The 60,948-nt window shown below is 38.5% G+C and overlaps 2 protein-coding genes across 2 annotated transcripts; both read left to right on the top strand.

Annotated features, from left to right (window-relative positions):
- Positions 1-1,969: 1,969 nt before the first annotated feature.
- LOC129416848 (uncharacterized) lies at positions 1,970-29,800 on the top strand. Its single transcript, XM_055171270.2, has 16 exons — positions 1,970-2,825; positions 2,959-3,009; positions 9,501-9,601; positions 9,680-9,809; positions 11,430-11,479; positions 11,805-11,913; positions 12,300-12,458; positions 12,539-12,656; positions 12,752-12,813; positions 13,265-13,390; positions 14,981-15,060; positions 15,137-15,265; positions 15,413-15,609; positions 22,610-22,739; positions 28,192-28,376; positions 29,491-29,800. Exons 1-16 carry the CDS (start codon positions 2,069-2,071, stop codon positions 29,702-29,704), a joined length of 2,598 nt encoding a protein of 865 aa, XP_055027245.2. The 5' UTR covers positions 1,970-2,068; the 3' UTR covers positions 29,705-29,800.
- Positions 29,801-51,514: 21,714 nt separating this feature from the next.
- LOC141368816 (uncharacterized) lies at positions 51,515-54,344 on the top strand. The gene has a single exon (XM_073873431.1). The coding sequence runs from the start codon at positions 52,033-52,035 to the stop codon at positions 53,818-53,820; it is 1,788 nt and encodes a 595-aa protein (XP_073729532.1). The 5' UTR covers positions 51,515-52,032; the 3' UTR covers positions 53,821-54,344.
- The last annotated feature ends 6,604 nt before the right edge of the window (positions 54,345-60,948 follow it).

The raw sequence follows: 60,948 nt of genomic DNA, 5'->3' as shown, positions 1-60,948 counted from the left end.
GCATGGTAACCCTTTTCTTCGGCTTGCAGTGCTTGATAGAGTGTTGACAGTTCTCAGTTTCCCCACTGTGCCCAAAGGCAGTGGTGATAATTAAAATGCTTTTTGATTTGAGGTTACAGACTCTTTATTGGCACAAAAATGTAAATGGTATAGCATAATCCCTTATAGTGTATCAGCTATAAGTTTACATTGTGTTCTCTGAGGATATAAAGTACATTTCCGTGTACACTGAGCTTATGCAGAAAATGTATTAAGGTATTAAATTTGCATTTAAATTCAGTGGTTCAAGTGATCCAGAATGGACATATGATCATACAGAAAACTTCATGATTGTTTGCAAATGGGTGATTCTCATGAAATCCAGATTTAGAAGGTGTCCAGCATCAGAATTTTTAAAAAGCCCTTGAAGCCCATTTTATTTGCACAAATAAGATTAAGGTCTGAACTTACTATAACCATTATTTTAGAGGATTTAAAAATATATTTCCTATAGAATTTTTAGAAATTTACATGTTTTAGATTATCATTATCAAAAATTATCATTACCACAACATGATATTACATTAAATATATGCATTTACAAACTCATGTTTTGGTACTAAGAACTAAAAAGTTGTCTAGGTACTGTGTGTCAGGATCCTGCCTAGGAGTCTTGTGCTGTATTTGTATTTAGTCATGGTGGCAGGGTTCTGGCAGTACCAGGCTTTATGTGGAGGCTCATGTCTTGTTTATTGTGTCATGTGCCTCCAGTGTTTTGTCTCTTGTCCCCCCCCTCTCCTGCTTATTGTTAATCATTACTTATTCCCATCACCTGTTCCCTCCTCGTTATCTTGTTTGGATTCCTTATTTAATGTGATTGTGTCCTTAGTTCTGTGCAGGTTCATTTTGTACTGTTTGTGTGTATTCCAATTATCTAGTCTAGTTTTCATGTCAAGTTGTTAGTCAAGTCTAGTGTTTAGTCTCTGTCATACGTTGTTTAATGCTGTTTGCCCCCACGTGGGCTTTGTTTTGTCTTGTAGTTCATTAAAGTCTTTTGTTTAACCCTTAATCGTCCGCTATTGGGTTCATCTGTCCAAATCCTGACACTATGACAAATAAAATTTCAACTTTTATCTGGAGAGAAAAAATAAGAACTGCTTACGCTGGTAGCCATCTTGAGTGTCACAGTCAATTATGTCCCTTCCAACAATTTTTTTTTAAATTTTATTACCTTGAAGGCTTAAACAATGAAGCGTAGTTGTTGCGGAGGATGAGAAAATTGGTGTTGGACACATTTATATTCCTTATTATTGTCTCTACATTTACCAATGATCACCAAATACCACACGTTTCATTATTCTAAATGTTTATAGTATAACATGCATAAATGTTTAAATATTATAAATATTTCCATGTCAAAGAACCCAAATCCAGTCATGGACACGTTGCGGTAATAATAATTTCCCCCTTAAATGTGGGAAAAACAACACAATTGGTTTGTATGTCATTTGAAATCATGTGCAAAATAGTACATGAAGAGATGTTTGTAACTGTATGCTTCTTATTTTGATACTTAAAATGTTTTGTGACACCTCATAAGTCTAATTTCGCGAGAATCACCCAATTGCTCTTCTTCAAAATGAATTGTAGTTTTTTTCCGATGCTTCTTGAAGGTGAGCTGCTCTGAGATACATTATACATACCACTTAGCTAATGCTTTCAATTTTATTCACACACATGGCAAAGCCGTGTTTTTAGTACTTTCCATATGAAAGGCCCTTAATTGAAACTAGCATTCATCTCAAGTATTCATGGGCCAAAGCATAAATCCTCATCCTATTCTCTTTCAGAGCACTGCTAAGCAACAACATAAAGAGGGTTTTTATTTTTTATAGCTTGGAAAGGTTTCGATGAGAGGGTCTTGCATATTGATGCTTTGGGAGGTGTGCTTTTCCTTTGGTACTGTGGTTGTGTTGGTGCATGGGGGGGAAAGAGGTGACAAAGACCCATGCTTATTACAGTAATCTACTTAGTTTTTCTGTCTAGTCTGGGCTTTTGGTGAACATTGGGAAATGTGGAAGAAGTAGTAATGGACACAGCAAATCACCCACGGCAAGAAAATTCCCCCGGTTTGGTACAACGATTCCTGTGTTGCTTCTGTTTTCGGACAGGTGAGAAAGACTGCGATCAGGAGAATCAGCAAAATCCCAATGCTGATGTGGATGATGAGAGCATCCATATTGTTGTTGAAGATTTGGGTATAGACAACCCTGGCTTTAGCCTCTCTGAAGTGGAGCACTGCAGGCCGCCCCAACAGAGCACCATGGGACGTTCTTCCAGTTCTGTGTCCATTTGCCAAAGGGCAGCACAAAAGAAGAAACTCGCACCTCTTTCCTCCTTACCGCTTCAGTCAACAAGTTATCTGGGGAGCAATGAGGAGGACTTTGTAGATGCTCTTTTGTATGGGAGCACTACTGGTAGTGATGGTGATCTTCTGACACCACCAGTCATCAATCTCATACCACCAACACCTTCTGACGTTATAGATGATGACCAGTTTTTCGACATGAATTCAGAAGAAGAGAGCATGTTGCAAACATCAGGCAGTGAAGGGGTGGACAGTATCAGCAGTGCCGTTAGTGGAGAGCAAGAGTGTGAGAAAGATGTGGAGAAACTTGTCCGAGATGAAGAATCTGATATCAAAAATGAAGAAGGTTTACCTAAATATCCAGATGGGAAACCCCAGGAAGATGTAATGGCCACGAGGAGCAAAGTGGACAAGTCTACCATTCACTTTTTGAGGAGTATGTTTCAAGTGCCCCCGCTTCCTGAATACCCACGAAAAAGTAAGAAGTTTCTTTACGTCAGTATTGTTAAGAAGCCGTTGGCACATTTATACAAGATTGGAGAGCATGCCGTTTTTCTAGAATCATGACATAATTCTTGTGAACTTGTCAATTCTTATGCTTGCTTTGGCAGGGAGTCTCAATACTGGAGTCAGTTTACTACAGTTCACAGAGCATAATTTGGGTGAGTCTGTTTTGTGATGAATCTTTACAATCGTTTCTTCATGGGTGCCCTGGAGCTAATATGATTTATTTATCTCATGTAAAATCTCTGCAAGGAATGTGATGAATAGTTTATTGAGCTGTTTCTTGAAGGTTTGTAATCATCGTCTTTGGACAGTATGACAATTATTATTATTGACTCAATCTGTGGTTGTAGGAGGTTTATAAATATTTAGGTGTTTTTAACAATCCCTTTTTGTCTTTATAAACAGGCACATTTAAGTCATGCCATGAAGTTTTTTTTCACTTCCTTTCAAGTATAAAATAATTTATGTAAAGATTTATTATTTTTTGTTTCTTGCCCAGGCATCCTTTTAAACTTATTTAGGGAATAGAAACATTGATATTGTTCAAAAGTGTTGTTTCTATAGCCACGTAAAAAAACGAATGGTTTCACTTACATTTTGAGTTTAATCAACTTGAATTTGCAATTAATTTCAACTTTCTTGGTGAGGAGTTGCTATAAACACTGTAAAAATTCTGTAAAAATTGCGATGTTACTGGCAGCTGTTTGCCGGTTGTAGATTTAAATGTATGTTACTTAGCAACAGTTTGTTCCAAGTTACTTGAACATTAAACATTAACAAGTCTTTAGTATTACAGAATAAAAATAACAGCCTTAGGCAAAGCATTCTGGGAACCAAAATCTGAAGAAAAAACTGAAAAAGGTTGATGAGGATTTCTGGTTACCAGAATGCTTTGCATGAGGCTATTATTTTATAGTTTTATTCTGTAAACAAAGACTTGTTGATGTTTAATGTTCATGTGACTTTGAACAAATTGTTGCCAGTAAATAACATAAATTTAAATCAACATGATCTCATGGAAAGTCGTATTATAGTCACGCAAAATTTAAAATTCAGCTTTATTTCGTGCCTTGAGCACGAATGTCTTTTTTGTGATTTTTTATATATAGTTTATAGTGTCTGTGGCACAACTCTCTTTTTCTTGTCATTTTATGTATTGACCCCCCCCCCATTTTTAAATCATTGTCACTTGGGGTTGGGGTTAGGATGTACTTTTATATATTGGTTTCTACATGTTTTTCTTCCGCTTTATTCTCACCTGGAGTTGGGGTTAGAGTTGGGGTTAGGATGTCTAAAAATGTAACAAAGTGATTCTAACCCCTACCCCAAGCGGCAATGGTAAGAAAATAGAAAAAAGCAATGAGAAAACATTACATAAAATGAAACAAAAAGTCGTGCAACGCACACGAAAAACTATTTATAAGAAATTAGTGTCACAAAAAAGACTTTCGTGGGAGTGTCAAGAAAAAGACATTCGTGCTCAAGGCACAAAAAAGCTGAATTTCGTGCCATGGACAAGAATATAAATTGATCTAATTTTGCATGACTATAACCTAAGTTTCCGTGAGATCAGTCTTATTTAAATCTACAGTAAATTACTGGAAAAAACAGCTGCATAACTACAGCTTTTTTACCGTGTAGAAATAAAGTTAAATTAGCTTAAGTTATTTCAACTTTATTTTTATAATTTATAGCAACTGCTCAAGAGTAAAGTTATTTCAAATTGATTGAACTTAAACATGTAAGAGCAACAAGGAATTTTTGCAGTGCATATGTTAAAAGTGGACAGTATGGGTTAACTTAAAAATTACTTAAATTAACTTCAATTGGTAACATCTGAAATGTTTTGTTTTTCAACTTAAATTTTTCACTTACAATATTTTCACTTGAGCATAAAACATTTTTTTTTAGGTGTTACCAAGTGAAGTTTTTTATGTTGATCCACCTTTTTTTACAGTCTCAAAATGTTCTTATTTGCTTTAATTACAGTCCCACATCCAGTAAACAAGGATTTGTAGGCTATACTACACTTTTTGTTGGCTCCTTAGAGAAAATGTTAACTGCTTACTCATTTGGAAGTCACTTTGGATAAAAGCATCTTTTAAATGAATAAATCAGACCCTGTGTCTCAATTAATTCCCTAGCTCCCGAGGTCGTGAATCAGTTTATCGTGTACACAGAATTCGGGCACTGGTAAAGACCCTATAGCTCACTTGACATTGGGACACTGTTCACTTATTTTGCTGTCACGTGGCTGCTTAAGCGCGATCACTCACAGCTGTTACTCATCAGCAACCGGCAAAACCAACATCTCTCTGACTTAATTTTAAACAGTACTTTGTGAAAAATACTGTCATTATTCTCTTACATAACCGTACATAAAATTTGAGGAATATGATTACATTATATATATATATATATATATATATATATATATATATATATATATATATATATATATATTACAATTTTAAATAAATATTATTATTTTAAATATTGAGTAGAAAGTTTATTTAGTTGGATCACGTGATTTTTGGTTGGCGAGTTTCAGAAAAGGTCACGTGTGTTGCATTGTGGGAATTTTTAGGTACACTGGAAGGATTTTGCGATTGAGACAGACCTTAAAATGGCCGACTCCCTGATCAGTGCCCTGACTACTGAACAAGGGAGCTGATTAAGACACACCCAGGATGTATTTATTGTAGATAAAGCATAACATTGCAGTGATCTTTGATTTGATATTTGAATTCAAAATGTTCCTTTTTCTTGACTCATCCTTTTAAAACGCAAGATTTGACTAGAGATATCCCTTCCTCATGCAGCCCTCATTCAGGTGTGGTTTTCTTCTTAAAGGGCACAGTTCAGTGCGTGTGGGTGGACGTAACACAGTGCAGGTCTCATCGTGCACAAAGCACAAGCGCATCTCCGGTGTACTCACTGCCTATAAGAAAAGTTCTTCCTCTTTACTGAGAACTAAACAGTTTATTGTTTGGTCAAGAGAATCGACACCTATTGAGTCACAGTTGATGTCTGTGTTCTAACTGGGACACCGGTCTGTAAAAAATGGTGAAACGTCTGTTTGAGACAATGTGTCTGAGCTGTGGTAAGGGACCGCTTTTGTATCCAGGATTCCCAAGTGTGAAGTCATATGACCTGTTCTCAAGCATTGCATTCCAGTGGTCCATATGTCTTATTCAAAGGCAATCCGAGCCTTTCAAAACCCTTTACACACCCCATCACTTGATGACACAGCTTATGTGTAGGTTGTGCTATACATATATTCTGAATATACGTATACAGCACTGTGCAAAAGTCTGAATCCACCACCAGCTTTGTCATCTTAGCAAAGTGTAATTAGTTTTAATAACTATCCAATAAATTAATAAATGTAAAAGTTCAGTGTGGTTCGAATGGTGCCGTGTTTCACACTGTTTCAGAGTACAGTGGGGTCCTGTGGAGACGGGGGAAACAGCTGGCAGGGCGGAAAGACCTAGATACTTCCCACGATCCCCAAGGCCTTTCTCTCTGATCCTCTGAATATCAGTACAGTGCAGTTCAAGCCACATGGTTTCAAACTGTATTAATTTGTGTTGCATTTCACTGTTTGCAATGAGGCGAATGTGTTTATCTTTTGTACACATGTGTGTGTTATTCTGTAGAGAGATCTTGTTGTTGGTTTCCTCAGGTCTTGACCTCTTTCAAGTCCTCAGTTTTCCCTGCAGTACAAGCCATGCACATTTCCTCTTCCTGTTCGTTGTCTAGGATGTCCAAAGTCTGTCAGAGTCACGACTGCACTGCGCAGACCGTGCAAAGTGGCCCAGTTTAAAAAAAGCGCAGACATTTTAATTTTAAAACATTGCTTAATTTTTCTTTTGCCTTTGTACCTTGAGGGAGCAATTTTTTAAAATAGATTTAATAACAAGTTGAATGTATTTAATTAATGCAGATTACTTAAGTGTAGGTTTACAAAGACAGCTTTTGTTGTTTAAATAGGGCAGTTTCATTTCCCATTTAAATGTCAAATTACTTGGACTTTTCAATGGAATAGTCACTCTCTCCTTCTCCTGCTTTTCAAGTCATGTCAAGTTTATTGTCATTCTATCCATGTCCTCACGTATACAGTGGAAAAAAGTGTCATTTTACAGAGTCTACAGCGCTGTAAAACATTACGCAGTCCATTTTGTTAGACAAACCCTAATTTGAAAGTTGGTTAAACAGTCTAATGTAGATAACCTTACGTCAACAAATAGAGCACATGGAGAAAACTTACAATGTTTACTCTCAGTTCCATTTATCAAAATAAAAACTTTTGTGTTCAACAGTATAAGTAAACTCACAAAAGTTTTAGAACGACATGAAGTAAATGATGACAAAACATTTTTGTGGTCTTTCTAGGTAGTGTCTTTACATTTTAGCAGCATCTAGTGGTGACATTGCAAATTACAACCAATACCCCTCAATGTTAAAACGCATATGGTAGCCACCATAGGACAAACATGTCATCGTCTGAGACAACTGTCCCAAATGGCACACTCCGGACTTGTGGACCTCCTCAGAGTCCACAATTTGATGACATCATGTAGTGCAGACCTTAGGGACCGGAGTCGTATTTTGGGACAGACTCGAGCCAGAAATAGGAAGATAAGTTGTCCATCAGTGTGAACTCCTTACTTCTGTCGTCTGACTGGTCTGATTGCTCTTTCGCAAGGACTTCTGAGTGCTTCGCCGAAGACAGCATCAAGGGTGCAAAGGTGGCGCTGATGAGCACACTTTCGGAGCGTAAAAATGCCAGATGGGACACCCTACGGCAGTGGTCACCAATCCTGGTCCTGGAGGGCCGGTGTTTCTGCAGAGTTTAGCTCCAACCCTAATCAAACACACCTGAAACACCTTAATTAGCTGCTTCAGGTGTGTTTGATTAGGGTTGGAGCTAAACTCTGCAGAGACACCGGCCCTCCAGGACCAGGATTGGTGACCACTGCCCTACGGACTCGTAGACTAAGCGAGCACGCACAATTTAAGGCCAAAAGTCCACATGAAGTGCGCCATTTGGGACAGGTCCTATGTAGGGATTACTTTTGTGAGGGATGGATGCACTTTTTGGGGGTTTAAAGTCATGCGTTGTTCCCTGATCCCTAAGTTCTATTGTTATAAAGCATGGAAGGGCAATGACATTTACTAAAATAACTTTTAATGCATTTGTCTGATGGTGCGTTCACACCAGACGCGGAAGAGGTGGCAAGTGCAAGTAATTTACATGTTAAGTCGATGAAAATCTGAACTTTGGCAGATTTTTGTGCCACATTAACCAATCAGGATCTTGCTCTAGCAGTTTTGTGATTACAGGAAGTGAGCGGAGGCAGAAGAACAAAACAACAGTGGAGGACAATCATCATTGCTATACGAGACATCTTCGTAATTTTACAGGAATTAAAAGGATCTTGTTTGGAAGAAAGTGAGTGAGGAGTAAATTCAAAATGTTCAAGCGTCCATCTATGTGTGAATAGCGTGTTTTTGCCGCCTCTTCCGCGTTTGGTGTGAACGCATTGTGAGTGATGATGGTACATATGTACTGTGTCTTGGATGGCTTGAGGGTGAGTTAATCATTTTGATATTTGTCCAGAGTATCGCTTTAACTAATCCCTTGCAAGTAAACATTTAATTTGTGTTTTAATACTGTAGTTACAGTACTTATATGGACATGCAGATATTTTCTTTATTTAAAGAAATTGTCTCTTTATTGTCTCTTGTGCTTTCAATTAGATTTAGTTTAATAGTTATTGTAATAGTGACTTGCAAAGTTACCACAAGTATGTTTACTTATTCTAGGCTTTCATGTTTCAACTGATAAATTTGGCACTGCTAATGTTTCACTGTTGATATAAGGGTTCCCTTGGGAAATGTACAAAGTTGGCACTGATGCTAAACACACGCTGTTCCTTCTAACCAAGAATCGACTTCCGACAAGACTTAATATCATCATTTCAGTATGACGATTCCCAGCAACTTGTTTATTTTTTATTAGAAAAGAAAGGGGGATACCGAAAGCAGTTTGGTTATGGGAATGCTAGAATGTCTGCTGTCTGTGGGAAAACGTAGGATGTCATTGGTCACTAAACTATGCCACTAGTTGGCCAGACAGTCCTCTAGCTTGTCTTTTATCAGTGCCAGGCCAGTTTTGCAACATCTCACGATCACGTTGTGTGTTGTGTGCTGGCATGCATCTCAAAGTATGTGGACCAGACTCACGATAAATCACTGATGACTGATGCTGCAGGGTCCAAAATAACCACAGCAAAAGCAAACTATTCCAGCCTTCCCTCAACATCATTCGATCAAATATTAGCAATAGCATACAGAGATTAAGTAGCTGTTTCCGGCTGACATTATTAATTTGACACAAATTCCAACCAAGCTTTCAGCTGTGGTCCGCACAGCCCAATACACCAAATATGGTGCTCTGGAGTGTACAGACAGCAATTCGGGACCAAATTTTCCCATGTTAGCATTAAGTTGTACTTGTTTTGTTTCCCAGAGATGGAACTCAGTGACCCAGACAAAGATCTCTAGATTCTTCGTTCCCATCCGCTATGTGGGCCATAATTTTGACATCTTGTTGATGTGTCGTTTTACTCATTTATTGTAGATGACCTGAGCAACAAAGATGCCAGCAGGCATGATCTACTAAAGGAAGAGCTGAGACTACTGCCTATTAGCAGTAAGATGAGCATGCTGACAAACCAAAAGGTAACATCGCACATTTTGTAAACAGGAATATGACTTATAAAACATATATTAATACTCTTATTTGGCATCCTATCACAGAAAACCGCTGTCAGGTCATGTAGTTTGGGTGATACTGTTAAGAAAGGTCCTACCTCTTACTCCATATGTCAAGGAGTAGATGAAATTCTTGAAGATGAGTGGTCACCACGGCAACGAAGGATAACTGTTGGTAATGATGGACAGTGACTTGTGTAATGTGTTGTTTCTTGGCCTCCAAAATTAACCTTGAATATGGTTAAGGTTTCTGCATCTCAACGGGTAGAGCATTGTGTTAGCAGCACAAAAGGTTGTGAGTTTGATCCCAGGGATCACACATACTGATAAAATATATTGCTTGAATGAATGAAGTCCAAATGCGTAAATATATTGACTATATCATGTCCTGGCCAACCTATCTTTCAACCCATACGATTATTTAGGTCGTTTGTCAACTCCACAAATACGACTCTAAGATGCCTTTACTAAATTCGTCTCTTTACCAGCAGCTGGTGAATCTTAATAAACTGGGTTATAATTTAGAAATTATGACAGTGAAAGCTGTATACAGATAAGTACATTTTGCGGAAAATACCACATTTTTTTACACGTGAAACATGAACACATGTTATATTGCACACTGTAAACACAATCAAAGCTTCAAAACACAGAAAGAACGGGACCTTTAAGATGCATTTTCTTGATATGCCTTAGAAAATAAGTCTAGTTTTTAGACACAAAATATCTTTAAAACTGTAAATGTTTATATTTTACAAATGCATCAAATTATAATCATAAGGAAAACAACCGTGAAACATAACCACAGGTTGTCATACACTGCTGGCCGCTAGAGGGCGCTTATCTCTAACATGTAATGCTGTGTTTAGACCAACCGTGTTTCAGGCGTCAAAATTGGGTCTACCGCGTCTAGTTTGCCGCTTGAACAGTTTGAATCCCTTTGTGCGTCTAGAGCGAAGTAGACGCACGGAAAAAGCAAGCATCCGCTTCTTGTGGGAGGGGCAAGTGCTATGCGGTTGTCTGTTTGTAAGATGGTTGATGTTGATTGTGCATTAATCGAGAGAGTTACTGGTTTGTATTTAGTCACCTTACTATAGGGGGAAAATAAATGGCACGGGTCGATAAACGTTGCATTACTCAAAAGTGAAATGTGTATTTACCAGGTTGCCCAATGTCCTCACTGACACTCTTCCAAGCGAGGTCCTTTTTATTCCTGTCTCTATAGATAAGAACGTGTGTCGTATAGCTCCGGGTGACTGCTCACGGACAAAATCAAGCATTCCTTCAATGTTGAATGAGGGACTCCGAGGGGGGCTGCCACAACAGCAGCAAGCAGGCTCCTGATTGGTTAACGCGGCCCGAAATCCGGCAAAGTTCAAATTTTTCAACTCAGGCGTCAGCTGCAAAGTCAAGTAAAACGCAAAATGCACAAAAAGCACCATTTGCACATACCCAGCGTACCGCGCCAGACGCTCAATTCGCACCATTCGCGCAAACTAGATGCGCGAATGAGGCAGAAATTGCGTCTACCGCACCAAACACCTCATCCGCGCCGCAAGACCTCCAGACGCGTGTTAGCGCGTCTTCACATTGACTTAACATTGCAATAACTTGACCGCGGCTGGTGTAAACGCAGCATAATGCTTGCACAAATGAACTATGACGTCATTATTTTTTGAAGACACCCATGTTTCTAATAGTTATACAAATCAGAAGTGTATGTGTTAGTTAATATTTATTTAGATCACTCATAAAAATGCATTTGTTTATTAGTATTATTTTTTTCTTTTCTCAGCGTCCTACATTCCCCATTCAAAGGATCAAATTGCCGAAGGTGCAGTAAAGGTAATGCTACTTTTTGCTTTTTTATGTAAAATGTGCAAAAAATACATTTAGCTGTAGGCTATATGCAAGTACACTCATGCTGCGTCTTTCATGAAAGTAAAAAAATCTATGGTTAAATGAAAATCTATTAAAGTTAAGTTGGTCTTATTTTCTGTCATTTATGGTGGAATGTTCTAAATTGGTCTTTTTGTGTGAACATGTCCTTCAACGTGCAGTAATACACTCTTAAACAGTTATTTTAAGTTGATGAATGTGTCTGTATGCATAAACGCCATGACCTTTACAATTAATTTGTATCTGTTTTTTTGTGTCTGTCTATATGTAGTGGGATCCTAATGGGCGAAAAGTCAAAACTCTAGCGGAGTTGAACACAGAAGAGATCTGCCAGTGGTTTAGTAAAATTGGTTTACAGAAATGTCTTCCCTTCATTAGAGGTAAAGCACAGTGTGCACTTTTGTTTTTGTCATTTTCTAACCCATTTTCATTTTTTTCCACAAAACATTCGAAGAGACAAAAGCACCGCAAAGCAATAACTGTTCCGATTATGTATAACTCATTTGCACTGTAGGCTATTGCACCAGTTTAAGAAGAATTTCCATGCATTTACTTATAAAAGAGAAAATAACATTTAATAGGTGGTATACTGTTGCACCATAGAGACCTTTACCATTGCTGTTTAATGGTTTACAGAACCTATTTTTACAGGATTTGAACCAATAAAGGGCTATTTTAAAGATACATAAGTGTTATTTATCAGAAGCACCAGATTGGATTGATGCTAATAATAACGCTGTGGCTTTGGGTGGATCAAACCCTACAGAGGCAGAACTCAATGGATCTCACATCGCCTCTATTGACCTCAACACCCTTGAAATCCTTCAAGTGTCCAGCCTGGAGGAGAGAGAGGGTTTGCTTTCGGCCATCTACAATGAGTTACATCCACCAGACTCCACCACCCAGCGACTCGATGCCCTCCTGGGTACCATACACACAACCGTTACAGAGTTCAAATCCAAGTTATACATACAGTATATATAAAATCTGTGTGTCTTGAAACAGAAATGTTTGGTCCGCACAACTGTGAGAAATTCACAGCGGCTTTGGTGTCTATGACCAAGTCAAATTCATCTCCTCACATAAGTAGCATCAACATGAACAGATGCTCCTTCAAACTCAGGTAGAGATTTTTTACTTTCCTTACTACATTATTTAAAGTGTGTGCGTTATTGTGTTTACTGGTCGATCTGAGGATGTTTCATGTTTTTCCCATAGGCAGAAAGAGCAAAGCACTAGAGGTCAAAAGAACTCACATCTTGTGGAAATCACGATCAAAGGTAACATTCTGGGTGTTTTTTAATATGCGTTCTTCAGCGATCTTGTGTCCTTGTGTTCTCGCTCTATGTCATCATTAACCGTCGAAGTTCAATTTCAATCCTCAAGAACTCAAGTACAGAGGACGCATTAAAATACCTGGATGTGTTCTTGATATCAGGATGCATCGAGTGCAGACTTGCGCGCTGAAATCGCTTTACGCCTCAGAAGTCATTGCGGCAAAACAATGGCGGAGGTCAGGTGACCAACAGGAAGGTCGCACACATCTCAATTCTAACAAGTGCGTTCTGTGTTCTCGAGACCTTCTGAGTTTGTTTTTCCAAGGTCGCAAGACCGATCTTCATGAGAACGCAAGTCTGTTCTTTGAGTTCTTGGAATTGAGAAACAGCCTCTGTCCATGTTTATATCACTTTAAGGTGCATTTAGTTAGGATTGCATGTTTTGTATTTTCAGCATCAGATCAAATTGTTCATCTGCGGACTCCTAGAGAGACAAGTGTGGGTAAAGTGATGGAGACCTGTCTGAGGATGCTGGGAATCAATGAGGACAAAGATCATTTCAACCTTAAGGGCAAAGAAGGTCGGTATATGTATACATATAGTAGGGTTTAAAAGTTTGAGATCACTAGTAAAAATGCTTTTGTTTAGCATGTTCATATCAAAAATAAAAACTTTACACATTATACAGTCAGTATAACATTTTCCCTGATGAGAATTTAAACATTTGTAAAAAATTATTGTAAGTATTGAGTACCACACAATTTTAGGATTTGATGTTGCAAAACTTATTTTATCATTTTATTTACTGATCTCACAGAAAGTCATGTTATAATCACGCAAAATTTGATCAATTTATTCGTGTCCATGGCACAAAATTCAGCTTTTTTATGTGCCTTGAGCACGAATATCTTTTTCGTGACACTTGCACAAATTTCTAGAAATAGTTTTTCGTGTGCGTTGCACGACTTTCTTTTTCATTTAATTTTATATATTGTTTTCTTAGCATTGTCACTTGGGGTTGGGGTTAGAATCACTTTCTGTTACATTTTTAGACATCCTAACCCAAACCCCAAATCTAACCCCAACCCCAAGCGACAATGATTTAAAAATAGTGAAAAAAAAGAGACACCAATACATAAAATGACATGAAAAAGAAAGTTGTGCTACGGACACGAGGAACTATTTATAGAAATTCAAAAAAGACATTTGTGCTCAAAGCACGTGAGCAAGAGGAATCTCGTGCCATGGACACGAATAAATTAATAACATTTTGCACGACTATAAGGGGGCGTGCACATCGAAAGCTTTTACGCCCGTGGTTGCCGCATGTTTTCAGTTGTTTCTAATGGAAGCTCAGCGTTTTTCAAATAACCAAGCAGCACTGAAAACCGGCGCTGAGCGGCGAGAGTTGAAAAATATTCAACTTTGGGGGAAAAGCTTCTCTTGTCAATATCAGTTCTCACACGCTGTCCAATCACAGTGGAGGAGGGGCGGGACATTACCACAGCCACCAACCGGCTCACAGCTAAAGTATCACAGCTACCAAAGCGCTCAGCTGAAGAAACAGCTGGCCTTCAGCATTGTCCAGCTGCGTTTAAAAGTTTTGGTGTGCACAACCCCTAACACGACTTTCCGTGAGATCACGTTGTTTATTTAACAAAATTCTTTGCTTTAAGGTTTTCAGTATCTTATACAAATTTATGTGGATATTTTTTATATTTAAAATATATCTTTCATCACAGACTGTTATTGTAGTTTCAGACTTTTGAACCCTTCTGTATGAGGATCATAAGCCTTTTAAGCATATACAATGAATACAATAATATAAATGACAACAACGCTGCAGTTTAGACTCTAAGGGTAACTTGAATACTTTCATTTTAAATGCACTAAGTAGATGTTAATATACTGATATTTTCAGTACATTTTTGTCTACCATATCCATTATAGTGTCCTTGAGAACGTGCCAATTCTTTAAAAAGCAAACCAACGTATGGCCGATTTATTGTATTATTTTTAGGGCTTTTAGTTTTGCCATCTATGGAAAAGAAGACCATTTAACCTTACGTTCATAGAGAATCATATATATGGCTTGTGGCTTGTAAGTGCTCTGGAATTTACACAGTTAATTTACTTTTACATACCATCTCTATTTTTCCACATGTTTTAGATGAGTTCTCCCCTGCGCAGCAGATTGGAGATTTGCCTGGTTCAGAAACGAGACTAATGGAGCTTCACTTGTGTAGAAAGGTACGCTAGACAAAATCTAGTAGGGATACTGTATGTTGATGGAGTACAAAGTTAACTTTTGCCTTTTAAAACACAGAAAGATCCAGATTCTGCAGAGGCCGTTATTTGTACTGCCGATGATATCCAGAGCAAAACTCCAAACAGTGCTGGAAAAATTCGAGAACTCAACCAACAGGTGGTCTCCCTTCAAAATGTCATCATACAGGTAAATGATTCCCACTCTACTACTGGAACAGTGGATTATGGACCAATGCATGTCAATCTGTCTGAACCCAAAGTCTCTTTCATATATTAATTCTTATAGCTTAACCTGATTATGTTTTTTTAGAGCTGGGTTTTGTTTGATAACCAGGTTCAAGAGATTTACCATGGCCTGGTGGCCTTCTGTTCAGAGCTGAAGAAGATGGAGGGAGAGAATGATGTTGAGCGGCTCGACAGCTTGGAACTGAAGAAACGTCTCAGTCAAGCCCAGAACAATCTGCAGAGTAAAAGACAGAGCCTTCAAATACTCAGGGACAATCTGAACACTGGACCAGCGCAGAATATAAAGTATGACCTCTTACCAATTACTCATCAATTATGATGTGTTTGCAAATAATATGAGGTGATAGCAGTGCCGGCCGGTGACTTCTTTTTTCGAAGGTGATCGATGCGAAGTTCGTCACAACATGTATGTAGCCTATCATGTGTGTGGTTCGTAATTTCAAAATACCTGTATGTGTTCTGCGCGTCGAGTTATCCTATGTGCATCACGTGTCTTGTCAAAATAAGTGCCTGCTGCAAGACGCGTCTAAAGAGTTTATGATAAAAGAGACGCTCACGTTTGCCAGATACTCGTATAATCTAATGCGTAATCAGAGTTTACTGTTTAGGGAGTGTCTTGCTTGTATTTTGTGAACGTGAGTGTCTTTTTTATCCTAAACGGTCTTGACGCGTCCGCAGCAGGCACCCACCTTGACGAAACACGCGATGCACATGGTTCACATGACGCAACAAACACATATTTTGAAAACACAAGCAACACACATGACACTCAATTTTGAATTTGCGCTCCTCGGATGAGCAGTCATGAGCCACCACTGGGTGATAGTCTACTGTATGTGTAGTTTGGTGATGTGCGTTTCATGTCATGTGTGCTATTTTCATAATTATTCTTTATTTTAGGACTACGTTTACAGCGCAACACTCTAGAAAATGTATCTTTTCCATGTTATTTAGAGGTTTTGTCCTAATCAGCCACTTCAGCTGAAAGCTACAGTGAATTTTAGATGAATTTCTTTTCCCAGCGTTGCATCTGGTCACCTGTAAATGTTGGCAGTAGGGTTGTAATGGTATGATATTTCAGACTGTCATGTAGAAACATGTAGCAACCAATACACAAAAGTAACACCATTCCCAAATCTAACCCCAAGCGAGAATGATTAAAAAATAGGGGGGAAAAAAGAGAAAACAAAACTATTTATAGAAATTTGTGCCATGGACACTGCTTTGATTTATGAACAAATTAATCAAATTTTGTGTGACTATAACACGACTTGCCGTGAGATCATGTTGGATATTTTCACAGTACTGTATGATAATCATCTCAGAAAATATCACGGTTTCATGGTATATGCTTAAGCAATATCGCTCGTGTAGGAGTGTGATATAGCTCTATATCATCACGGCTGTGATTAGGCCAGAGGCACGAGGCCGCAGGCCGAGTGCCGGAGGCAATCACAGCCGTGATGATATAGAGCTATATCACACGACTCCGAGAGCGATATTGCTTTTATACAACAGTTCGACGGCACACGTTTGAAAAACGAAAACTAGAAAACAACAACGGAGTTATTTTAAAAGCCTCTTTGTTTGAGAACTACTTCTTCCGCCATGGATTTGAGGGCGGCCAGAATGACAGGTAAAACTTTCGGCTGCTTTGAAGCTCATAACTCAATGGACGGAAAAGCCGTTTCTTTATATTACCGTTTCTTGGTCACAAAGTGTAGTTTTAAGATTAGTTCAGTCGAGAATGTATCTGTGTTATATTTAAATCTGCAGTCGATTAGTAAAGATAGCGCCTGTTTGAACGTTTGCTTAGTGAGATTCGGTACGAATGAGAACCAAAGCATGAGCGGACGTCAGTGTTCACTCGCCCCGCTGACCACCGCCCTCTCTGGGCCACATCTCTGAAAGGGATTCCCCGGCTCTCATGTTGGCCTTGTTTGTTTATGATCGTCAAAATGAGATCAAATCAGCAGTATTTGGTGTCATGATCAAACTAGTACTTGTTTTTTTATTCATATTTAGTGTCTTTTGTGTTTGTTATTGTTTTGGCGCGAGGTAAAAGTTAATAAAACTATACTTGTGTAACGTTACTATTGCTTTCTCATTTATTCTTAACGCGTTACGAGCACTCGATTATTATTATTAAACTTTGTTCTTGTCAGTACTATACAAAACGTTTTTTTATAAGTGTCAGAGAGATGTTTTTGCATGCTGCTTATAAATATACCAGTGGCGATATCTCATAACATGTTTTAATAGTCACGTCACGATACAGTAAATGATCAATGTCCACATTTAAAAGCTGCGGGGCTTACCTGCAGTTCCACTGTGTTTTCGCGTTCTGATAAAAGATATAGCTCCAGAAAAAAACGAGTGTTTATATTCCTCTTTCCAAGTGTTGATCGTCCACACAATGTGACAAGACATTTCTCCCATTAACTTTAACGTAACATACAAGAGCGCTGATCTTTGAAGGAATAATAACTTCCGATTGGGGATTCACAGACTGATTTATGAGCTAGTAAACTAATGAGACGCACGGAGAGTGATTCAACCAGCGCGTCTGTGTTTTTCCATTCAGAGATGAGCCTGCTTAGGACCTCCATTCACTAGGTGGCGGAATAATACGAAAGGTGAAGCGGTTACAGTGCCGTTATCAGTACAATATCGTATAGCTCTTAGCCAATCAGATTCGAGAACCAGAAAGAACTGTTGTATAAATACATACATTATATACATACATGAATGTGTGTGTAATTATATATACATATTACAGTAATAACGCACAGCACAAACTCATATATTATGCAAAAATTACTTTTATTTTGTATGAGATTAATCTAGATTAATCTATGCCCAGCCCAAATATAAACATTAGCTATAATGGCCCTTAATAAAATGAAAACAGGTAGGGTGTTTGGGTTGGACATACAGTATGGTTATTATATCTAAGATTTTTCTGAAAAAAATAAGTTTTTATGAAAGTATGAGTCTACCATTTGAATAACATAAAGATAAAATAAAGCTGCACATCTACTATTTGAACAAAATAAGGAATAAGTTATTTCTCTTTCGATTAGACAAGAATACACCAAACTGTACTTCCTTTTGAACAGCATGGGAGAGCAAAAAGTGCAGGGCCATTTTCGGGTACCTAAACCATTCCCATAATGTAGATTTGAACGTTTTTGCGGGTAAATATAGATACAAATTGGTAGCCTCTTTATCTGATATTTTCTTAACAGTATATATGAGTGAAGTCTAAGCAGTCACGTGAAATAAAGTTGCATATGCGCAATCGTGGATAAGCAGATGTTCACGGTATGATAACCGTACATGCCAATACCGTGGCATACCACCATACCTTTAAAATCCTGGTTGTCAGGCGTGTGCCTCACAGCTCGTACAGTACATAGGGCAGCTTGTATTTTCGCATATCAAAAGTCTGGGAACCATGGCCGCTTTGAATGGCAAAGGATCGCCCGAGAGACTGACATATGACTGACACGTAAAGCAACAAATAACGTTTCACTCTGTGACGCATCAAAACTCTTTATTCCGTGAACCTTGCAGTCTTTTCGGCTTTGTGTTTTTCAAGGCAGCCATGATTTAACGCGACACACACGTCTCCTGGAAATCCTGCGTAATTCAACCAATCTGACTTTTAAAGCTGCTAAAGTTTTTCCAGAAAAGTGTGCCATATGCATCAGACATTGAAGCTGACTAGACAGATTGTAAAAAACACAGAATGCTGTGTGAACACAACTGTATTAAGCACTATATGCATGCTTTTATATAGAACCCATTGCGGCTGGTTAGGAAAAAAGTAAACTGTTTAGTTGACACGTTGTTCCAGCCCTGCTTCATATTCTTTTTATTCTACAAAAACTATAAACTGGTAAATGTTTACAGTAACTGGTAATGGCAATATAGGCAGTTTAGAGCAGTATCGTTCTGATATAAATTTGGTTAACTTACAGTAAAAGGCTGATTTGCCATAGTTTTAGGAATATCTTATTTTTTTTAGGATTTTAGGAATAACACACTCTAAAAAATTCTGGGTTCTTTTCAACCCAATATTGGGTATAAAATTTGGGATAAACCCCAGCTGTTGGGTTAAATTAACCCAGAAAATATTTAAATTTGACCCAACACAGCATAGGTTAAGTCAATGGGTTGGATTCATCACTTTTTGACACATTGCTAGGTTGAAAATAACCTAGCAAATTTTAGAGTGCAGTTTTAGGTTGGAATAGTAAATCTGGATTTTGAAACTACAGTATATCAATGCATACAATAGTTACACGCATACACAAACTAAAATCCTTGTGGTGGTTGTAATCCTTATGTAGCAACAGTTTGCAATTTTAAAGCATGCATTGGTTTCAAAATCATATTGTAAGGTATGACTGTGTGTATTTTGTGAAGCAAAGCTTAACCACAGACTTGTTTAACCCATAAATCAAAAAACACTACTCCAAAATCACGTTAGGAGCCAACAATGGCTTGAACGATAGCAATTCCCATCAGAGTTATAGGACTGAACAACTATTAGAATAAAACATACTGATCTAGAACATAATACGAGTGGCAGTCCGATGGCAATATAGGATTATCACAGGGAATTGCAGTGGGAACGATTAATCCATTGGTCTTCATGGATAATGATGTGTGTCTCTTCCAAAAGGAAACCTGGAAGAACTGATGATGAACCATGAGCTGGTTTTGGATGCCCTGAATGCAATTTCCTCCTCGTAGAGACCCTGTATCCTGTGATTTTTGATGCTCTGTTTACAGTTCATTTAGTTTATTTTTCTGTGGCGTCAGTGCTTCGGGTTGCTTGGACGACAGGAATGTAAAAACCACAGATCTTTCGTAATTTCCCAAATTTTTGAAAAAGCACTGCCTGGTCCACCTCGTTCCAGCAGTGTGTTCTGCATCTATAATTTGACCGCACCCATCATGCCAGTATTAGGGTTTAATGATACCCTAACATACAATATAACATCTATGTGGTTCTGACGATGTTAAGCAATACTTTCAAAGATAGCAATGTAACACATATCACTGGTTAAAACATAGTAAAAATCATTCAAATTTACTCCTTTGTTTGCATGATTAGGAGAAAAATGTACATCTATAAATATAAATATATATATATATATACACAGTACTGTGCAAAAGTCTTAGGCCACCATGCCAAAATTAGATTTGTTGTTTTTGCAATGTAGTGATCATAATTGTTTCTCAGTCTCTTTAATTAAATACATCCAGAAAATACAGCAAATGTGTATGTAGTATTAAAAACTGTATAAAAATGTAAACTGATGTGTCTCCCCTTCCATTTGAACAATAGCAGGAAACTGCAGAATCTCTTAAAGCTAAATAAAATTAAATCATAATTTCTAATTTTAAAGAAATTAGTTCTTTTTACTTCATTCTGCTCAAAAACGCTCAGTTTAGTGCCAAAAAGAGGTCACATTTAACACTGACTATGCCTTAAGAAGAAATTTAGTCCTGAAAATGTAATTTTTTATTTTTTTGTGCATATCCTGTATTTTCTGTTTGTATCTTAATAAAATAGATTGAAAAATAAATATAGATGGACATTAAAACTACTAAAACAACAAGTCTGGTGATGGTGGCCTAAGACTTTTGCACTGTACTGTATATACCTCCCATTATAATAAGCTCATATACAGTATGAAATGTCTAAAATGAATTTAAAGATAAGTAAGGTTTGATAATGTGAAAACAGTAAACTTTGTTAAACCTGTACCTGTTTAGTTTATGAGGTGTATAAATAAAGAAGGGCTGTTTGAAGGAAAGGCCAGTATGGGTCTCACTCCGTTGCTTCCTGCTTTCCTTCAGCATTACGACCTTTGATTTATTCTGACATATTTTCCAGTTGGAAAGATTGAAAGCAGGAATGGATACGAGTGTGTGAAAATACTGCCATGAATCAATATGTCCAGGTTGTCATGAATTACCTGATAAGCCACTTAACTTGAAGTTCTTATTGTTTTCTGTTTCAATGGGTCTTGAATCAATATATTATATATTATAAAACGGCTCGTTCTGGTTCTTCATTCTGAATGGTTGAAATGCGTTCTAAGCCGTAATAAAATAACCCGGTAAACCCACGGTTTAGACCGCATCACAAGTATAACAGCGCCACTGTTGCTGCGTACTGATTTATGAAAATAAACACCATACTCTTTAATTTTTCTACATTTGCACGATTATGGCGATATCCAGATAAATGTCAATAAATATTGTTGAGTCATTTCGTCAATAAAGAGAAAACGTTCTCTGGGTTGTTTTTGTCTTAAATTGTTATTTCCGCTATTATCCACTAGATGGCAATCTTACACAACTTAAACACTGACACATTCACTCGACACAACAGCGTTGTGCTGGATTTAGCGTGACGTGTAAGTTTTGATGGCTCTGAATCTGATCTCTTACAAAAGTTCTTCACAAAAATGGAATTATCTCCGCTTATAGCTGGAAATTTGAGAGGTGATAACTGATAAGAGAACAAATGAAGGTAGGTTGAAACTGTTTTTTTTTTGTTGTTGTTGGAAAGCGGATGGTCTGTTCTTTCATTTGATATTTTATGTTTATTTAAAGAAGATATTTTTTCTGTAAGGCATTAAACTAAAACTGGGTGGCAACTTAAAAAAAAAATGACGCTGACGGGGAAAGAGTTAAGCATGCTTCCAAGCATATTTGATCATCACTTCAACAGTTGCACGATATAAATGTTAATGTATATTTTAGATGAATGTTGATTTATAAAAATAAACACCACAGTCTTTAATCATATTTTCATTGTGTCTTTGCTGCGTCTGTGTTGCTTGAGAATTGCGCTCTGTTGCAGCCACGCTTGATTCTGAGGAACTACTTTGTTTGGCGGAAGAGTAATATTTGTACTAATATAATTACAACTTATTGTGTTTCATTTTGTGAAACCCTGCTATGCATATGAAGTAACCGTTTTATAAATGCAATAAACCCCGCGAAGCTGTGGGGTTACTGTGCATTTTATAAGAGCTAAGGGGGGTTTAGGCACTCCACTTCGCGTCGTGCCTAACAACGCCCCTTAGCTGTTATAAAATGCACTGGTAACCCATTGCTTCTTGGGGCTTATTGCTTTATTTGAATCAAAGAAACGCATTTTGATAGTATACCTTTCCAGGATTGAGCTTCAGAATGATACCAAGCCTAATATTCAATTAAAACTGTGCTTAACAAAACATCGTGTTTATGTACTCCTCAGGCAAGCAGAAGTTCGGCTGCTGGAAAAGATGAGACTGAACTGCCAGGTGTTTAAAGAGGAGATCACGCTGGTCCACATCAACCGGCAGGTGGCTCACCTGCGTGCAGCTCTGGAGAAGATCAAGGCCAAGGTGAGACAGAAACCCCCTTTTTTGATACATGTTCCTCGAGGTTCTCCGGGGGTCCTGGTGCAGTATAAAATGATATAGCGTTGACATGTGAATGCAGGCCAGTGGTTATTATTTTTGGCCACATTTTAATGAGGCTGAACATATGGTACTAATGTGAGCATTACAGTCTTGGCTTTCCAGATATGCAAGCACTGCACCATACGGCCATACAAAAACATTTGAGGGGAAAAATGAATGCAGTTAATCTACATGAAGCACTTAGATTTCAGAGGATTTTCTTTTAACATATAGTTATTGCTCGTTCATATTGTTTGTTTTTGCCTCGAGTTTATTTGACTTATATTGAAACATCTTCATGGAAATTTCATGGTCTCCTAGGTAGTTGATTTACCACAACGCTGCTCTCTTTTCAAATGCCAGGATGACATGAAATGCTTGGGAGCAGCTTGACGCTAAGTGTAAAACTATCCAGGTTGTGGCCGTGCCGTTGATTTCTTCCCACCTCCGTCCTGCTTTAAAGCGGCTCTTTCATCTCATCGGTTGAGACCTAACGAGGTGCCATGAAAAGACACATGCCGACCGGGGCTTTGGAAGAAAAGAGCGTGTCACGTTGCCGCCCTCAGGCCACAGTTTTTAGGTGCTGTGTTGGTGGGAACGAAGCAGTGGCGCTAATGTTTATCATATGACCTAATCAGGGGAAAGGCGCAGGTCAGGACACAGAGCAGTCTGGGAACTAATACAAGCTCGGGCCTAATAAGGAGCAGGCTGCCATTTATTTTCCTGAGATCATCTGACAATAAGGAAATTTTTCATCATCGGCTGTGATATCCGCGATCCGTTGGAATAAGCAGGAAGTGGGAGGGAGGAGTTGTGGAAATAGAGCAATTATTGTTTAAAAGCGAGTTCTCAATATTGGGAACTTAAAGGGGAAAACCCCTCAAAATAATATAGCATGACTCCATCCTCCACGAAACCATTCCCACCCCCCTCTCTCTATCTCTCTCACTTTTTCATTTCAATTTAAATATGCCTCATTTCCCTTCAAGCCAGAGATCGAGGTTATAGACCCAGATTAGGTTTCACTATTCTCATGGGAAAGGTGGTTGAGATACTGCAATTGCGGCCAAGCACGAGAGCTCTCGGTAGTAGGGCTCACTTATATTATTGCCTCTTCGTGATGTCTCGGCGGTCACTGCGTTGAGCTGCAATGGCGGCTAAAAGGCCCAGTGGCTAATAGTTGTGGCAGCTTTTGGCTCTGTCAGAGATTTATAGTCCATCTTGAGGTTGCCATTTCAACGCTACACTGCACTCCAGGGTCCCACGAATCCATTGTAACTGACAGTTCTTCACGTATGCCATTAATACCATCCTTTCTCATGCGAAACATAATCTTACAATCCAGGATTTGGCATGGCTTCATCTCCTATCTATCACGAGTGAGGGGATTTCTAAAGGTGTGCCTTTATGCAACGTGCAGTACCTCCCAACTTTTTACGATTTTAAAAACCATTAATTTAATTCTGTATTTCTTATGTTCATCTTGTCCTCCGGTTTCTGTTACCTCCGGGACTAGAATTACTTTTGTAATTTGTTTCTTACCTTGCTCCACCACCAGGTTAATGTAAGTGGTAGGTGAGATTTGAAACAAATACAGTTGCGGGCAAAAGTAATAATATTTGCTTTTAATGCCCCTTTAGGTTAGATTAACCAAATATCAGGTGTGTTGCACAAAATGACCAAAACACTAAACTTCGGACAAATTAATTTATCAAAATGGCAAACCATAGCATATTAGGGTAATAAAGCATACAATGACTACAATTTTATATGTTATTTATATTTGTTAATCCTATTAGTAGTCATTGTCCTGGGCTTTATAAACTGCACATGTGTTCTGTGTAATTTTTTGCAAAACTTCCTTAAATTCTTTTCAAATCTGAGCTTTTAACACATAAATGCCACATGCAAACTTTTTATGCACATTTAAGAAAATATTTGAATAAATAAAAAAAATGTCAAATATACTTTTGGTGACCAAAATGATTAATTTCAAAGTACCTGCACTCTTGCTTGGGTCTCTTAAGTAAACAGGGCAAATTTGAAAAGGTTTGAGTTATGCATCCTGCCCAAAGGAACCAAAACTGTGGGGTGATAAGGGCTCCTAAGCGTTTCTCAGGGGGGTTTCCTGCGTGAGCTAGCCGTCTGGTGCCCACTTTTGGGGAGAGGCTCAGTAGCTGTGGCCGTAGGGCTTTCACACGCTGGGAAAGTCAAGCCCTCACCTTATTTTTGTTGGGTGTTCAAAGAAACCCGATCATTTTGCATCTATCTCACTTCCTGTATTCAGTCTTTGTCTCAGCTTTTGGTTTGGGGCTGTGTGGCTTATATGATCTTATATGACGTTTACCTGTGATGAACTCCTTAGATAAAGTCTTACGCGTATTGTAATTTATTCTTTGGACTTCATCCAGATGCACTGAACATTTCAAATACATAACTTCAAAATAAAATTTGTGATTGAAGTATTTACTGGGCGACTTTTTATCTGTGGTTGTATCTGAGGCTTAGTGGTACCTTTTATAGCGGTTTCCTGGACAGGGTTTATTTTAGGCCCTGTTTACACGAGAACGCTCGAGGGTGAAAATGTAAAAATATTTTTTTGGATGTGCCTTCTGTTACATGGCGACAGTGTTTTTTGGGATTAAAAATGCAAAAAAAGTGAAACCACTTGGAAATGTTAAAGAGTAACTTAACCCTAAACCAACTTTTTATAGTTAATGATCTGTAAGAATGGGGCTTTATTAGCATTGATTTGAGTAACTTTTTTGACATTTGGGTATAAAGTGTTTCAATGCTACAATATATGGTGTAAAAATGTCTAAGTGCTGCCCTCTTCAGGTTGAACGGCGGCTACTGCAGTTGAATTTTCCTATTGAATGTTGCGGTACCGCGTGACGTAAGTGGTACGACCCTACGCAAGCAATTTGAAGCTCACCGCGCCCTTGTTACAATCTCCCCACACCCTTGGTACGAGCTCAGTTCATCCCCTCTAGCTTTTCTTGCTTTATTCAAATATTGCCAGTGGGTGGATTCAGGCTCTGAACAGGGGTTTAGTTAAGCTTTAAAAACGCTCTACCGTCACGTTCCCATCTAAATGGTAAAAATGCAAAAGTCTGCTTACGGTGGCTCTTGTCACGTATGCGTTTACGTCGCAGGCAAGTGCCAGTTCAGGAAAAAAACAACAAACATATTGGATTATTTCCATACGTCAGACCTTCAAGTTGCCATAGCAGCTCTGATAAATATACAAGAGTCATTTCAGAAGTTGTAAGAAGTATTCACAGCTAGTATTCCTGATCAGAGAAGGTGCATGAATTACCTCCATCAAATTGTTGATGCACCAGTTCGTCTGAGCCAAACCAGGCTTTGGACTAATCTGGGAGAACAAGGAAGAAGGTTGTACGCAGGTGCGTGGACTTGGTGTTGTTGTTTGTCATTGCTTCACATTGCCACCTAGGTGCCTGTAGTGCATACTACATAGAATATCACACACTTTTGCGTCACCATATGCGGCGTAAAAAGCGATAACGCAACAACACTTTTGCGTTTTCTCTTCAGATCGTTTCGGTGTAAATTTAGCCTTTAGGGCTCGTTATAGTGGTGCGTAGGTCCTACGGCGTAGCCGCGACGGCGTAGGTTCAGTGTCGGTTTTCATTTATACTTTTGGATCATCGTCCGCGTCAATGTGCAAACACGTGCGCAGACCGCTGGTAGGCAGTATCCACGAGTGTAACCACAGTAGCAGCGCGACCGCCAATGAAGAAGAAGCTTGGCAAGTTAACCCACAAACGAAGAAGAAACAGCAACTTATTGTGTATGATTTGTGAAGACCAGCAATGATGGAAGTAAATAAACAGCAACTTTGGTTGCAGTTTGAGTTAAATAACTCCTCAACTTGGCTCATCTTTGTTTTCACCGTCACAAACGGAAATACATATGACGCAGTTTTTTTACCTGACGGTAGGGGTTCTGGTGGACCAATCACAGCGCTTGCGGTCCGCCTAGAACTGAGGCGCTGTAAAAATTTTGCGAGGTGCACGTCAGGCTACGCACAGGCTACGAATAACCTACGGCGTAGAGCTTAAGCTCGACCATAAATCGGGCTATAAATCATTTAAAGGGATAGTTCGGCCAAAAACGATATTAAACCCATGATTTACTCACCCCCAAGCTGTCCGAGTTGCATATGTCCATCGTTTTTCAGACAAACACATTTTCGGATATTTTAGAAAATATTTTATATCTTTCGTTTGATTAAATGTAATGTTACGGGGTCCAGCAATAGTCCACGACCTTCAAGTCCAAAAAAAGTGCGTCCATCCTTCACAAATTAAATCCAAACGGCTCCAGGATGATAAACAAAGGTCTTCTGTGGGTAATCCGTGCGGTGTTGTTGTAGAAATATCCATATTTAAAATTTTATTAACGTAATTAACTACCTTCCGGTAGCGCCGCCATCTTAGACTCAGGAGAGAGTATTAGCGTAGTGTACGCACTTTTCTTAGTGACGTATGACAAATTCGGAGGGCGGGGGCACAGAGCAGCAGCAGAGAAACTCTGTACGCTGTGTAAGCTCTCATCCTGAATGCGCATCACTCTAAGATGGCGGCGCTACCGGAAGGTAGTTTATAACGTTAATAACATTTTAAATATGGATATTTCTACAACAACACCGCACGGATTACCCACAGAAGACCTTTGTTTATCATCCTGGAGCCGTTTGGATTTAATTTGTGAAGGATGGACGCACTTTTTTTGGACTTGAAGGTCGTGGACTATTGCTGGACCCCGTAACATTACATTTAATCAAACGAAAGATCTAAAATATTTTCTAAAATATCCGAAAATGTGTTTGTCTGAAAAACGATGGACATATGCAACTCGGACAGCTTGGGGGTGAGTAAATCATGGGTTTAATATCGTTTTTGGCCGAACTATCCCTTTAAAAACTCTTTGCCATACTGTATCTTAACATATATCAGTGCCATTTTTTTGTCTCAAGATGTACACCAGTATTGGTTTTCGTTTGTTAACTTCTTAAATGTCCTTAATATAAACCCTGTCTGGGAAACCACTTCATAAAGTTTTAGTAATGTTCACTAGTAAAAATTGCTTGATATAAATGACAGCTCGCAGATGAAACGGGTTTAAAACCGTTATAAACCTTTTAAAACATTAGTAATGGCGTCTGCATGTGTTAAAAGACTCGACATGCTGTGCATAGTGTGGAGTCTGTCAGGTACGTTGACTCATTAAATTATAGCGTTCAGTGGTCAGATCAGAGGAGACTATCAGCTATGACACCTCACGCTTTCAGAGTCTACGGCTCACTAGTTCTAAACAACAGCGAGAGCCGCCAGCTATTCACTGCTTTTGATGCTTCTTTTTTTTGCAGGAGAGAGCTGAGAGGAAGAACATATCTTTGACTCAGCTGGTCTCATTGGAGTCTCCTGTCATGCTCGTGGCCACCCAGACGAAAGCAAATCCAGACGGTCATTATGGTTTCTGTGTACGCAAGGTGGAGGGCCGGGGTCTGATGGTCATACATAGTGAGGGTACTCCACTTCATGTAAACGACAGGTACATATCAATACATTTATATTAGCTAAAGGGACTTAAGGTGCATTTACAAGATATGCATTTTATCACTGTGATCCCTGGGATCAAACCCAGTACCTTTTGTGCTGCTAATGCAATGCTATTTCATTGAATTTCATGTAATTGGTTTAATCTGACATAAAATGAATCATTTTATATTTTAAAGGCATATTTTCCTGATATTAATAGCTTTTAAACTACAGTGTTGATGATGAGAGAATTTTCATTTTTGGCACACTGTTCCTTTAAGTGTTCCATTAACTCGAACCATTGGGTCATGGTCTTAAAAAAACAATTCATATGTGAAAGAATGTGAGAAAAAAGAGGTCAGCTCAGTGCAATAGATGTTTTGATGAATTAAACCTCTAATTGGCCTCTCGTAAAACAAGCCAAGAGACGTCCTGAAGTTTCCAGCCTTTAAGAGCAGAGAGGATCACAGAGGTTCCATCAGCCCTGGTGTTTTTTCCCATGTTGCTATGGAAATTTTTAGGAGGCAGAGGGAATAACAGGAAAACACTGAAATGTAAAACTTGGATGGCTGAGTATGAGAGGAAAAGGTAAAAAATAAAAAAGCAAGAATATAAGAACTTGCAGTTTAAGCGTTCCATTTGTGAGCTCATGATAACCAAGTACATCCAAACACACATAAACACATGAAAAACATGTTATGAGTCTTGGTCAACCAGAAGCAGATGGAGAGAAAAAAAAAACAAATAAAAAATTTGCATATGCAGCCACTGGAAACTGAGTGGATTTGTGTATTGGTAGCTAATTGCCAAATGTCTGGCAAATAAATATAAAGGGCTAAAGTTACTTATTTCTAGAATGACTTGACTTTAAATAAAAGATGTTTTCAGTTTTTCATGTGATCCACTGAGGACATTTTGAGGGCATGAAATCAAATAAACAGAAGGTTTGTCTTTGTGCTGATTACTTCAATATTGCTGCTTATGTAGCAAAGCCTCTTTTGCACAATTAAGCTTTTTTTGCACGATTTGCATTATAAAAACTGTTTAAATATACATACAGAATACATATTGCATTCATATAGATTTATCTGGTGTCAATGTTTTGAGGATGCGGATCTCTGTTGCAGGCTGGTGGAGGTCAATGGTGTGAGTGTTTTGGGGAGCAGTGAAGAAGAGCTGAAGAGTTTGCTTAAGACGCCTGACGCCCACATCATTGTTCTGCGCCATCTTCCCCAAGAGACTCTGCAGAAAAATCTTTCTGATCCCAGACAGACTTTAGCTCTGAGCGATGACCAGAACCTACAAGTGCTACAGAAACACCATGTAATGCTATCCAACTAAACACTGATGTTTTTTAACTACATTACACCTACTACTTGTACTTTTTTGATGGAACACACAAATATACATCTACACTCTTAAAGAGATAGTTCACCCAAAATTGAAAATTCTGTCATCATTAACTCATTCTCATGTTGTTACAGACCTGTATAAATTTCTTTGTTCTGATAAACACAAAGGAAGATATTTTAAGGAATATTTGTAACCAAACGAATCAGAGGCCCCATTGAGTATTCTTTTTTCAAAATACCGTATTTTCTGGACTATAAGTCACACTTTTTTAAAGTTTGGCGGGTACTGGAACTTATAGTCAGGTGCAACATATACGTTAAAATAATTTCATATGAACCAATAGAAACCATTACCGCCTACAGCCGCGAGAGTCTGCTCTATGCTGCTCTTGTATTTATGTAATTCAATGGATTCAGTGATGCGGAATGACTTCGGGACCTTTTTGAACTCGATTTGGCTTGGCGTGTTAATTTAGCCTATTCAGCCTCCCATGTATGTTCTGTATGCTATTGTGCATCGTGTAAATAACTGATAATATTACGTTAACATACGGACATCTATTCAGCCTGCTGTTCTGTGCTATTGCTTAGTTGAATAACTTGCCTTTCCAGATTAAATGTCTGTTCTTTGGCTTGGGTTTTGTTAAATAATTTTCTAAATAAATGGTACATAGTCCAGTGCGTCTTATATATATGTTTTCCCTCTTCAAAATACATTTTTGACTGATGCGACTGATGCAACTTATACTCCGGAGTGACTTATAGTCCGGAAAATACGGTAGTATTAGTCAGTGGAGCCTCTGTTGGTTTGGTTACAAACATTTTTTCATGTTCATCAAAACAAAGAAATTGATACAGGTTTGTAACAATGTGAGAATGAGTAAATGATGACAAACATTTTCAATTTTGGGTGAACTTAAAAACTGACTTTTTCATGTTTAGGTGCTATAATTGGGCCCCCCATTGCTTTTATCAACATAGAAAATGTGAAAAAGATCAACTTAGTAAATTAGTTTTGGTAAACCATTCTCCACAAGCATGTGAAAAAAACAGGAAATTGAAATTTGGCTGCCCTTGTGATGTCAGAAGGGGATAATACTGCCCCTTAATCGGCACTATCCAACCACAGCACTGCCATTTAGTGCAGAGATCAACTCATTTGCATTTAAAAGGACACGCCAAAAACTGCAAATTTTTGCTCACACCTACAAAGTGGCAATTTAAACATGCTATAGATGATATTTTGAGTTAGAACTATACATACGTACTCTGGGGACACAAAATATTTATTTGACATGCTAAAAAGTCTTGTGAAATGTCTCCTTTAAGAGAGTAATGTGATATTGTCTATTATTAAAAAAAGAAATGATAATCATATTTATTTAATTATTTATTTATTTCTCTGTCGTTTTACAAGACAAGAACAAGCAGAGTATCATGAAATGACATAAGTTATGTTTACAAAGAAAAAAATACATAATAATAGAAATAATACAATTCTGTTACAGCATATCCAGGAGAGAGGGTGGATTATATTTTTAAATTATGGTAAATATCTGCACAATATAGAATATGACTTCTTTTAAAACAGCTTTTATATAGGTTTGTACATTTATATGATCTGTGCATCCTGCATTACAATTTCTGGGTCATTTCAGGGCAATCTTATGTGTGTTGGGTGGGTATGGCTTCATTTTTTTGGTTGATAGTAATGCAATATCCATATACTTCAATTAGTGGGTGGGTCAGTCAAATACTGCTCATAAAACATACAATTCATGGGAAAAAGGCATTTTGCATTTTGAGTTGCATTCAGCTACAGTTTGAAGGTCAAAATACATCATTGTTATAATATTCACTTTGTTTTGACAAAGCAGTTGTGGTGAAACAGTAGACGACGAAACTTCCCGTAAGACTGACATTAACTAGAATATAGATATCAAAGCTTTTCAAAACATTTCTGTTCCATGACTGGATCTCGTGTCAAGCATTGACTTGAATAGCTATGTGCAGTGATGTGAAACTAAAATGCTTATACTTTCTTTGACACTGTGAGAATATAATTCAGTGATCGGCTTCCATTTACAACATGCCACTTCATTCAGTTATATTGAGCTGCGTGATGGGGCATGCTTAAGCAAAACAATTTGTCTATATTATAATAATCATTTGTGCACTATATTGAAGGTTACTATAGCTATGTTGTACCTGGGTACATTACCTTGAAGACCTTTAAAGGTACAGTTAAATGTTTTGTACCACTACGTACACAATAAGTATAATATTGTACCCCAAAAGATACATTTCAATGGTAAACCTATTTTCTGACAGTGTACAAAAGCTGTCACTGGGATGGTTTCCTTTAAACAGGAGCTAATATGTACCATTTAGGTGCATATACAGTACTGGGCAAAAGTGTTACTGTAGGTCACCACCACCCAGAGCCGGCGCCAGACCATAACTAACAGGGGGGCACTCGGCTTCCAACGGGGGGCACGCAATAGCAACAATAACTTGCAAAAACAAGACATTAAAACAACAAATACAGCAAGCACACACTCATACAACTAGTACAGACTGTCAGCTCATTTCCCGTATAAAGTGCAAAAGACCACAAACTATGCGCAAAACTATTGAACTTCGACCGCTGCGTGAGCACAAGCTGAGCTCCGCTGCGCTCACGCTTGGCTCGACGCAACAACAAACCGCCCTCGCGCGGCGCAAGCCATTGAAATGAATGGGTTTCATAGCGCAGCGCACACCGCGTCCTAGCTTTAAAAAAGCCGTTTTACCATAATCACGTCGTAATGCTGTTAACGGTCTATAGCCACACTTCACATTTAAGCTTACGTAATTTAAAACAATGCTAACTTACCTTTAAAATAGCTGAAGACGGCATGTAAGAACATTAAACTTCCTTAAAACAGTGTCCTGTAGATTTGTAAATTCCACCTCGACCTCTCTCTGAGTTTGAGCCAGTCTGTGTTTGCATGAAGATGAAGTAGGCGGTGCTGGTTCGTTCTAAATGTTCTAATAACCATATTTTACACAATCCATAAAATGCCGCGAAAAAACACGTTGCTAGTATCAAGTCACAAATATGCTAAAGACGTAAGACGGGTGAGACGCAGCAATACATCCAATCAGAAAAACTGGTCTATTTTAATTAAAGAACACATATATCAACTATATTTTCCTAATTTGATTACATTACAAGTCATGAAACATTCAATGTTTAATTTATTTTAATTATTCTTGATATATATTAAAGTAATAAAAAACTTTGTAGGGGAGGCACAACAACCTGTTCGGGGGGGCACTGCCCGCGAATGCCCCCCCTTGACGCCGGCCCTGCCACCACCAGCTTTGTTGTTTTAGCAAAGTTTTAAAGTCTATCCATATTAAATTTTCACTCTTTTTATTAAGATACAAACAGAAAATACAGGAAATATGTACACACACACAATTTTCTAAACTAAATGTCTTCTTTAGGCATTGGCCAGTATTTAGTTTGACCTCTCTTAGCACATAACACATCTTGAGCATCTTGAGACTGAAGTCATTTGATTAGAATGAGAAATTAGGATTTAATTTCATTTAGGTTTAAGAGATCCTGCAGTTGCCTGCTATTGCTAAGTGGAATGGGATTTTACCCTAAAAACTTGACACTTCAGTTTATACTTTTATACAGTTTTTAATACTATACACATTTCCTGGATTTTCTGGTTGTATCATAAATCATAAATCGGACAATAGGTGCTCTTTAAAATGTTTCTTTGCAGTGATGTCATAAAAGAACTATGTTTGGTTCCCCAAAGAACCTTTGCTAAAAACATTTCTTTCTTACATTTTAAAAGTCTGCAGAACATTTTTCACTTTATTTTTAAAACCGTATACTTGTTTCTCCCGACTGGGAATTGCTTTATATGTTATAGTTTGTGATCTGTAAGACATTTACAAATCCTATAGTCAGAAAATAGACTTGTTTTTGGTTCTGTACCTTAATCATTTTTGTAATCTGTAAGTTTTATTTTAAGTAAGAAATGACATTAAAGCAGAACCACACACATACAAGTAGTATGACATGTGTGTCTGCAGCATGGGTTTAGCCCCAAATGTCTCCGAGGACCCCGTGTATCCGGTCTTGTGGTTGAACCTTGTGGGTTTCATTGTAAGCCTATTAATAAGAGACTGGGCATTCTAGCTGGCATGTGGGACCCTCGAAATGAGGGAGTTGACCTGACCCCTGACCTCTTAACCCTTGTGGTGGAGTTATGTGGTCATGTGAATCTAAATGAGGGAAAACCTGAAGGAAAAGAATCTTACAGTGTGTGCGATTATTTCGCTATATTGTCCAGATTGTGTTCATTATGCTCATTTCCTACGAACAGTATTGTAAAGTACAACCTATAAATTAATCAAAACCATCACATCTGTTATTAACTATGCCTTCAATGTGCTGGCCCACAGGAAATATAAAACAATAAACAGGAAGCGTCCATCCAAACCCAATTCGATAAAGAAGAAAACATGATTCTGCTGTACATACCGTTCACGCAAGGGAGGACAAACCAAACACACTTTCATAAACACTGCTGCTGGCAAGCAAAGAAAAACGTTGTGGGATTCCAGCGGCCTACGCCCTTCCCCGCCCTTTCTAGTCGTGACATGTCTCTTAAAAAGAGTTTCTGTTAAAAATAACAACAATAATACAGACATCATACCTGGATGCACAGGAATCAGAGATGTAAACACAACATTAAAAGTAAAAATAGGAATTGTGGCTTGTGGCTTGTTCGATATCTGTTGAAGGTGAATGCAGGTGAATGTAGTTCACTTCAGGCCAAGACATGATTGTTAGTGATGTCTGTTAAAGAAATAAAGCCTTATAACTTTATGGGGGTCTAAAGACCTCCATAAACCATTAATGAGTCTCCTCTGTTTGGATCAAGATAAACAGGTTGCAGTACATTATTGTGAATGTGCTATAAGAAGTATGTGTTAAATGACAATAGTGTACAAACTGACAAGAGTGTTGTCATTACAGCAATTCATTCATAAATGGAAAATATGTTATTGTTTGAATTGTGAATACTCTTTGACGTCCTTAATCTGTTATTTAGATAGATTTACTAAGCATAAATGTGACACAGTGTGTGAAAATCCAGCTGAAGTTTTTTTATAATTAAAAAAAAAACACGGTTCCCTTCATCTCAGTGGAATAAGATTTTATTCCCAATTGAAAATGAATGGGAAACGCAAAAAAAAATCTATTTAATTGTCAAAAAATCAATGCATTTAGAATAAATCTGAAAATGTCAACATAGAAAAGTAGGCCTGGTACTAGAGCACAAATGCAATAGAAAAGTCTCACACACCGCACGCACACAAACACACACACACACACACACAAAGTCACAGTAAAACTTACACACACATAAAGACACAAACACACACACACGCGCGCACACAGACACACACACACTTACATTCACTGAAATTTCTGTGGCATTTTGTAAAAACAGACATTTCAAAATGCATCAAAAACTACAAAAAAATCTACTATTTGAAATAATAATTATTTTTAATGTCCTTTCTAATGTTTATATAAACATAAATTTACAAAATGTATCACTTAAGTACTGATGTGGAGCAGTTGGCCACATCCAGTGAAATGAATGGGTCTCTATGGGCCTTTGCTGGTTGAAATGATTTATTTCCCAAAAATGTAATTCTTTTATGTTTTTTCTAAACACCAGATGACAAAATTTAACACACAACATCTAGATCAATATCTAAAAACAATTTACATAAAATTTCCATGGTAAAAATTAAAAATTTGATATTTTACAGGCAAGCTAATGGTGTAGTTGAGGAATTTAATGGTAAACAGGTACAAAAGTACTTTATATCTCTCAAAACACAGCATTAATGTATAGATGGGAAGTAAACAAAAAATGTGATATATTATTTGTATCATTAAAAATGTATATATTTTTTGTAATCACTCTTTTAATTTCTGGGCTTATGAGGGTTAAAGAACATTGTGTAAAAATACACGTACATCCTTGATATTTTTTAATATTGCCTGAATAAAAGCATTGAAATCAGGGTACCAGACGCCAACTTCTGGTATTTTTGTGCAAAATAATAAAAGAGTCAATAAAATTATTAATTGCAATATTTGAAATAGTTAATTTTGGTATTATAAATTCATGTAATTGCTATTTACTTAATTGTTTATTTGATGAGTTCTTATATGTATAAATAAAACCAATGATAAACACTCAGCATGAATTCCACCAATTGTTTTCCACTAATGTTTTTCTTTACAATATCGCTGTCACATTATCCTATCATTAAGCTGTTAAACGGCAGTGTCTGCAATGCAGCCAAACCTGTCCTCTCTGTGTATGGGATGCCAGTACATTTTCTCATCATCACAGCACGCGTTACTCTTCAAAAGCACAGCTCGCGCACATATACGAATGTTTATGGAGCAGAAACATTTGCCACATGCAGACGTATGGCACATTTCTGAGGGTTCAGCTTCACCCCAGGCCAAAAACCTCCATTTATGTATAGTATGTAAAGATCTGCCAGTAAAAATATTTTGGCCTCTTATAGAGGGGACAGCTCACACTTTCTGACTTATTGGTTTTTGGGGTTGTTGAAACTGGGAGATGGTGACTGTGGCTTTTTAGGGTTTTCTGGCAGTGTGCTTAAACTTAAAACCAAATGGCTAATGGGCAGCATGTATGCCACATGCCAGTACAGTCTACAGGGCCGTTGACGTTTTATTTAACATAGACAAGTGTATTCTTGTAACACATAGGGTGTATTGTAGGTGTCCATCAATAACTAATATTTCTGAACATGTGCTAAATAAAAAAAAGGGGTTTGCAGGCAATTCAATTAAAGTTGATTTTTCTGGAAGTATTAATAGTGTACTTCGTAGTGCACTGTTACTGTTTTACTGGACTTAGTTTGTGTATAGGATATTTATGTTTACATTAAAGATAAAGATGGATGGATTGGTTGGTTGGATGGATGGATGATGGAGAGACAGATACAGTAGATGTTATATAATTATGTTGTATAAGTACAATTAAGAAAAATCCCTTGGAAAACATGACCCCGTCTTTAAAATCCTGGCTAAATATTCATAATCTATTGGGATTAGGAGCATCAAAGTTTGATTTCACTCACTGATTTTTAATCTTTGACATGACCTTATTGAAATATTATATTAAAGATATTAGGATTACACTCACCTAAAGGATTATTAGGAACACCATACTAATAATGTGTTTGACCCCCTTTCGCCTTCAGAACAGCCTTACTTCTACTTGGCATTGATTCAACAAGGTGTTAAAAGCATTCTTTAGAAATGTTGGTCCATATTGATAGGATAGCATCTTGCAGTTGATGAAGATTTGTGGGATGCACATCCAGGGCACGAAGCTCCCGTTCCACCACATCCCAAAGATGCTCTATTGGGTTGAGATCTGGTGACTGTGGGGGCCATTTTAGTACAGTGAACTCATTGTCATGTTCAAGAAACCAATTGGAAATTATTCAAGCTTTGTGACATGGTGCATTATCCTGCTGGAAGTAGACATCATGGTGGTCATAAAGGCATGTACATGGTTAGAAACAATGGTCAGGTAGGTCGTGGCATTTAAACGATGCCCAATTGACACTAAGGGGCCTAAAGTGTGCCAAGAAAACATCCCCCACACCATTACACCACCACCACCAGCCTGCACAGTGGTAACAAGGCATGATGAATCCATGTTCTCATTCTGTTTATGCCAAATTCTGACTCTACCATCTCAATGCCTCAACAGAAATCGAGACTCATCAGACCAGGCAACATTTTTCCAGTCTTCAACTGTCCAATTGTGCCAATTGTAGCCTCTTTTTCCTATTTGTAGTGGAGATGAGTGGTATCTGGTTGTGTCTTCTGCTGTTGTAGCCCATCCGCCTCAAGGTTGTGCGTGTTGTGGCTTCACAAATGCTTTGCTGCATACCTCGGTTGTAATGAGTGGTTATTTCAGTCAAAGTTGCTCTTCTATCAGCTTGAATCAGTCGGCCCATTCTCCTCTGACCTCTAGCATCAACAAGGCATTTTCACCCACAGGACTGCCGCATACTGGATGTTTTTCCGTTTTCACACCATTCTTTGTAAACCCTAGAAATGGTTGTGCTTGAAAATCCCAGTAACTGAACAGATTGTGAAATACTCAGACCGGCCTGTCTTTATATTATATAGGATGATTTGATGTAGAAAACAGTAAATCACAAAAAAAATGACTTTAACCGGGATTCTGCAGGTTCACAAATATGTCATACAGTATATTGGCATCCAATGTTAAACAGCTGTAGTCAGTCGATCCAAGTCCACACAATATAGCCCTCTGTCTTTTCACTGCCATCCAAATGAGTAATTCATGGCAGGCTTACATGTAGTTTACTGCCCACTTCCATAATGACCTGCAATGACAATCTTGTCTCATGTACTCTCCGAATATTGCCTAACAGGCCCACAGTAACATTACATTCATTCATCATGTGCAAAGTAGTTCTCTAAACATAATGGAAAAGCATCATTTATTAACAACATATGCTTATTCAGCATATCAGATCGGTTCCTTTCAGAGTGGAGATGTTTTAGTTGTGCACTTTGGCACTGCCTTGTTGGCTGACCCGATCATCCAGCAACACCCCTGGGCATCTGTTCTGTTTTAGTACTGTAGATATGACCGACTCCACAACCCTACAGATAAGCTTAAGCTTCATCTCTCTCGCTGACCTCGGCACTTCCAGGTCTATCCCCGTCTCATCTGCCGCCCCGTAACGCATGCTCCACTCCTGCCCAGCTGATGTTTAAGTCCTCCTGGCATTTGTTTGAAGTCTGTGTAGGCATTAGCTCTGGTTTCGTGCTTCAAATCCCTGTGCAGGCGCAATAAAAAGTTTGGAAGGAAATGACATGGAAGCATTTGCTGGCTATAAAAAATTAGCGTTGCATTAGCATTGCAAAGGTTGTGTGAGTTCGATTCCAAGGAAAACACACATATTGCTAAAATATATCATAGCTTGAATGCAGTGCAAGTAACTTTATATAAACATTTTATGTAAATTACTTCCCCTTGCAGGGCTTTGCTGCTAAAATGAAGTGTCTTTTCATGCAAAACTCTTTTTGAATCCCATCGGTAGGCCATAACATTGCTGTACAGCTAAACCAAGGGATGCTAACACTGACCAGATCCACCAGGAATCCAGGTGCGACGCTTCATGGCCAGGTAAACTTCACTTCTTAAATATTGACAGCTGCTCTGGCATGCAGATTTACATTACAAAATTGCATATCCTGTCTGACTTGTGGCCCATTTGAAAGTTGCTTTCGATTAAAGCCGAATGGATCAGCAGAACAGATCTGAAGGGAACTGCTTAGCCTTTGACATCCGCATTGACTGATTAGAACCGCATACTTGGTGAGGCAGGGGGAGTATGCTTATTGTCAAGGGTCAGAGCCAAAGTTTTTCTGCTTTTCAACACGTAAAGCTGGACTCTCCGGGGCTGTCTGGCTGGCAGGAGCGCAGATCCTCCTGTAAGGACTTCACGTGCCCCTTAAACATGTGGAGACAGGCCAGAGGGTTGAGATCAACCCCAAGCCCACGGTGTGCGTGTGGTCAGGGTGGTAGTTCGTAATGAGGAATAAATTAAGAGATGGATGTGCCACAGGCGGTGTTCACAAGCTATTAAGACAAGGGTGGATGGTAGGCATTAAGGAAAGTGGGACAGTGTGTGATTTTTGCAGCGTGATTAATGTCCAACTAGTTCTGACAGGTATGGTTTACCGAGAACCTGAGGGAGGGTGGTGTCATCCGGCTAGTTATGTCAGTTGTAAAACACCTCAGAGTCATCCAGCTGTGAAAAGTTCAATACTTCTCACCTGACCGAACATCAAGTATTTTTCGACACGGTTTAACATAATGAAACCAAAAATGGAAATTCATTACTTTGTTTACTTTATAGGTGGTTAGCTATATTGCATTTACATTTTATGCATTTGGCAGACGCTTTTATCCAAAGCAACTTAACACATGACATTTTGCACTGCTAATGCATCGCTTTACCACTGAGCGATATATTATCTATAAAGATCTATTAGTTTAGATGTCTAGTTTAGATATTATCATATTAATATTTTTGATATCGCCTATGGTTTCAGTAGACTTGCATTCCTAAGTTTTGTGTAATTTTTAGTTTTTTTTTTTATTAATTTATTGTTTTTATTGGAGCATTGTGGAAATGGTGACTATAATTTTTTATGTTTTTATATGTTATCTAAAATGATCTATTAGTTTAGATGTCTAGTTTAGATATTATCATATTAATATTTTTGATATCGCCTATGGTTTCAGTAGACTTGGATTCCTAAGTTTTGTGTAATTTTTAGTTTTTTTTTATTAATTTATTAATTTATTGTTTTTATTGGAGCATTGTGGAAATGGTGACTATAATTTTTTATGTTTTTATATGTTATCTAAAATGATCTATTAGTTTAGATGTCTAGTTTAGATATTATCATATTAATATTTTTGATATCGCCTATGGTTTCAGTAGACTTGGATTCCTAAGTTTTGTGTAAGTTTTATTTTTTTTATTCATTTATTAATTGATTGTTTTTATTGGAGCAGTGTAGAAATGGTGACTATGATTGTTTTTATGTTTTTATATAACCCAGTTATTTTCTGTGATTTACGCTTTAGATAACAGCCCGGAAAGTACTGGGTAAGTACTGCAAATTTACAGCGTATGTTTCTGTAATTATAGTTTACTTATTAAGTACGTACGTGTAATTATAAGGGAACAATTTGCAGTGTTTGGGGAGTGAAGGGGTGACAACCAGGAAAGATGCAAATAATATATGCAGTAAAGTACTGCGTAAGTACAGCAAATTTACAGCATACATTTCTGTAATTATAGTGTACTTATAAAGTACATACGTGTAATTTTAAGGGAACAATTTATAATATTTGGGGAATAAAGGGGTAACAACTGCCACTTTAATTTACAGCCCCCAGATGTTGTATTTATTCTTTAACTACGTGAAACAAGGGGGTAACAAGTGCCACTTTAATTTACAGCCCGCAGATGTTGTATGTACTCTGTAACTACGTGAAACAAGAGGGTAACAAGTGCCACTTTAATTTACAGACCGCAGATGTTATATTTACTCTGTAACTACGTGAAACAAGGGGTAACAAGTGCCACTTTAATTTACAGCCCGCAGATGCTGTACTTACTCTGTAACTACGTGAAACAAGGGGGTTAAAATTTTTGACTTAGACTGTAAATAAATAGTAATTTATATATTATATATTACTAATAAATAGCATAAACACATTAACTGAATTTCAAGTTTTGTTGTTTAGTAATCTACATCATCATGCATCATGAAATGATAAAAGATGTAACCCTGTGGTTAAAAAAATACTTAGCCTATGCCTAAATATTTTTTAATAGCCTACCTATATTATTCCAAAACTATATGTGGTGTATGACTATGATTGAATGAAGACCCACAGTTTGCAGAATCCATGTGAAAGCAGCCATGGTATGACGCCAGTGCGATCACCACGCACCAGCTATATGTGGAGAGGAGTGTGATCGAGTCAATTCAGTGAATGTGTGTGTTCTAGCTAAATTACTCTCAAACATAAGATTGTTTTGCATGTAGCATACGCCATATCACGTAGGCCTAATATTTGAATCGTTAGTCCGAAGTTATGAATTACTTACTGTATAAATAATTTGTAATTTCCCCCGTTTTTAGCATATAAGTCATACATACCGTGTAATATTAAAATAGTTAGCCTTTAGTTATAAAATACTTACTACATATATTATTTGTATTTTTCCTGGTTGTTACCCCTTTTTTCCCCAAATATTATAAATTGTTCCCTTATAATTACACGTACGTACCTCATAAGTACACTATAATTATTACAGAAACATACACTGTAAATTCGCTATACTTAGGCAGTACTTTCCGGGCTGTAATCTAAAGCGTTACCGAACATTCTGTGAAACTAGAACTTTGATATATTTAATATTGACTGTGTAAGGCTGTAAGGCAATGTACAATCAATTAAAATCAAACTTTGATGCTCTCATAACTAAATTATAAGACGTTAACATGGGTTTAACAGACCTTTTTTTTTTATTCTGCTGTGTTTTGCAGTCAAAATAATGGCATACTTCATTCTACAGTAGCAGCTATTAGACCAGTAGCTACATGCACTCAAATTCACTTATACTGACGCATATGCAGATTTTACTAAGTGAGTCAGTGATGCTGATTAAAGTGATGGATCACATGGTGTAAGGGAAGGAAGGTCACACATACACACTTGGATACTGCATAGACAGACAAAATTAGGGTCAAGGGTCTCATTAAAGAGGGCTGGTTGAAATAAGTAGGGGAAATCCTTAAAGGCTTCCGGTTTTGAAGAGAAGTATTCTCATTTCAAACTGCTAGATCTCACACTACAATAAAGCTAGCAGATATTTGAGAAAGTCCCTCAGGATGTTATATCTTGACCTCGCTGTGATTATCGGTTACCCGTGATTTCTCTGCTGACTTCAAACATCAACTACATGAGTGCGAGTTATTGTAGATGAAGTTTAGCTATACACATACTGCCATCTCCCTGTCAGAAAAGGCACTGCATGTTTATTTTGTAAACACTGTGTTGTAGGATGTTACGTACAGAGATAGTCATTTTCTTGGGATTGTATTTTGTGATGATGTCTAGAGTTTAGAGGTTAAGATCAAAGAAAGAAATTAAGATTATAGGCTTTTAGAGATTTTGGCTGCTGGATTTGCTGGTGTTGGGTTTTCCTGGATAATAAAAATTCTTCCCACACTCTAAACAAGCTGTGCTTTATAAAGGAGAGAGAGAGAGAGAGAGAGAGAGAGAGAGAGAGAGAGAGAGAGAGAGAGAGAGAGAGAGAGAGGAAGGCCATAAGAGGTTTTAAAGAACCAAGTGGTGTGAAGTGGTGAATGCAGGCTGTTTTTAAAAGGTCTATTCTGATGACACATAAAATCTTTGGCCTGGTCTGTGGGAGAAAGCACAGTTGTTTCCATATAATTTGTTTTTGTTTTTATTTTTTTCAGTCTTGACTAATCCTGCGCACTTCAAACCCATTGCACCTGTGTACCTGATCACTTGTTGGCTTTGCTTTTTAAAGGGAAGCACCACAGTTTTTCAATATTTTACTATGTTTTTACCTCAACTTGGATGAATTGATGCGTACCTATCTTTTTTCAGTGCGTGCACTTTTAATCTTTGTACAGCGCTTCTTGGATGTGTTGGCATTTAGCCTAGCCCCATTCATTCTTATGGCTCCAAACAAAAGTTTTATTTTGTGCCACCATACTTTCTCGTGTAACTAACAGTCTTTAAATAGGGAAAACATGGAAGTGTTTGGTGGCTTCTAAATTCATCCCTGTTTGGATCCTAAGGAATGAATGGGGCTAGGCTAAATGCTAACATATTAACGAAGCACTGTACAAAGAATAAAAGTGCATGCATTGAAAAAATATAGGTATGTACTTATTAGTCTAAGTTGAGGTAAGAACATAGTAAAATATTGAAAACGGTGGTGTTTTCCTTTAAAATGTATTTAAAGGTATTTTACACTGTCATCGTTAAGTAACAAATGGCATCTTTACATTTCGGGCATTTACAAAATGGATGGGCCAGAGTGTATGCGTCTAAAGTGATTTGTTTCAAATGGCTTAATATCTCTTCACCTCTTATACCTGATTTCCATCTTTTAACATAAAAAATGTAAATAGCCATAATTTAAGTTGTTCTTCAAAGATAATTTTTAAACACATGATCTTTGCCATGAACATATATTTACACATCCATTATTTCTTTATTTAGGTTGTTTGCTTAAGGCATATTGGTATGAAAACACTGCAAAAAATAAATATAAAGTTCTTTTGGGAGTGTCTGATCATCATTCGTTTTTTCCTATCCCTTTCTTAGGTTTACCAGCAGAGGGCAGTGCTTAATAATCTCCAAACTACTGCTGCATGATACTCAGAGTCAGAATAACAGTAATGTGGAGATTCTTTCAGAGAGTAACAAAACAGTTAACTGTACCTTTAAAGGTGCACAATAGGGTACAATTATGTAACAAGTTATAAGGTACTAACTAGAGGTACAAACCCCCCGTGACGGCCTTAAGGGCGGGATGCATGATTTTTACAAAACACTTTGGAAAAGGGAATCGGGACGAGTTCCAAAACACACTTGTAGTCAATCAGCAGTAAGGGACGTGTCTACTAACTCAGTGGTTCTCAAACTTTTTCAGCGTGCAGCCCCCTTTGTGTATGGTGCATTCCTTCGCGGACCCCCAAAGAAAATTTATGACAAAATAAAACAGTTCTAAAACTTCACATTTTAATTAAACAAAACATTAAATTATACAAAGTAGTTGTGCCTTATTATTTTTAGGTTTAATTTCACAAAATTCATGATAAATTCATGTATCTTATAAAATGTCATAAAACTGGGGCCTCCCTGACACCATCTCGCGGCCCCCAGTTTGAGAACCACTGTACTAACTGACCTCATTGCCTGGTTTTTATATGTATGGGGCAGGTTTATCAAAAGAAGGTCCAGATTCTATTGAGGTAGGGACGTGTTTGTTAAGGGGATTTCAAATGTCAATATTGGCTTTCAGAGATCATACACCCCGCCTTTAAAGGTGTCGTTTTGTGCCTTTATTCCTTAGAGTGTGCGTGTTAAAATTTTTAAACGTGATGAATTAGTCTTTTAACATCAGCAATAACATCAGTTGATAAGCTGTTTTATTCTAACTGTTTATGATTGTAAGTTAGTTACATTTTTCCCAAATTTTTACAACTCAAACAGAAAAGACTTATGACCCACCAAGTAAGAAACACAGATACTGTATGTTTTCACTCACCAAGAGAGTTAAAGAGTAATTAATATCTTAAAATAAATTGCTATGTCTGCACCTGGAACCAAAGAAGTTATCAGTTATTTCTTTAGCATATTATTAAAATTAGGGTGATTTTTTTTCTGGTGTGTATTAGTTCATAGTAACGATATGCAAAAGGTACAAATCCCAAAGTAAACAATGACGCAAGGTAACGTAAATCTACAACAAACACACAGATTGTAGGGAACAGTTTACTTCCTTGGTGATGTAGACAAGACTGACATTATCATAATTTCCTCGCTTCAGACTCACAGGCTGTAAGTTAACTCCTGTTGTGCGCAAATCTTTCAAACATGGTAAGGAGCGTCACATTTTCGGCTGACGTAAGAGGCATTTAGGCCGATCACAACGTACAGATTAGGGACAGTTTTGTACAAAATCTGTGCATTTCAGGAAGAAACTGAAGCTACAAAAGTGTACAGTATGTGGAAAATAATGTGTTTTTTAACCATGCAAACACAAAAATAACATTGTTTTTTTAGCAATGAAATAGGTGCCCTTTAAAACAATAAAAAATATATGTGTCTACCCACATTTCAAAGTACTTTTTTCACAATTATGAAATCACAGCCACCAAAACATTTCCATGAAACATCTTTGTCATTCTCAGTCTATAAGTGTTACGTTTGCTGTTATTGTTCTTTTCATAAAATGGGTAATTGAAATTATCACTATTACAAGATGATCGTTCTGTCATTCTTTTCAAGCTCTGTGAGCCACGCAGCCTGCAAAAGAAAGCCTGTGACTGTTCATGGCAGTCAAACTCTCAGCGTCTGATTCAGAGAGACAGGGTAGTAAATAGAAGTTAATCGGTCGGGGACCGTGAAAATGTCCATAGCCCCATGGAGGCCTGCACATCCGAGCCCCTCAGAGACCACCTCGAACCTGATGCCATCTGACATAATGCCAGATCTTCAGAGGGCACAAACTCTGCTATCGGCAAGCATTCTCGTCAGCTTGTATGTGAGAACAAACTGACGAAATATCATTTAAAGGTTAAGCATAAAGGGTTGTTGGCCATTTTTTTCCTCACTCACATTCTGTTTTCTCTTTGTATTTTCTGTCCACGTGATCAAAGTGATTTCGAAGAGTAAAGAAGCCCTGGAGGAGAGGAATTACAGTTCGGAAAAGTCAGACTATGATGTGCTCAGCACTGCTGAACTACACCCGGAGATGGTGGAGCATTGCCCAATGTTTTCAGATGGCTTCTTTTCTCTTTACCGACATGAGCCCCCTGGACAGGGAGAGAAATTTACACATGAAAGTCACTCAAGGACGACTCTTGTTAGGCGATGTCTGTGTTCCAGTGTGAATGCTGGCAAACAGAAAGGGCGTCCAGAATTTGCCAATTTGATGGAACTTAGTTTGGCTTGGAATCAACTTTATCTGCAAAAGTTTAAGCTGTTTGTCCTTCATAGTTTAACTGGATGCATTTCATGCTGCTGGGATAGTTAGTTGACATGTACCGAATGTAGAGCTGCTGTTTTTTATTTTGTAATGCAATATTCTTGTAAACAGCATGTAGGGTCGCAGCTTCTCGGTTTGAAATGAGGACATAATGGATACTGATGTGTCTCCGGTGCTGAACGAATCCCTGCCCTTGCGCTGACTCCTCATTCACATCCTCATTTATCAACGACGACCTCACTGTCACCGCTGATGTGCAGCTGAATAGAGAAATGACATGTTTCTCTGTTTGCTGAGTGACTGTATCACTTAAGAGAGCGTTTGTGTTTTGACAGCTTCACGTCGACCAATTTTCAACCTGACATTGCTCTGTAATAGAAAATCGTAAGGGCTTCGCATAGATAGCGTTTGCACTTTAGCTCTGTTCAATGAAGTCCTGTCATGCTTGGTTGATGCCAATAAAAGAAAGCGACCTAAATCACTGTGTCAGTATGTAGTTTGACTAGACCTGATTCGAGCAAATTTTCACGCTGGTGGAGAAAGTGGGCACTGAATCACAGTTTTATAGGCTGTTGATATGATGGGAACTTCAGGATCTTTACAAAACATTTATTCTACAAAACATCACCAGCTCACACGTGAGTCACTTTGCCCTCCAATAGGAAAATAGCATTGCAGATGGTTTGATTTTTTTATGACATTGACACCCCTTGTAGCTTTCCAAATTTTTATCCGTTAATCTTAAATTTTCTTGGAAGATGCAAGCATTTTGGCTTCTAAAACATCATTTTGGCGGATGTGCAATTATCAGCAGTTATTAAAAGCCAGCCAAGTATTTTTAACCATCTAATGTTTATCCAAGTTTGAATCCAAAATCATTTTTTGAACATAATGTTTAAATCTAGTGTAATAAATAACATCCTTCCATCTTTCAGCCCTTCTCAGTGCTTGAAGTAGAAAAGCAATGAACTCAGGTGCAACTCCCTGCACTTTTATAATGCCGTTCACATTATAACGATAAATGTAAAGTTAACTATAACGATAACTATATTAGTGTCCACATTATAATTGGGGCACTCGCAAAAATACTTGGCTGTAATGACATGAACTTTTATTTGATATTTCTTGTAGTAAAAACTTTTGCAATTGTTTACATCACTGCCCTGCTGAAAAGACAGCATACCAGCAAGACCAGCATATGTTGTGCTTTGGTGCTGGTTTGCTAGTGAATACCAGCTAAACCAGCATCAGCACCAGCATTAGCACCAGCATTAGCACCAGCTAAACCAGCATTATAACTAGTTAAACCAGCACCAAACCAGCATTAGCACCAGCATCCCATGCTGGTCATACCAGCAAGACCAGCATATGTTGTGTTTTGGTGCTGGTATGCTGGTGACCACCAGCTGATCCACCATCAAACCAGCATAGACCAGCATAATTTCCATGGTGAAAAAAGTATTAGTGAATTTCACAGCAACTGCATCAGCGCTGGATATAGACAGTTTCAGCAGTAACAACATAAACACGCGGCTTTCGTGGTAATCACGTAACTTCCGGTAAACTCTGCGAAGAATAAATAACAACAAAGTCCTTTTAAAGTAATTTATTTATATAACAAGCAAAAATAAACAACACGTAGATTACATAGGAACCCCCAATTTTTTTTTCGACGAGGTATTTGTTTAAGAGTTCAGTTTCAGCAACTAGTCAGACCAATAAACAAACAGAAACCGGAAGTAAAGTTTGGACCAGACGCTTATCGAGTCACCGCACGTGCGCCCAATGAAACGGGTTTATACCTAAGGTAATTTTATGTTATAGATCTCCACATATTGAGCTTTTCCCCGTCATTTCAAGTGCGCGTGCACTACAAGTTCAAATAGATTTGATTGGCTGTCAATGGTTTACGTTCATCAGGTGGTGGGGAGGGAAATTGCACAGAAAGTGATTCCAACGATATTGTTCGTTGTATTTTTATCGTTATAGTTATAGTGTGAACTCTGCTTTTGTCTTTAATATGAAACGATTTTCTAAACTATAGTTATAGTTAAGGGCAGTTCACATTATAACTATAACGTTAACAATAACGATAAATATATTAGCATCCACACTATAACGATAACTTTATGCTAATTCCCTCACAAATACTTGCCTTTAATGACATTAACTTTTATTGGATATTTCTTGTAATAGAAACTTTGCAATTGTTTACATGTCACTGAATATGTAAATATGCTGTTCTTGTTGCATTTACACAGCGGGTAACCCAGCAGATGTCCTCAACATGCTGCGTTTCGTGTAAGTCTAAACAGTAAATGTAGTTTGTGTAATCTTAATTAATAGCTTTCATTTTGGCGTAGTCGGTGTGGTAGGAAAAAAAACATTATATAGTGAATTTCACAGCAACTGCATCAGCGCTGGATATACCTGAGGTAATTTTATGTTATAGACCTCTGCATCTTGAGCTTTTCCCCTTCATTTCAAGTGCACTTGAAGTTCAAATAGATTTGATTGGCTGTCAATGGTTTATCGTTCATCGAAAGTGAACATCGTTATGGTTATGGTGTGAACTCTGCTTTTGTCTTTAATATAAAACGATTTTTTAAACTTTATTTTTATAGTTATTGTTATAATTATAATGTGATTGGCCCTTAAACCACTGTTCTTCAAACTGGGAATATTTGACCCGTGCAAGTCACTTGTGTTGAGTTTCTGTATATAACTGAAGGTAAAACAAATCCATGGCAAGACTGAGCTTCAGTAATTGATTTCACATTTTCCATGAAAGCAGATTTTCCCCTCGGTTTATCAAGCTTACATGATCATAATGCTGGATAAAATACAATGATTAATACAGACACGTTATTAAATCTTTCATTTTGTTCTCGTCTTTATTGAGGTTGGACCGGTCTTTGAGGAACTGTCTTTTGGAGTCTGGCCTGTCTAGACTCATTGTCCGTCTGCACACTGCCTGGAGATGTGAAATATTGATTAGCTCGTTCAGGCACATGATCCAATACTAGCTTCCCCTGTCAGGCTTATTTAAACTCTCACCCTTGAAGCGGCTCTCATGTGAAGGGCAGTTGAAACCAACAATCAGCAAGGAACCAGAAGGTGAGAGAAGATTGGCTACTGGGATAAAGAGGGAGTGAGAAATGTATATTTTATCATTCTTTTAAAATGCCTTTTTATTAATATCCAATAAAATGCTGGGTTATTTTCAACCCACAGGGTTAAGTCAAAAACCCAGTTTAACCTACTGTTGGGTCAAATAAAACATTTTCTGGGTTAATATAACCCAATGTCTGAGTTTGTCTCTTTTTGACTCTATGCTGGGTTGAAAATAACCCAACCTTTTTTAGAGTGTAGCTCGAGTCAAATATAAAATGTGCTTACCAGAGATATTTCAAAGATATAGGCCTACTTTGTCACATTTATAGGAAAAACTCTTGTAAAACAGGTTTATTTATAGGATGTGTATTTCCAAAAAGGAGAGGAGCACTTAATCAAGGTACCGGGTTGCACACTGAATACGCGCCTCAGGTGCTGCGTGTCATCCCTCAACTGCATCCAAACTTTTTTTTGACACGTAGCAGCTTTAAAGTGTATTTAAAGTTGGGTGGTTACCTTGTCAGAAGTTGAACTACAAAACAGATGGAATTTTGGAGATGATACGAAAAATAAGAAATGGCCAAAGTTGCAATATTTATGCCTTGCTTGGCACTGACCCGATTGTCGCGCATGTGATATAATATTATGGTCTGTTTTCACTTTTTTAATGATAGAAAAAAGTTACAGAAACAAATGATATAAGATTCATCAGGTGTTTCTGTAGTGAACACAGAGACGCTCAAAGTCAATGTTTTCACAAGCCAAGTTCAGGTGTTTTTGTGCATATAAAGCGTAGTGTCAATAAACTCATTAATTTCAATATTTTTCATGTTATAAATAAAAGTTTCTAATCATTTACACCAATACTTACAAATTTCATATTTTTGTAATTTTTACGGTCATGACTACTTTGACGCCCTAAATCTCATAAATACTGTAGATTACATGACTTTAGCCAGGGTTTCACAGACGTGGGTCACAAATATAAATGATAGTTTCACATAATTAGGTTAAACGGGACATACTGTATTATGCAATTTTTAAAATGTTTAAGTGCTATAATTGGGTCCTTAGTGTTTTTATCAACCTAGGAAATGTGAAAAAGAACAACTTAGTAACTTAGTTTTGGTAAACCATTCTCTGCAAGCATGTGAAAAAATAGGCCGTTGAAAATTGGCTCCCCTTGTGATGTCAGAAGGGGATAATACCGCCCCCTTTATCTGCACTATCCAACCACTGCACTGCCATTTAGTGCAGAGATCAGCTCATTTGCATTTAAAAAGACACACCCAAAAATGGCATATTTTGCTCACACCTACAATACAAAGTGGCAATTTTAACAAGCTATAATAAATTATCTATATGGTTTTTGAGCTAAAACTTCACATACGTACTCTGGGGACATCAACAATTTATTTTACATCTTAAAAAAAGTCTTGTGAAATGTCCCCTTTAAAACTGAATTCAGAAGGACTTTGTAATGTTGCATTCTTTGTAAAACAAACAAACCCAAAAAACACCTTAACTCATTTTTCACAACATTCCTGCCCTAAACAAGCTCATTTTCCTTTTGAGATATCAGTGTGTCTAGATGATGGCTTTCGAGGTACCAGATAAGTGAAAAGGTTACAACTGCAATAGCCAGCATGTTAAGCTGTGTTAAGTCTCTCGTTTGTCTGCCCAAAAGGTCATTCGGTTCCCTTCAAAGAAGCCAACAGGTTTTGGTAATAGGTTTGCTCCCGTGTGCTTAAACCAATAAATGTGATTGAAACATTTTCTCTAAATCCCACTAGTACTTTGCTTTTGGAGTTTAGTTGCTCAGACGTGTTTGTCGAATATCATATACGTACTGTATAAGACAAGTTGGTTGACAATACGTGTTGCACAAGCATCTACAATTTTGTTGCATTTTTATATCTGTGAAATGCATACATGAATGTAGATATGATATGTGTTTTATATTAACACACTGTACATCAGATTACATTTTTACAAAAAGAGCCAGAGGGAAAGTTGAAGAGAAAACTGAAAAAGATATGAAAAAAGCTCCAGCTGTGTTGTTGCACTGTAATAGCTTGATATACAGAAATCATATACAGCAATAACTGAAGGTCAAAAATCGAAATTCCTGAAATTGGAAACATAATATAAAACAATGCATCTTCAACATTAATATATTTTGCTCATATTGCAGGACAAAGACAAGACATTTGGACATACAGTAATCTGTCATGGTTCTGCCATTTTGTCCTTTGTTTAATCTAGTCTTGTGGCAGAACCATGACAGACCCATGTTTTGTGTGAGAGCACTGGCTTTGTTTATTCCTAGCCATGTGCTCTCAGTCTCGTCTCTTGACCCCGCCCCCTTGTTTCCTCATTAATTATCCCATTATTGTTTGATTCCTGTCACCTGTTGCCCTCATTAGTTCTCCTCTATTTAAGATCCTTGTGTTTGTTGTCCTGTGCTTGTGCATTGTGTTTCCATACCCGTGAGTAAAGCTGTCTAGTCAAGGTCTTTGTATATTTAGTGTGAAGTCTAGTTTATTGTTATATGTATCCAGTTTAGTGTTTATGTGTAGTTTGGTATCTTGTCCTGTATAGTGTTGAATCCATCTGTCCATTGTTATCTTGTTTATGTTGTTTTGCCCCCTCGTGGGTTTTGTTTTCTGTTTATATTATAAATAAAAGTCTTTTGTGTTTATCCCTCTGTCTGCACTTGGGTTCCCTCTTGCAAACCGTAACAGAATGCACAAGCCAGAAATGAACCCAGCAGACAGAGTGGACCCGGCGGAGCGAGCTCGCCAAGCCCATCGTCTTTTTGGCCTCCGCCAGAAGGAAGCAGAGGTCTTTCCCTTTGCGGTGGACTTCGTGCGAGCAGCTAGAGACTCTAATTTCACGGAGGATGAGTTAAAGGTCATCTTTAGTCGCTGCCTCAATGAGCCTCTCAACCCCGGCGAGATGAGGATGGTGAGATACCTGGGCTTCGAGGACATGGTGCGGTTTATCAGTAACCGGCCGGAGCCCAGGTCCTCAGTCAAGGCCGTACCCCCACCTCCTTTGTCCCCTATCCCAGAGGGTCTCGTCATCGGAGTGGTGACACGGGAGGACCCAGCGCTCACCACTCCGGTCCTCGTAAGCTCTGTTCAGCCTGCCGACCTTCGAGGTAAGCGCGAGAGGAGGATCTCGTGGGAGTCGGCGTCCGAGGGGTCCTCCACAGATCTTGCCACTCCCACCACCGCGCTCATCCCTCCTGCCCCGTTCACTGCACCACGCCCGCGCAGGAAGAGGAGGAGGAGAGGGGTTGTTGACCCTCAGCCCCTGCCGTCTGCGCAGCCACCGCTGCAGCCCCTGCCGTCTGCGCAGCCACCGCTGCAGCCCCTGCCGTCTGCGCAGCCACCGCTGCAGCCCCTGCCGTCTGCGCAGCCACCGCTGCAGCCCCTGCCGTCTGCGCAGCCACCGCTGCAGCCCCTGCCGTCTGCGCAGCCACCGCTGCAGCCCCTGCCGTCTGCGCAGCCACCGCTGCAGCCCCTGCCGTCTGCGCAGCCTACCGCAGCGCCCCCTGTCATGGTCTCTGTTTTGTCTCCGCTGCCGGAAGCAGCGCCCCCTGTCACGGACCCTGTCTCGTCTCCGCTGCCGGAAGCAGCGCCCCCTGTCACGGACCCTGTCTCGTCTCCGCTGCCGGACGCAGCGCCCCCTGTCACGGACTCTGTCTCGTCTCCGCTGCTGGACGCAGCGCCCCCTGTCACGGACCCTGTCTCGTCTCCGCTGCCTGCCGCAGCGCCCCCTGTCACGGTCCCCGTCTCGTCTCCGCTGCCGGACGCAGCGCCCCCTGTCCCCGTCTCGTCTCCGCTGCCTGACGCAGCGCCCCCTGTCCCCGTCTCGTCTCCGCTGCCTGACGCAGCGTCCCCTGTCTCTGTTCCTGTCTCGTCTCCGCTGCCGGCCGCAGCGCCCCCTGTCACAGTCCCTGTCTCGTCTCCGCTGCCGGCCGCAGCGGCCCCTGTCTCACCGGCTCCTTCTGTTGCTTCCTCCCCAGCACTGTCATCCTGTTCGTCTGCCTGGTCCCCTGCTACTGTCTCCATGTCCTCCCTGAACTCTCTCCCCTACCCAGTGTGTCCTGGCTCGTCCTCGTCTGCTCCCTGGTCTGCCCCTGTCATGCCCTGGAACCCTGCCTTGCCTCCTTTTGTGCCCCCAGTCATTCCTGCCTCTACCCTGCCTCCGTTTACTCCTCCCGGAACTGTTCCTCCTTGTCCTTCCCCCACCAAGCCTGTTGCCTCCAAGCTCCCCACCAAGCCTGCCCGGACCACTCGTCCCAAGGCCTCCACTACCCCTGAACCCAAGACCCCTTGCCCACCCAGCTCCACCCTACCTGGACTTCCTCACCTAAACTCTGTTCCCCCTCCCCCCCTCCCTTGTTTATTGTTTTTATTGTGTCACCCCAACCCTCTTGTAATGTTATCTTGTCTGCCCCTGTGTATATTTATCATGTTTTCTTGGTGTCTGTCTATCTGTCAGTCTGTCATGTCTCGTGTTTAGTGTTCCCCTGGGGAGCGTCTGGTAGCCGCTCCTTAAGGGGGGGATTCTGTCATGGTTCTGCCATTTTGTCCTTTGTTTAATCTAGTCTTGTGGCAGAACCATGACAGACCCATGTTTTGTGTGAGAGCACTGGCTTTGTTTATTCCTAGCCATGTGCTCTCAGTCTCGTCTCTTGACCCCGCCCCCTTGTTTCCTCATTAATTATCCCATTATTGTTTGATTCCTCTCACCTGTTGCCCTCATTAGTTCTCCTCTATTTAAGATCCTTGTGTTTGTTGTCCTGTGCTTGTGCATTGTGTTTCCATACCCGTGAGTAAAGCTGTCTAGTCAAGGTCTTTGTATATTTAGTGTGAAGTCTAGTTTATTGTTATATGTATCCAGTTTAGTGTTTATGTGTAGTTTGGTATCTTGTCCTGTATAGTGTTGAATCCATCTGTCCATTGTTATCTTGTTTATGTTGTTTTGCCCCCTCGTGGGTTTTGTTTTCTGTTTATATTATAAATAAAAGTCTTTTGTGTTTATCCCTCTGTCTGCACTTGGGTTCCCTCTTGCAAACCGTAACATAATCTCTCTAAAAGGGGTTGAAGAATGCCAGTGATAAATAGGATCAGGATCCATTATGCTTTTACTGAGCAAGATCTAAATTCTTCCCTCATTATGCTATTTGGTTTTCCTGTGTCCCAGTTTGGAAAGAATTCTCTTGCACCCAGACACTGTTATTTATTTATTTGCACTGAGAATATAGGTCACACATTTTAAGTACTTATACATTTTTTATGCATTGCAGCTTTTATTCAAATGGGCACCAGCGTTTGCAAATTGTTTTTGCTGCAAAATGACTGCAGTGGTGCGAAATGTTATAGTTTTACAAAGAATAGTGTTGTTATGCTCTCATGAGCATATAGATGTCAACAGACTTGCAGAATGCTAACATTTGCATTTAAAACGCACATAAATGTTTCAATTGTGACAGAATAAAATGGTTTGGATTAAACTGGTCTGTCTGATTCACTTGACTTGCTGTGAACCCTGAAGGACATTTTTGCTCTTTTATTATACTGTAACCTGCCATATCTAAATTTGAATGAAATCCACATTGTAACTGATAGAATAGAGTCCTTTCTATCCTAGCATTGAGAAATGTTTAAAAAGACATCAAAGCCACAAGTGTATTATGTAATCCATGTGTCAGTGTCTACATGTATGTCACATAGATGTATGCAGTAGCTATACAGTTATTATTTTTACAACTTCATGTGAACCTGTAAGTAGCCTTAAAGGGGCACTCCATTTTTTTTTTTTGAAAATATAGGCTCATTTTCCTGTTACCCTAGAGTTAAACACTTGAGTTTTACCATTTTATAATCCATTCAGACGATCTCCGGGGGTCTGGCGGTACCACATTTAGCATAGCTTAGCATAATTCATCGAATCTGATTAGACCATTAGCATTGCACTCAAAAATGAACAAAGAGTTTCAAGATTAAAATTAATTACGGAAAATTAAAATTTGCGATTTTCTAGGCCAATATGGCTAGTTACTATAATCTCATTCTGGCGTATTAATCAAGGACTTGCTGCCGTACCATGGCTGCAGCAGGCGTAGTGATATTACGCAGTGCCTGAAAATAGTCCCCCTGGTAACTTTCAATAGCAGAGGACTATTTTCGGGCACTGCGTAATTTTTTCTTTTCCATCGGTCTTAGTACACGATGTAACTACAGAAGAGTCAAGTTTTTAATAGGAAACATATCAAAACTCTTGGGTTATTTTTAAATGCGATGCTAATGGTGTAATAAAATTCAACGAATTATGCTAAGCTATGCTAAAATTGCTAGCGCCAGACTCGGAGATCAGCTGAATGGATTCCAAAACGGTAAAAATCAAATGTTTAACTCTAGGGGGGAGTGTCCCTTTGATGTTAATTTACAGATTAATGGCAGCTGACAGAAAATATTTTACCTGCAAAGATTTAATAGTGAAATCATGACATGGCTGTATTAATGTAGCTGTATCAGGATGAACAGTATTTTTGGGAGTCATTTTGTGGGCGTCAACCAAGTGTCTCTAATGACAGACTGTACTTAAATAGGATATATATTTTTATCTGGCTTTGAGTTTAGCTTATATGTACAGTAAACATGTAAGAAACAGAATCAGCTTGAAAATAAAAAATATGCATATTATGCCCTTCAGCCTTTTGTCATTAATGTTGCACGGATATCATTTTCAATGACCTATCAGTGTTGAGTGTTCAGCATGTTTCCTGAAATGTGCATTTTTGTTCTATTATTTATGCAAAAATACAACAGTAACGTTAAATTTCCATGTTTGGGGTTGTCATAGTTCAATCATAATGCATAAATTAACACCAGCATGGATTCTCTATGGCCATATTAATCCTGTGAGGGATTGACCCATGAAATATAGGTTCACTTAGATTCATTACAATTTTGCCCTTGAGCAAGGCACTCGATCTTGAGTTAAGTAGAAATTAGTGAACAAGCAAGAGTGGGTTGTTGAAATAATCAGTTATTTAAGCTGAATAAAATGAAAAACACTATATGGTTTAGTCCATACCACAGGTGTTAAGCAATGCACTGTATCAGTTTAGTAATGGTCTTCTAACCTATAGCAACCGTGTTGACTCCAGGGAAAATGCACAGCTCATTAAAGTCCAAATGCTATAAGATGGCACAGTCTATCACGCTAATAGCCCTAACTAATCTAGTGTTTTTTATATACAAGTGTAGCTGATCCAGGTACTTTGAAAAACTTTGTACCCTCTTGTGGTTAAACTGTTATTTAATTTCATTGCATTTGGTCAAAGCTTTTATACAAAGCAACTTTTTAAAAATAAAGGTGCTGAAAATGTTCTTTATAGTTCCATTCAGTCAAAGGTTCTCAGAAGAACCATTTCTTTCATTCCTTATAATATACATGGTATTTTTGTGAAACAAAAAGGTTCTTTGGATGTTAAAGTAGGGGTGGGCGGTATAGGGAAAGTATCATATCACGATTGTTTTAGGAAAAATCACAATTTTATCACGGTTTTCATGTTTTTTTTAAGACTATTTTGCCATTACTGAGCCTTAATACAGCCATATAAACACACCTGCCTCATTTAGATTGATTGAATCGTACCAGAGTTTGATAGCTCACTTAGTGTGGTTGGTTTGGGCAAGTGAGAATGCAGCAATCGAACTCTGATGCGCACCAAAAGCGGACCAAACAAGCGGACCGAGACCTCTTTGAAGAAGTGGTCTTAGTACGCTTTCAAACGAACTCTAGAGCGATTCGTTTGTGCTAAGAACACGATCCGAGATCTAACCGACATAACTGCAAAAGTACTGCGCATTTTTGGACTAAACCCGCTGCCGTAGTCAGTTGCACTGTGCATTATGGAATGAGGACCCTACTGAAAAATCCAGCTAAGACCAGTATAAGCTGGGGAGCTGGTTTTAGCTGGTCTCCAGCTTGGTTTTAGCTGGTTTTGCTGGTGTAGGAAGCTGGTTTTGCTGGTGTAGCAAGCTGGTCTAGCTGTGTTTTGGTCACTTTTTAAGCTGGTCTAGCTGGACTTAGCTGGTCAGGCTGGAAGACCAGCTGGCCCACCAGCATGACCAGCTTTGTCAGGCTGGGAGGACCAGCGTAAACCACCTTAAACCAGCTAAAGCCAGCTACCAGCTTATGCTGGTCTTGGCTGGATTTTTCAGTAGGGAAGTGTTTGTTGACAGTTTCTATTAGCAATATTTCACAGCCATCTGTCCATGGTGTTCCTCCTTTTTGTTTACTTCCGGGGTTCCGTTGGAATTTCGCGCACATTGATTCTGACCAATCGAGAAGCAGTTTAGGAAATACGTTCAAAGACATGTGGCCAATGTGTAATGTGGATGTTATCACATGACTGAATTTTGGGTCGTTTCAACTGGTGCGGACCAGAGCAATCAAGTGTGGTGTGAAAAGGAACCAAAACTGCTAAAAAAAAGCTACAATGAATAATTTTTTGCTTTTGGTCTGGAACAAATGAACCAAACTACAGATGTGTAAACACCCTTATTTTCACTTTTTCCAAGAACAGAAAGCTGTGGAGCATTTTCGGCACCATAATGTTTGATTCATGTTCTTTGTTTTCTTGATGTTTGTTCTATAGTAAACTTTGTTTGCAATGGTGGATCGGCTACTTTTCTTCACTTATCCAAAAATTTTAAATGTAATGTCGCAAATCAGTGCTGCCCTGATGACCTGGTAGAGTAATAATTTGAATAAGAAATATTTTGTATTGTCGAACTATTATGTGTCGAACACGGCCATCTGCGCGTAGCCATGGTGAGTATACTTTGAGCGCTCTACGGATAAGCCGAATGTGGACGTGGAAAAAAGGTGTACCCGGCACTCACTCGCCTTCATGTTATGCGCGCGTCAGTTTGTCGCTTACTTGATGTACCTCTATGCACAATACAAAAATATTTTCGAAAAAGTGGATCATGGAGACATAGTTCACAATCAAATATCGTCATATTGCACACCCCCATGTTAAAGGTTCTTCAAGAAGCCATTCAGCCAATAATAGTTCAGCTATGGCATCATGAAGCACCTTTATTTTTTAAAGTTTATACATTTTATTATTAGTATGTGTGATTCTGGGAACAAACCCGTGACCTTTGCTTTGCTAACACAATGCTTTTCCAGTTTAGCTACAGGAACTTTTTTCATTCTCTTTACTTCATTTTCGTTGTTTTCCTTTATAAGAGGGATCTAGGTGCTATTTGACTGTTTAGAGGTTTAGAGATTATCAGAAGCAATTTATATTTGTTTAGATCAAATGTTTTGAACCAATGGTTTTATCTATTGAAGTAAAATCATTAGGATTAATCAAGCGCTGTGTTAATAACTGGCATTGATTGTTGTGTTAGCTGGTCTTTAAACTGAAACATTCAGAGGTGCTGCAGGCAGCAATGAAATAATCTGTTTTTATAAAACCCTACATGCCACAAATCAAGAGATGCTTCCCTGTGGAGATATCCAAAGAAAAATACAGCAGCTGTGTCTGGCTTTCATCTCGCTCGCTATATCCCTTCACCCTGGGTTAATACCCAAATCTCCATGGAGACCTTTGTGCTATTTTGTAACCTGCGTTTATTGTGGTTTCTTTTGCTGGTGTTGTTTATTGACTCTTTTTTGGTCGTACCAAATGTAGCTTGAACACATCTCGGTTCACTGATGTGTTTATTCTTAGCGATGGAAAATATGGAAACGTTCTTTTGAAACGGCCTCATTATCAAAATGTGTTACATAAGCAAACCAACTAATAGACCATAAAAGCTTTAAGAAAGTGGTTTAATGCCAGGAAACAGGTGTGATTTTAGTCAGATGTAGTCAGCTTTTCCAGAATGTTTTGCTTGCTAAACTCCTCAATATTCCCCATGTCTCTGCTGCATGTGTCTGTACTGTATGCTTGTGCATGAGGTGTTTTGCCTTTAATGTTAACACCTCATTATTCTGATTAGCATCACTGTGATTATGTTAGCTCTGATAAAAATGGAAAAGGTCAGAGAAATGTGACACTTGTTGTTAAGCTTAGAGGAAATCATTAGGAATTAGCTTTGAGAAGGTTAACCAATCCTGGCCTGACAAAACAGCTGGTTGCTTATGTCAGAGGTGATACTGAAATGTAATGTGCTGAAAAACCTCAACTTAAAAAGCATTACAATTTTGGGTTACTCATAAAAAGTGACAATTTATGTTACACTAAACTCTTAAAAATAAAGTTGTTTTACGATGCCGAAGAATTAGTTATGGTTAAATGTGACTCTGGACCACAAGTCATAAGTAGCACGGATATATTTGTAGCAATAGCCAACAATACATTGTTTGGGTCAAAATTATTATTACGTGTGCTTGCAAAAAGCACACTTATTGTTCTTCATAAGTTTTCTTTTTCTCTCTTCTTCTTCTATATTCCGCCCTAATTTTTGGCCAGCTCCTGTGACTAGGCAGTTTGAAACAGAGACCCCGTTCAAACTTTAAAACGTTCGGGCAATGCCGGTGTAAGTTGCTTGAGGAGATGACGTCACGGATCCACGTCGTTCTTCCGCCATATTGGATTCAACAGAAAAAATCTTTTGTCGAACTTCACGAAACTGGACGTACATGATCCATGGACCAAGCCTCACAAATTTTTGAAAGCATTTGCCTCTCACAGCCCAAACAAAATCCTTCGTTTCTTAGAAACGGTTTCGTGTATTGAAACCAAACTTTGTACATGAACTTGGGACTCCAATGTGCACAAGATAAATTAGCGGCACCAGAGCAAGCACACTTTTGCAGTTCCTCCGGAAATGCATTTTCTAGTTATTTTTTAATGGCAAAAATCATTAGGATATTAAAGGTGTTGTGTGTAAATTTAAGCGGCATCTAGTGGTAAAAAACAGACTGATCTCACAAAAAGTCATGTTATAGTCACGCAAAATTTGATTAACTTATTTGTGTCCATGGCACGAAATTCAGCTTTTTTTCGTGCCTTGAGCATGAATGTCTCGCACGTGTTACTGTCTTGTTCTGTGTAACCCCTGTCTTGTACTCTTATTTTGAAGTAATGTCTGTGTCAACCATGTCTGTAGTTCTTTGTAGTTCTTTTGTTCATAGGTCCGTGTGCTGATTGTTTCCCAGGTGTGTCTGGTTTCCTTGTTATCCCTTCAGTGTATATAAGCCCAGTGTTTCAGCTGTCTTGTATCAGTCGTTGTATGTGGTTTTTCAGGTTTGGGTTCGTGTTTAGTTCTGTGTATCCTATCGGTATTATTGTTCTGTTTTACTTTGTTGTGTTTGTATTAAAAGTCGCTTGCATTTGAATCCACTGCTTCTGCCTGCATTTATCCACAAACGTTACAGCAAGAATATCTATAAATAGTTTCTCGTGTCCGTGGCACAAATTTCTTTTTCGTTTCATTTTATGGATAGTTTTCTCATTGTTTTTTCCCATTTTCTTACGATTGTCACTTGGGGTTGGGGTTAGAATCACTTTCTGTTACATTTTTAGACATCCTAACCCAAACCCGATCTCTAACCCCAACTCCAGTCGAGAATAGTTTTAAAAGTAGAAGAAAAACATGTAGAAACCAATACATAAAA

This window comes from Misgurnus anguillicaudatus, chromosome 11, assembly GCF_027580225.2.
Source record: "Misgurnus anguillicaudatus chromosome 11, ASM2758022v2, whole genome shotgun sequence".
NCBI classification, from domain to species: Eukaryota; Metazoa; Chordata; class Actinopteri; order Cypriniformes; family Cobitidae; genus Misgurnus; species Misgurnus anguillicaudatus.
This window is presented reverse-complemented; position numbering and strand designations above follow the sequence as displayed.

Excerpts from the sequence above, each read along its gene's own strand:
- LOC129416848 (XM_055171270.2), top strand. The coding sequence starts at position 2,069 with ATGGACACAGCAAATCACCCACGGCAAGAAAATTCCCCCGGTTTGGTA. Across the intron at positions 3,010-9,500 it reads GTTCACAGAGCATAATTTGG|ATGACCTGAGCAACAAAGAT; the intron begins GTGAGTCTGTTT and ends CATTTATTGTAG. Across the intron at positions 9,602-9,679 it reads GCATGCTGACAAACCAAAAG|AAAACCGCTGTCAGGTCATG; the intron begins GTAACATCGCAC and ends ATCCTATCACAG.
- LOC141368816 (XM_073873431.1), top strand. The coding sequence starts at position 52,033 with ATGCACAAGCCAGAAATGAACCCAGCAGACAGAGTGGACCCGGCGGAG.